The sequence below is a fragment of the Canis lupus genome, chromosome 4, assembly GCF_048164855.1.
Source record: "Canis lupus baileyi chromosome 4, mCanLup2.hap1, whole genome shotgun sequence".
NCBI lineage: Eukaryota > Metazoa > Chordata > Mammalia > Carnivora > Canidae > Canis > Canis lupus.
In genome coordinates, this window is record NC_132841.1 from 62,541,986 (window position 1) to 62,614,074 (window position 72,089).

The 72,089-nt window shown below is 40.1% G+C and overlaps 1 protein-coding gene across 3 annotated transcripts; it reads right to left on the reverse strand.

Moving 5' to 3' along the window:
- Positions 1-25,811: 25,811 nt before the first annotated feature.
- Positions 25,812-31,581, reverse strand: FST (follistatin). Of its 3 annotated transcripts, none has more exons than XM_072824636.1 (6): positions 31,124-31,581; positions 28,914-29,105; positions 28,249-28,467; positions 27,635-27,859; positions 26,739-26,969; positions 25,812-26,010 (listed from the first exon to the last, which is right to left on the reverse strand). In XM_072824636.1, exons 1-6 carry the CDS (start codon positions 31,206-31,208, stop codon positions 25,928-25,930), a joined length of 1,035 nt encoding a protein of 344 aa, XP_072680737.1. In that variant the 5' UTR covers positions 31,209-31,581; the 3' UTR covers positions 25,812-25,927. The 3 variants fall into 3 exon arrangements, with proteins under 3 accessions (XP_072680737.1, XP_072680735.1, XP_072680736.1); XM_072824634.1 differs by having other exon boundaries at positions 25,829-26,010; positions 26,739-26,966; positions 31,124-31,283; XM_072824635.1 differs by having other exon boundaries at positions 25,839-26,273; positions 31,124-31,283.
- Positions 31,582-72,089: the final 40,508 nt, after the last annotated feature.

The following is a 72,089-nucleotide window of genomic DNA, read 5'->3' on the forward strand; positions in this document are numbered from 1 at the left end:
CATATAGAGAGCCCGACTCGGGACTCGATCCAGGGTCTCCAGGATCACACCCTGGGCTGCAGGCGGCGCTAAACCGCTGTGCCACCAGGGCTGCCCTGCTTTTTCTTATTTGGCTTTTTCTATCCTCTGAATTTTTTTTTTAATTTTTTTAAATTTTTATTTATTTATGATAGTCACACACAGAGAGAGAGAGGCAGAGACACAGGCAGAGGGAGAAGCAGGCTCCATGCACCGGGAGCCCGATGTGGGATTCCATCCCGGGTCTCCAGGATCGCGCCCTGGGCCAAAGGCAGGAGCTAAACCGCTGCACCACCCAGGGATCCCTGTCCTCTGAATTTTTTTAATGAATAGGTGTGATTTTACCATATATATCTATATAGATATTGCTATGGTTATTTTTAATTTTTAAAAAAATATTTTCTTTATTTATTTGAGAGAGAGAGAGAGTGAGTGAGAGGATAAGCACCAGCAGAGGGAGTGGCAGAGAGAGAGGAAGAAGCAGACTCCTCTCTGAGCAGGGAGCCCAATTAGGGCTTGATCCTAGGATCTGGAATTATGACTTGAGTGGAAGGCAGCCACTTAACTGACCAAGCCACCCAGTTGCCCTACTATAGTTATGCTTAACATATAGTAAAGGAATGAAATAGCTTATGTGAAGACTAGAAGGAATTGTTATGTAGAGAATACAGAGGGATGCTTGGGTGGCTCAGGGATCAAGCATCTCTGCCTTTGGCTCAAGGTGTGATCCTGGGGTCCCGGAGGGCTCCCTGAGTCCCACGTTGGGCTCCCTGCGGAGAGCCTGCTTCTCCCTCTGTCTATGTCTCTGCCTCTCTGTGTCTCTCATGAATAAATAAATAAAATCTTAAAAAAAAAAAAAAGAATACAGAATTTCAGGGAAATATTGACAGTCCAGGTAAAATGGAAATCATGCATCTATGTCACCAATGTTAGTAATGATATGGTATTCTACAGTAGAGCTTAGTGTCTCTACAGTCTATCTTCTGAAAATTCTCCTTTGAGGGGTGCCTGGCTGATTCAGTCAAAAAGGCATATAATCTTGATCTTGGGGTCATGAGTTTGAGCCCCACGTTGTGTATAGAGATTACTTGAAAAAAAAAACTTAAAAAAATTCTCCTTTGAATATCAGGAACTGATCTCAGGAACTCAGATTACAGAGTTTTACTATAAAGAGTGTGGAGAACATGATGGATGGAAGTTAACCATTAGACAGGAAGAGGAAAGAAAAAGGTTTATGTGCTGGGAGAAAAGGAGACAGATTTGGAAGGAATTCAACTAGAGAGACAAGCATAATTGGATCCTTAAAGAGAGATTTGGTGAATCATTATTCTGGCCCTAAAGGAAGGTGTAGCAAGATGACAGAAACTCAGATAGCTTGAGGAAAAATCTAAGAACCTCCAGACATGTAGTCTGACTCATTGCTTTATCTGTCATAGCTTTGGAATGGTAAATCAGCAAAGTCCTGAGATATTATCCATAGCATGTGACCTTCATATGCTAATTAGCAGTAGGAGAGATGCTCAAGGATTTTAAGATTTGTACCCTCAATTCCAAAGTGGGTGTGTTGGGGGAGGCTCCCCACATCACCAAACAAGCAATTCCCAGACACAGCTGCGTGCCCTACAGTAATTCAACTCAATTCTATCTACCCAGAGATTAGTGTCGGATTCCACAGGTCAAAGGTTCAGTCCTACAAGACTGCCCTGTTCCAATTCTCTCTCTCTTACTCCCAACTTATGCCCAATTCAGATGCCAATTGAAAGTCGAAGTTGTTACCCGTGCTTCTGACCAAATGACTATGCATCAGAGATTACCATGACCCCCTCATTGGATATACTTAATTTGCTAGAGCGGTTCACAAAACTCAGAAAAACGTTTTACTTACTAGATTACCCTTGAGTTAGGTAAAGGATATAGCCCAGCCAGATAGAAGAGATGTATAGAGCAAGATATGAGGAAGGGCTCAGAGCTTTCATGCCCTCTCCAAGCATGCCACTGTCAACCTGGAAACACTTCAAATCCTGTCCCTTTGGCTTTTTATGGAGACTTCATTACATAAGCACAATTGATTAACTCATTGGTCATTGATGACTGATTCAATCTCCCACTCCTCTCACCAGAGGAGTGATGGGGGTGGATAGAAAGTTCCAATGCTCTAATCACAGGGCTGGTACTCCCAGCAATCCATCCCTATTCTTACGTGAGGTTAAGAAGTTACCTCATTAACAAACAAGAGATATCTGTATCAGCTCTCATCACAGGAAATTCCAAGGGTTTTAGAAACTTTGTGTCAGAAATTGGGACAAAGATCAAATGTAGATGTCTTTTTTTTTTTTAAAGATTTTATTTATTTATTCATGATAGACAAAGGGGGAGAAAGAGGCAGAGACACAGGCAGAGGGAGAAGCAGTCTTCTTGCAGGGAGCCTGATGTGGGACTCGATCCGGTGACTCTAGGATCATACCCTGAGCCAAAGGCAGGCGCTAAACCACTGAGCCACCCAAGCGTCCCCACACATAAATTTTTAATATTAAACACTTCAGAAACAACAGCCCTGTAATAAGTCAGTGATATTCAAAGCAGTGCTCAAGGAAATATGCTTCTAGCACTCAGGGGAGTCATTTTAGTCCTTCAGACACATTGTTAAGATAATAAAGATATCTAAATAAGGTTATAGCTTCAATTCTGATTTTGGATGACTTTACACAACCTTAAACTTATCATTTATTTTTAATCATAGCCCTTTAACATTGGTTAGGCACATGGCTTTTTCTCTTGTTCCCCTATCTTGAGAACTTTGATATTGATATACTGTCATTTAAATCATCTTTATGCTGTTAATTTTTGTGTGTGTGCTGAAAGAATAGTTCTTTGACCAGAAAATCTCCCCTCGCTGCCCCTCCCGCCTCCCAGAAAGACTTTTATACCTTTGCTGAAGAATTCAGTTTAAAGGGCATTGTACCTGGTCCAAGAATGAGATTACTTTGGTAATTATGATTCTACTTCTCAGAGGCTTCAAGAAATGACTTAAGCTCAATAATTTCTTTCTTTCTTCTTTCTTTCTTTCTTTCTTTCTTTCTTTCTTTCTTTCTTTCTTTCTTTCTTTCTTTTCTTTTAGATTCAGTTAATGTATTTATTAGAGAGAGAGAGAATGAGCATGTGAGAAGCAGAGGGAGAGGGAGAGAGAGAGGGACAAGCAGAGTCTCCACTGAGTGTGAAGCCTGACTCAGGGCTCAATCCCCTGAGATCATGACCCAAGTCAGAATCAAGAGCCTGTTGCTTGGTTGCTCAACCCACTGAGCCATGCAGACTCCCCAAGTGTGAGTAATTTCTTTATGTGGGTCCAGCTATGGGAAATGATATGGTTTAGTGGATTAGGCAGGTATATGGCAATTTTTTGGTGTGAAAAATTTTATATACAGAAATCTATGTAATGATGAATTAAGCTAAAATTACGCACAGCTACTCATTCCACAAATATTTATTGAGAGCTTACCATGTGCCAGACACTGTTTTAGGTGTTGGGTGAGCTGTGGTGAACAAGACAGACATTGTTTTTAAACTTGAAGTTTAGAATCTAATAGATACTAATATATTGAATAAAATGATTGAGATGAACTTAATCTCACTTAAGGGTGACCAGAGATTTGCTGGTGCATGCAATATTTCTTAGACTAATGGCAAGTAAAACATTTATTTAGTTTCCATTTTCATATTCCATTTGAAAGGAAATCAAATTTTGGGTTAGGTATATTACATTCCATAATGCTACATCCCATAATATTTAGCTTCATAACAAAGGAACCATAAAATCTCAAGTTCGTGGCTGGTTTGGTGTTTAAAGTACAGGCTGATGGCTTGAAGTTTTGTTTAGATTTCTTTTCAGTCTGAATAATGTTTTATTAATAGTCACTTTTTTTTTAAGCTGTCAAAATTAGTCTGGGGGAAAGTGCATACTCTCTTTTTATATCTCCTCCTTCACACATTGCTTAAAACATCAGAAAAATGTTTAAGTATTGAGAAAATACTTTTTTTGTTTTTGTTTGTTTGCTTTTAAGTCTTGATTCTTTGACTAATACCCTTGGAGAACTAAAGTTTTTTTTTGTTTTTTTTTTAAGATTTTATTTATGTATTCATGAGAGACACAAAGAGAAGCAGAGATATAGGCAGGGAGAAACAGGCTCCTTGCAGGGAACGCGATGCAGGGAGCCCGATGTGAGACTCCGTCCCAGAACTCCAGGATCACGCCCTGAGCCAAAGTCAGATGCTCAACCGCTGAGCCACCCAGGAGTCCCTGGAGAACATAAGTATTAAGACTAGGTTCAACTTTGAGATTGAGGAAAAGTGTTATGTGTATACAGCAAATAGATAACATGTATTTCATAAAACCATTGCTAGTTGTGTGATCTTTTTTTACAGTTTATAGTCCAGATAAAACTCTGTAGATATGACCTTCATTTGAATCTGAAGCATGTTGGAAATCAGCATAGAGAAGAGAAGCTCAAATAAATGTAAACATTTGTAATTTTAAAAATAAAAATTCCCCTGTTTGCAAAAAACAGCCATTGCTTTGAAGTTTTTTTTTTTAAATAGTGTTCTGTGTAGAATCAAATCATGGAAAAATGAAGAAACCAAATGGAATGAGCATTAGTAAGTGTACAGTAAAAAAATAAACATCAACTAATTGTCTTTGTGAAAGGGGATCTGAATCTAGTAAGCAATGCTCCCCAGTCATTGGAAATGACATGGTGAAAGTTACAATCAAGTTGTGGAAAGAAAACACAAATGATGATAAGGAGAATTTATTAAAAAGAGCTTACTCCCTAATATATTTACCTTGTTTCCACATTCTCTAAAGAGAACACCAGAGAAGTTCTAGAGCATGATTGGCATTGGGAAGCAGCAATCTCTGTGCAAGGAGAACACAAGAAGGATGCAATGTTTCCTCAGATAACCATAAGTATAGCCAGCAATGGTTGCACATGCATTGAAGCCAGCTCCCAGAATTTACTTCCCCTAGCCCAAGTCTAAATCACTTTCATCTTTAACTGAGATGGATCTCTAACTGTCCTCCTCCACCTACCTATTCATGTCTCTCCACTTTCTTCCTCCTCCTCCCCAATCCTACTTCCTCAATTCTGCAGACAGTAGAATTTTAAAAAAATTTAAAAAATCTGTTGATCTCTTTGCTCTGCTCAAATTCTTTAATGACTTCCAATTGCTCTTTGGATAGAAATTTAAGTCCTACAAGTTTCTGCACGATCTGGCTCTTGCTCACCTCTTCAGCTTCATTTTCTACCTGTCTTTGCCTCTCTCACTGAATTTCAAATTCAATGTCCTATTTGCTGTTTCTCAAATAAACCAAACTCTTTGATCCCTCAGAGTATTAGCACAAGCTGATTCTGTCTGTCTGGGAAAATCTTCATCACCACTCCCATCCCAACGCAGGCCATCACTGTCTGCTAGTTCCTCCTCAAGCCCCTTGTCTCAGTGTAGGTTAGGATATATGTTATTACAGTATCCTATACTTTGCCTTTATACATATTGTATAAGTAAAATTACTCAAACCAATAGTAATTTTAGTAAAAATGTGATAGATTGTTTATTGTCTCTCTCACTGGAGTTTAAGCTCTACCTTGTTTATTACTGCATACTACATGCCTGGCATTGTGCCTCATGGCTGGTGCTTGATAATTATCTCTGGAATAAATAGGTTGTAGTGTAAGACATGACAGAGCTCAGTGGAAAACCTTGTCGTTGCCTTGTCCATTTTTACCCTGAATCAAGAATCTCAGCTTTTTGTTTTATCTAAAAACACTAAATCACCAGAGAGGGCTGTCTGGCTGACTCAGTTAGAGAATGTGACTCTTGATCTTGGGGTCTTGAGTTGAAGTCCCATGCTGGGTGTAGAACTTACTTAAAAAAAAAAAAAATCACTGAAGAAAGTGAATGATACAGATTTTGCTGAATACTTTTTTAGTGCTGAAGAAGAGAAAGATCATGTACCACACAGTAATGCTTAACTGAAAAATTCCTATTAGACAATTCCATTCTTCCTCTCAAAGTTCCGTTTTAGCTTATTGGCTTACCTTTGACCTTCCAAGCAGCCTGTACAGCTTCCTGGACTCTTAGCCTCACTGCTCTGATTTTACCATGTCAATGACGATCTTTCTCTGTTTCTTTTCTAAGGTGGAATATTGTAGCTTCCATCCTTGTATTAGTTTGCTAGAACTGCCATAACGAAGTACCATGAACAGGGTGCTTTAAAGAAGAGAAATGTACTGTTTTATAGTTCTAGAGGCTAGAACTTCAAGATCAAAGTATTGGCAGGACTGGTTTCTTCTCTCTACTGTCAAAGAAAATCTGTTCCAGTCTTGTCTAACCTCTGTGGTTATGATGGCAATCTTAGGCATTCCATGGCTTGTAGAAGAATCATCCTGACCTCAACTTTCATCCTTATATGGCCTTCTCCCTATATGCATCTGCATCTAAACTTTCCTTTTTCTTTTTTTTAAGATTTTATTTATTTATTCATGAGAGACACACACAAAGAGAGGCAGAGACACAGGCAGAGTGAGAAGCAGGCTCCATACAGGGAGCCCGACGTGGGACTCGATCCTGGATCCCCAGGATCAGGCACTGGGCTGAAGGTGGCACTAAACTGCTGAGCCACCTGGGCTGCCCCAAATTTTCCTTTTTTTTTTTTAAACGAGTTTATTATTTATTTATTCATGAGAGATAGGTAGAGAGAGAGAAAGAGAGAGAGAGGGAGGCACAGACAGAGGGAGAAGCGAGCTCCATGCAGGGAGCCTGACATGGGACTCGATCCCGGGACCCCAGGATCACGCCCCAGGCCGAAGGCGGCACTAAACGACTGAGCCACCCGGGCTGCCCAAATTTTCCTTTTTATAAGGACTCCAGTAACATTGGTTAGAGTCCACCCTAAATGGCCTCATCTTAACTACTTACATTCACAATGGCCATATTTCCAAGTAAGTTCACATTCTGAGGTATTGGAAGAAGGACTTCAATGCATCAATTTTTAGAGGGCACAATTCAACCCATAACAATCCTCCTACTCCTCATCCCTTTCCATAAAGGAAAAGCTCTCAGGCTCCATCTTCCTTATTAAAAATGTTGGAGGGAATTATTGGTAAGGGAAATTGTTAGTAGCAAATACATTTTGTGTTCAAAATAATTTCCTCTTACAAGGGACTGAAAAACTAAGAAGTCAGCCAATCTTTTCTATAGATTTATCTTCCAAAAGTATAGACCATTTGACATCATTCTTTTGCTCAAAGATTGAGGGTAGGTGACATCTTGTCTCTCTTGGTAACCATTGCATCTCTAGTAACTGGCTTCCTGCCAGTCACATAGTCGGTGTTCATAGATATTTTTTAATGCAATTAAAGAACTTTTTTTTTTTAAGATTTTATTTATCCATTCATGAGAGACACACACACACACACACACAGAGAGAGAGAGAGAGAGAGAGGCAGAAACACAGGCAGAGGGAGAAGCAGGCTCCATGCAGGGAGCCTCTTGTGGAACTCGATCCCAGGATTCCAGGATCACATCCTGGGCTGAAGGCAGGGGCTAAACCGCTGAGCCACTCAGGGATCCCCCAATTAAAGAACTTTAATGACTGTTTTTCACTTTCAGAACAAAAACCAAATTCATCAGTCTAACCCACAGCAATTTGACTACAACTTATCATCGTAGCTGATCTACTACTCTACTCCTTTATTATTATTTTTTTCAACCATATACCTTTAGCTGTAAAAACCGTACTGCTATGGTTCTGAGTACACTCTCCACTTTCACTTTCACTCCATTCTTTTTTTTTTTTTTCCACCTACATCCTTTAATTCAAACTTTTCCCTTTGCCTGGAATGTGTTTCTATCTTCTAGCTAGCCAGCCTTTAAGGCCCAGGTCAGACAGTCCCACCTCTTCTGATAAATCTTTTTTCCTCTAGGCAGAATTAATCTCTTTATCAGATAGCCTCATAGCACTTTGTATACTTCTGGCAACAGATCTCATGGTAGGATTATTTAGAATTGTGTCTATCTCCCAAGTAGATTAGAATTCTTGTAGGATGAAGGACGTGTCCTATTCATGTTGTTATCTTTCACAAAGCCAGAAACACTCTTTGTACTATAGGTTTCAATCAATACGATTTTAATTAATGAGTTTTATTTTTTTAAGTAAGCCCTTTGCCCAACATGGGACTTGAGCTCATGACTCCAAGATCAAGAGTTGCAAGCTCTACTGACTAAGCCAGCCAGGAACCCCATAATTAGTGAGTTTTAAATTATTAGACTTGGGCAGCCCAGGTGGCTCAGTGGTTTAACGCCGCCTTCAGCCCAGGGCCTGATCCTGGAGTCCCAGGACGGAGTTCCACATGGGACTCTCTGCATGGAGTCTGCTTCTCCCTCTGCCTGTGTCTCTGTGTCTCTGTGTCTCGGTCTCTCTCTCTCTCTCTGTCATAAATAAATAAAATCTTAAAATAAAAAAATAAATTATTAGACTTCTTCTCATGCTAACTATTTCATTTTTTTTCCACTATAAGAACTCTTTTGGAATAATATTTTTTGGACTTCCCTGAAAAACTCTAGAATGACAAAAAAAAATTACTATAAATTCAATAATATTTTAAAATAAATTTGTGCTCTATTTATCACCAAAGCATCTACAGACATAGGAAAAAGTAAGTGTTGATATTTTAATGTTTGGTATGTATGTGGATTTGTGGAATCTTTACAAACTCAGAAGCTTACAAGTTGCAAATACTTTTCTAGGAAATAAAGGCCCACCGGAGCTTTTCGGTTGGGTAATGACAAAGTTAAACCACCCCAAAATGAGATACATGTTTTTCAAAATTATCTGTCATGCACTCATATCTTTTTTGTCATCCAATGAATATTTTCAGTATACAGGAGGTACCAGGTAGTACCACTGGAGATGAGGAGAGGTGGTTGGATTCTGGATATATTTTGAAAGTAGAAGTAGTAGAAGCAGTCCATAGGATTATGGACAGATTAGATGGAGTGTATGAAGGAAAAGAGTTGGTGATGACTCCAAGGCTTTTGACTGGAGCAGTTGGAAGAACAGAGTTGCTGTTTGCTGGAATACAGAAGACTGTTGGGGGAGAGGTTTGGGGATGGGGCTAATCAGGAATTTAGTTTTGAATATATTCATTTGAAATAAATATGAGTCAAGAGAAGATGTATGTAGGTATATGCTAATGTGGGTATCTCTTCAATGAATATAAAAAAAATTTGAAGTGTGTTAGAGCTGTCTCACACCAGCTCCTAAGAGCTGATCATTACATTTTTAGGCATTTTTGAGCCAGTTAAGAATTAATAAGCTGTTGGGGCACCTGGCTGGCACACGACTCTTGACATTGGGGCTGTAAGTTCCAGCCACACATTGGGTGTAGAGATTACTTAAAAATAAAATCTTTTAGGACACCTGGGTGGCTCAGTGGTTGAGCATCTGCCTTTGGCTCAGTTCATGAACCCAGAGTTCCGGGATCAAGTCCCACATTGGGCTTCCTGCATGGAGCTTGCTTCTCCCTCTGCCTGTGTCTCTGCCTCTCTCTCTCATGAATAAATAAATAAATAAAATCTTTAAAAAAATAACAAGCTTTTATTAAAAATTAAGCTGTATGAATGTATAAAGTGTATTAAAGAAATTATAGGGCAGCCCAGGTGGCTCAGTGGTTTAGCGCTGCCTTCAGCCCAGGGTGTGATCCTGGAGACCCAGGATCAAGTCTCACGTCCGGCTCCCTGTATGGAGCCTGCTTCTCCCTCTGCCTGTGTCTCTGCACACCACCCCCCCCTTCTCTGTGCCTCTCATGAATAAATAAATAAAATCTTTAAAAAAAAGAAATTATACTAAGACAAATATATATATATATATTCCCTTTGCCTCGAATGTGTCATACACACACACATATTTGTGTGTGTGTGTGTGTGTGTGTGTGTGTGTGTGTGTGTGTGTTATAGGCTCTGTGCTCAGTATGGAGCCCAGTATGGGGCTTGAACTCATGACCCTGAGATCAAGCCCTGAGCTGAGATCAAGAGTCAGACACTTAGCAAACTGAGCCACCTAGTCAGTCACACCAAAAGTTTTAAAACTCATCACTTCCTAATTATTTAAATGTTGTCTGTGATGATGAGGTTAAATCTTTTGTATCTATTCAGCAAGTATTATAGAATGGTGTGCATCTCTTTTCAGTTCTGGTTCAGGTGATATCACATTGGTAGCTTGAAATTAACTATGATAGGATAATTACCAAATGCCACAAACCAGGTTTTTTTTCTCTCTGGAAAGCTGATTGTTAAATCATGCTTACCAGCACAATACTGAAAAATCCTCAGTGGAAAAAAATCATATATCCTTATTACATCATCATCATCACATTCGCTTTTATTTTTCCTGCTATATACGTGAAAACAAAGCAACAAATCAGGAAGGTGGACAGAAGATAAAGAGTGGGTGAGTAGCTAGTATAGTGTATACCAAGCAAAAAGGGTCTTATAAAATAGACCAATTTTGGTACATCTATGCAGCTTACCACTTTGTCTTAAAAATAAAATAAAATAAAATAAAATAAAATAAAATAAAATGCCAGTTCCACACAGATGGGGAAAAGTCTATAAGATTTAAAAAGTAAACAAAATAAAGTACAAAATGGAATTTACAGTATGGTACTGTTTATGCAAAACAAAACGAAACAAAAAATACAGGTACATGCTTGTTTATGCAGTGAATATTTCTGAAAAATATACAGGAAAGTGATAATTTTAGCTGCATCAGAGGAGGGGAAATTGTTGACCAGGGTACAGGAGTGGGAAAGAAACATACTTTCCCTAAGTATCTTTTTGTTCCCTTTGAATTTCATAGCAGGGGTATACATTTCCTATTCAAATCAAACAAAAATACTTATAAAAAAAGTACCTAAATGGTTTTAAGAACATGATGTATAAATAACTCAACCTAAGGTGGGAAAAGGAGTAAGTTTTTCCACGTTAAATTTGTATGAATTTTGCTTTTTCAAATTCAATTATGATTCCTTAACATGATTCTGTTAATATGATATGCATCTTCTAAATGTAAATGCTAATTTTTTGGTTAACAATTTAACCTATAAACTTAAGGCTTCATTAAGCTCAAAGCATGTTTAAGTTTGCTTACTATAAGAAACTGTATGTGTTAGAATATTTGTTACATAAAATTATAGTCACTCACTTAAAGTAATAAATATATTTATCTTAGGAATTTGAATATATTTACCTTCTTTTGATAATGAACACATTGAATATGATCTTACTGGTCTTATAATTATCCTCTCCATTATATAAATAGGATACGCTCCTTTGTTAATTACAAAATGTAGCAGATTCTGAGTCTAGACTTTTCTCTCAGTTTTGCAAAGAAATAACAGTGCTTATAGCAGACTCATTATCAAAAACACAAAAGAAAAACTTGTGCTTTCAGGCAAATCAGTACTGTAGTCCTGGAGACGAGTCTGAACAGAGGGTGGTGGAATAGATTGCTTTAGCCTCAAAACTGGAGTGTGCTAATATAACACGTGAAGAGGTTGCATGAAACCTTCGTTTTGGTTATCAGTGGAAGCTGCTGGTCTTTGCTGCTTAGTTTCAATCGGAGAGCCTGGAACTGCTGTGTTCACTAAATTAAGTACAAAAAGATAAATGCGCACATTCAGGTATGTTGGGTAAGGAACCAAAGTTTAGAAGCAAGGTCAGCAAAAGCAGGTTTTTTGTTTTTTGTTTTTTTTTTTTAAACTGTGTGATATGAGGTAGATCGAACTGAGAAGCAGTTTTACCAGGCTGTGGTAGAGAAATTGTTCTTTTCTTCAATGTTTTTTCGCTCCCTTTTCTGTATGAATTAAGGATTGAACAACCAAATATCAGGTCTGAATAGGAAGTCTTAAATGGCGTCTGTGTCAGTCAGGGTTCTGACAGGAAGAGGGAATTCACCCCAGATGGTTTGTCTGAACCTACGTTCAGGGCAGGACTACTACTCACTGTGGTGTGGGGAGAAGTAAGAGAGTAAGCAAGCTCTGTGAGGCACCTGGAACAGCAACAACAGAAAGCCCTTACTTTCCCCCATAGAGGAAGGGACAGGGGAAGAAGTAGAGTTCTGGAGCTCGGAGAGAACGGGGAATGTGTACATACAGCTGCCCTGCTTCTCCTGGTTGGTCATGGAGGAAAAGTGGATACAGCCAGAGAGTGGTGCTGAAGCAGAGAAGGAGCAGGGAATAAATACCCTACATCTCTCTCCTCCCATCCTCTGCTCCCTTCTCACTGGCCTGGCTAACCTGAGAGGAAAACTAGCCCCCAAAGGGTGATTGGAAGATGCAACCCACACAGTCCAACCTTCCAGGAAACAGAGCAGGAGAGAGGAGGATGAAGAGTGGACAGGGAGTGGAAGTGCAATAGAATATAAAGTAATCTCTGTGCCCAATGTGGAGCTCAAATTCTCCACTCCAGGATCAAGGGTCATAGGCTCTACTGACTGAGCCAGCCAGGCAACTCATATGGGATCTCTATGTGAATTGAGGTAGGGTTTTGAGGAAAGATTCTCTCTGGATATCTGTTCATTATATATGCATATGCATCATTGCCATAGGATGTTGCATATCATATGTGGAGATATATAATTAATATTCTACATAATCAGCCAAGTGCTTGCATAAATTTTCAAGTTTTTTCGCCCAGAGGAATTGAATGATCAAATTAAAAGCCGGAAAAAAAAAAAAAAAAGCACATCCAACTTTAACTAAAGAATAAGAATCTAAGTAAGATTGGAGGATTTTGTGAAGAGAAAGGAGAAAAAACAGTTAACTCTTCCCTTCTTCCACATTCTGGAAGGGAAAGCTGCAATTCAAAACTGTAATTTGTGAAAAATAATTTAAATGAAGGAATATTAGCATTTGATAAGGTCTCATTTTCTATTTAGTTTCTTTTTAAAATTTTTCTACTTAGTTTCTTTGTTTTTTTTTTTAATATTTTTTTTCAATTTTTATTTATTTATGATAGTCACAGAGAGAGAGAGAGAGAGAGGCAGAGACACAGGCAGAGGGAGAAGCAGGCTCCATGCACCGGGAGCCCGACGTGGGATTCGATCCCGGGTCTCCAGGATCGCGCCCTGGGCCAAAGGCAGGCGCCAAACCGCTGCGCCACCCAGGGATCCCTCTACTTAGTTTCTAATGGAGAGTTAAAGCATATTTCTTTTGGCTGTGAAAAATTTTCTTTTTTTTTTTTTTAAAGATTTTATTTATTTATTCATGAGAGACACAGAGAGAAGCAGAGACATAGGCAGAGGGAGAAGCAGGCTCCCCAAGGGGAGCCTGATGTGGGACTCCATCCCAGGACCTCAGGATCAAGTCCTGAGCCAAAGGCAGATGCTCAACGGCTGAGCCACCCATGTGCCCCTGTGAAATATTTTCTTAAGGAATAACTTGCTCTTATCAGAAAGAATGGGTATGTATAAATACATTTGCCAAAAAAACTTGCAAACTTTTTATTTCCAAGATGGAGTATAACAAGTAAAACTAAAATATTGCAATAGATTGGGGCACCTGGGTGGCTCAGTTGGTTAAGCATCTGCTTATGGCTCAGGTCATCCCAGGGTCCTGGGATTTAGCCCTGCATCAAGCCCTGCATCAAACCCCACATTGAGCCTGCTTCTACCTCTCCCTTTGCCTGCTGCTTTCCTTGCTTGTGACCTCTCTGTCATGTAATACATAAATAAAATCTTTTTAAAAAAATTACAATTGATTAAATTGTTCAATACTAACAATTATTTTTTCCAGCATCACTTTACATCCAAAAGGGAGAAAAATTAACTTCTGTCCTGATAGAAATTGGCAGCACACCAATAAAAACATGTGATAACACAATTAATTGCTTTAAGGCTGCTGGACTGTGTTAGTAGCCAGGTGGAGCCAAAAGTATTCCGTCTTGTTAAAGTTTTTTTTTTTTTTTTCTTAAGATTTTATTTACTTGAGAAAGAGATAGATCATGAGCAGGGGGAGAGGGAGAGGCAGGCTCCTGCTGAGCAGGGAGCCCATTTGGGGGTCAATCCCAGGACTCTGGGATCATAACCTGAGCAGAAGGCAGACACTTAACCGACTAAGCCAGCCAGGTGCCCCCTTGAATAAAGTTTTAATATGAATTTGGTTGTTATTCTTTAAATTGTATGCTAAATACTTTCAGCACCAAGCAGTATGTGATAGGACTGGAATTTCTATTGTTTTCCTGGTCTGAGAATTTTCTTAGGAATGTTAAAAGAAACGTATGTTGGTAAATTAAATTGTTTTTTTTTCTTTTTTTTTCTCAGAATTCTGACTCCTTTCCCCACCTTCTCTGTGTTAATGTGGCTACTATAGTCATAAAACTGGGTATAAAAGTATGGCATGTTTTTAATCCATGAAAAGATTTAGGTTTTTTTCCTACTGAAGCTCAAAGAACTAAATTTTCTACAGCTCTAATTTTGATGCTTGGCTTATGTTTACCACCTTCAAAACTGGTATTTAAGGGTAAAGAATTGTAGAGTAAACATGGGTACACTAGAACGTGTTGAAATGTGGTGATGTCTCTTATAAACTGTTGTAAAACTGAAACACTTTTCAAGTGGGACTATGAAGTTCTACTTAAATTATCTGGGTAATCTAAAAAGTAACAGCTTTGTTATGGATAAAATTCATATACATTCAATGTATCCATTTAAAGTGTACAATTTGGGGCGCCTGGGTGGCTCAGTCAGTTAAGTGGCAGCCTTTGGCTCAGGTCAATCTCTAAATCCTGGGATTGAGCGGGGAAGTCTGCTTCTCCCTTTCCCTTTGCCCCTGCCCCCTTCCTGTGCTCTGTGGAGCTCTCTCTCTCTCTCTCTCAAATGAATAAATACAATCTTAAGAAAAATAATAAAGTGTACATGGTGTTTATATAGTCACAGAGCTTTGCAACCAGCACTACAATCAATTTTAGAACATATTCAACTTCTGAAAAAGAAATCTTATACCCCTCAGCAGTAACCCTAATCCCCCATTTTTAAAAAAGATTTTATTCATTCATGATAAACACAGAGGGGGAGAGAGAGAGAGAGAGAGGGAGAGGGAGAGGCAGGCTCCATGCAGGGAGCCCGATGTGGGACTCCATCCCAGGACTCCAGGATCATGCCCTGGGCAGAAGGCAGGTGCTGAACCACTGAGCCACCCAGGGATCCCCCCTAACCCCCCCATTTTTAACCCATTCTCTCAGTCCCTGGCAACCACTAATCTTTCTGTCTCCAGATTTATCTCTTCTGAATATCTTAGCAAAAAATTACTTTGGCAAACTTTTAAAGGTGCGTTATTTCTCTGACAAATTCTGAATTTTATATTGATTTAATATATATTTCTTATTGATTTATTATCCATTGATATACATTTGTCTATATTTTCCTCCTCATTAACTACTGAAGCTTTGTATTAATTTAATAGTCAGGTCATATATAAGATTTTTAAAAAATATTCTATTTATTTATTTGAGGGAGACAGAGAGAGAACACCAGTGGAGGAGGGGGTGCAGAGGCAGGGGCAAGGGGCAGAGGGAAAAGGAGAGGGAGAAGCAGACTCCCTACCGAGCAGGGAGCCTGATACAGGCTGATCTCCGGACCCTGAAATCATGACCTTAGCAGAAGTCAGACACCCAGCCAACTGAGCAACCCAGGCACCCCACATATAAGATTTTTGAAAAGCTTGCAATTGATCTGAAAACTGCTATCATAAAATATAAATAGATGACACTTGTGGGTTTTCGTTGAGATGCAATACTGGCCCATAAAATCTAGACCCCTTAAGGAGAATTTTAAGCAGATATATCAATAAGTCAAATAAAACAGCTTTTATAATGTTACTTTAGCCCATATTAATTTTGTCTGCTCCCACTGGAGCTATATAGGTGAAGACAAATATTTATCTTGATCTGGCCTTTTTTCTTTTGTCACCAGGATCTTTGGCCCATGTCATCAGCACTGGAGATCTCACTTTGCTAATGTCGGAGAATTCTTACATTTTCACTAGCCTTTGCTTGAGGGTGAGTTGGGAGTCCTCCGGGAGATGTTGTAAGCGCTAGCTCCTGCAGGGTTCCACCAGAGACTGAAGGTCAGGAAGCTTTCACTTGCAAAGCATTCCGCCTTTTGTTAACTATTGTTTGTTATTTGGGAAATTGCTTCTGTCTGTTTGCTTCATGTCGTCATTCTCTGCTTTATTTCTCTGCCCTTCCCACGTTCCTCTACCTTGGGCTGCCTTCCTACGGGATGGAGCATTCTACTGGTAGTAGATTGTGAATGGCTTCCTCGTTGAGTGCTTCAGAGAAAATACTCTTGAACTGATATTGTTGAATTCTGTAGTTTCCTTCTGGCTTGTAGTTCTATTTTTAACCACTTAATGCTTAGCTTTTGTTTAGATTAGCTGGTTGTATCTACCTACTGTTGTGGTTGCCAGGATCTTTGGGATACCCTCTCTACCTTATACTTCTCTATGCTGATTTCTACCTTCCCAATTTAGAACTTAACTCTAAATTTCCCATCTTTTTTTTTTTACTAGGACTTAGGGACTTAGTTTTGCCAATCAGATATACTCCCATAAGATTTTGATTTGGAATCTATCTGAGGAAAGAAGAGGGATGAAGGACTTCTCTTTGTTGGGAGCAGTAGGTTTTCTGGGTCTACTGTACTGTAGAGGTGCAATTTCCTGATCTTAGAAGAGGAAGCGTAAGCTCCACTTAATGCCAGGCTGGTCATAGAGTTCTTTTTTTTTTTTTTTTTTGGTCATAGAGTTCTGCATTCACTAGCATAGGAATTGCAGTGAAAACCACGATGATATTGAAATACTGTGGAAGGTACAGAAGACTGTGTTGCTTGAAAAGCTAGGGAGTGGAGACTGGAACTCTTGGCCCACAAAAGGCAGTCAGAGCATTTACATGTGTGAAGCATACAGATGTGTGAAGCAAGCCAGGTCAAGGGTAACAGGGAAATGGGAAGTGCAGTGAACTAGGGAAAGCATACCCTAACCAGAGGGGAGATTTGCCACCCGCTGTCTGCTCTGCTCCTGGTAATTGTACCTGTGTGGTGTCAGGCTTCCTGATTTTCCAAGAAAAAGTAGAAATCTAGATTTCTTTTTTTAAAGATTTTATTTATTTATTCATGAGAGAGAGAGAGAGAGGCAGAGACTCAGGCAGAGGGAGAAGCAGGCTCCATGCACGGAGCCCGACGCGGGACTGGATCCCGGGACCCCAGGATCACGCCCTGAGCCGAAGGCAGAAGGCAGATGTTCAAACCATGAGCCACACAGGCGTCCCAAAACCTAGATTTTTTTTTTTTTTGGTGGAATTTCCCAAGTTTTAAACATTCTCAACTAATTCAGAATAATTTTCCAGGTTTGTGTGATCCATAAAATATAAGTCAGATCTAGTCCGCAGGTTGCCAGCTTTTGATCTCTGTTCTTGGTGAGAGAGAGCACAGGCTCATAAAGAAGCCCCACAAGAATGGTGAGATAGGAAGGTGTGGAAATACAAAAGCCAGAGGAGGGGCAACTGGGTGGCTCAGTGGTTGAGGGTCTGCCTCCGGCTCAGGTTGTGATCCCGGGTCCTGGGATTGAATCCCACATGGGACTCCCTGCCTGGAGCCTGCTTCTCCCTCTGCCTGCGTCTCTGCCTCTCTCTCTCTCTGTTTCTCATGAATAAATAAATAAAATCTTAAAAAAAAAAAAAAAAAAGCCAGGAGAATTGACAAGAGTAGAGTGGTTAACAGTGTACAAATCCAAGAGAAGTCTGTTAGATAAGGATAGAATAATGTCCATTGTGTCCATTGTATTGGGAGCTTGGAAGTCATTGATAACATTTGTCAAACTCTTCAGCTGACTAACAGAAGAGACCAAATTGCAGAGGGTTGAGGAATAAGGGGGAGGTGAGGCAGTGGAGAGGCAGCGGAAACCCATCAAAGATCATTCCGTAGGTTGTTTCTAGCGGGAGACACAAGAAGGCTTTTTTTTTTGAAAGCCCAGCCAAGGCTGAAGTTTTTTTTTTACAAACGTTTTTGTGCATGTACGTGCATCTTTGAAATGAATTATATTATATTATATTATTATTATTTTATATTATTATTATTATATTATTTCAATTTTCTATCATTTTAATTAATTAATTACTTTTAAGGAAACTCTATGCCCAGTGTGGGGCTTGAATTCATAGGTATAGGTGTGGAGAAGGTAGATTTCACTGAGCCACAGTCAGGATTTTGGCCAGAGAGTGTATGTAATTGGACAGGAATTCACAGAACCACACAGTTCTGATGAGAGAATCATTGCAGTGTTTGAAGGAGGAAACACTATGAGACTTTAGAGGAGCAGAATGGCAGGATATTGAACGAGAGGCCCTTCTAGTCTTGGTTCAAGCTATGAACCTTGGGACATTGTTGCATCTGGATGCATCTCTTGGAAGATGTCACTTAAAATTGTTTCAAGCCTGTATGTCTATTACATGTGGTTGTTTGGATCTCCCTGTTTTTGGAAGAGGTGGGCCAGATGAGTAGCAGTTTTTGCCTTCTGGCACATGGATGAAACTCAACCACTATTTTAAGAAGATGATGCAGAACTCCTAGATGTTGCCCCCAGGTGCCAGGGAAGGGAAGTGGACCCAATGTCAATTTAAAGGAGGACCAAGGGACGCCTGGGTGGCTCATGGTTGAGCATCTGCCTTTGGCTCAGGGTGTGATCCGGGTCTGGGGATCGAGTCCTGCGTCGGGCTCCCTGTGAGGAGCCTGCCTGTGTCTCTGCTTCTCTCTGTCTCTCATGAATAAATAAATAAAATCTTAAAAAAAAATAAAGGAGGACCAAGTCTGGAAAGTTACTACTATTCATTCAAAATTTATTTTATTTTATTTTTTTTATAAATATATTTTTTAAGACTTTATTTATTTATTCATAGAGATGCAGAGAGAGAGAGAGAGAGAGGCAGAGACACAGGCAGACGGAGAAGCAGGCTCCATGCAGAGAGCCTGACGTGGGACTCGATCCCGGGACTCCAGGATCATGCCCTGGGCTGCAGGCGGCGCTAAACCGCTGCACCACCAGGGCTGCCCTCATTCAAAATTTAAATCTCTAGGAGCACCTGGCTGGCTCAGTTGGTAGAGCATGCAACTCTTGATCTTGAGATTGTGAGTTCAAGCCCCATTTTGGCATGGAGATTACTTAAAAAGAAAAAATTCAAGTCTCTTCTTGATAAACTTCTCAATTCATCTGGCTGAAGGGATGGTGAAGGCAAGTCCACAACTCCTAGCCAGCCCAGCTTAAGCCTCCTGGGGAAGATCTCCCTTAATATAGTGAAAGATGAGGGCAGCCCTGGTGGCTCAGTGGTTTAGCGCCGCCTTCAGCCCAGGGCCTGATCCTGGAGACCTGGGATCTAGTCCCACGTCGGGCTCCTTGCATGGAGCCTGCTTCTCCCTCTGCCTGTGTCTCTGCCTCTCTCTCTCTATGTCTCTCATGAATAAATAAATAAAATCTTAAAAAAAAAAATATATATATATATATAGTGAAAGATGAGAATATTAGGGAAAATGTGCCTTGTGCTATCTCCAGATAAGTACCTTTATCACCAGGAGGCACACTGGCAACATGAGGCCACATTATGTGTGAGAATCATGGCCAGATCAGGCTGGGGGAATAGGGCTGAACATGGCTTCCCTGGACCTCTGCCAGAGACCCATTACACATGTTTTTTTCTCTTTTTTTTTTTTTTTTTTAAGATTTTATTCATTTATTCATGAGAGACACACACAGAGAGAGAGGCAGAGACACAGGCAGAGCAAGAAGCAGGCTCCATGTAGGGAGCCCGACGTGGGACTTGATCCCGAATCTCCAGGATTAAGCCCTGGGCTAAAGGCAGTGCTAAACCGCTGAGCCACCCAGGCTGCCCTCTTCTTTCTTTCTTTTCTTTTTTTAATATTTTATTTATTTATTTGAGAGAGAGAGAGTGAGCACAGAGGGAGAGTGAGAGGGAAAAGCAGACTCCCTGCTGAACAGGGAGCCCAACAGGGGCTGGACCCCAGGCCCCTGGGATCATAACCTGAGCCTAAGGCAGATACTCAACCAACTGAGCCATCCAGGTGCTGCTGTAAATGAGTTTTCTGACTGTCTTTGGAGCATCAACTAACCAGGGCTTATTTGGAACTTGAAATAATTCGAGGGCAGTAGTTCTCAAACTTTAGCATGATTAAGAATCACCTGAAGAAGTTGTTAAAATGTAGATTCTTGGACTCTATCCTCAGTGAATTTGGTTCAGTGGTTCTGGGGTAGTGCTCTGGAACTCATATTTGTAACAAGTTCCCGAGTAATGTTGCTGCTGCTGGTCCAGGCATTACACCACTCATGTAGCACCAATTATGTTTGGGAATTTTATTGACTGGGTTTTGGTTGGTTCCACATATCCAATGACTAAATTGTCCATTTTGATGACTTCTCCTGGGTTTCTGATCCTGTAGAAGACTCTGCCTTAGGAATTCTAGGTATTGTTGGCCTTTAAAGTAATCCAAGTACCTGTTGTCATTGGGACATAAACCCATAGTAATCTCAAGAAAGTATAGAGACTGGCCTTTATGGGATGTATCGTGATCATGATATTGTCCCATCAATTTTTTTTTTTTTTTTGGTGCTGAAAAAGATAGCAATCTATCAAGATTTCTTCTTCAAACTAGAAAAAATACAAAGCATCCTCTTCCTCCCCAAGATTGTAACTTTTCTTCTAACTTTTTACTTGCCTCAAATTACTGAGAAAAGCTTATACGCACGCATTCTTTAGCCAGAGCCCTGAGTCCTTAGGAAATTAATACAAGAGACTTTAGGTGGGAGTGTTTCTGGCTTCCAACACTACCAGTTGGTTCCTGGGCCATATTCTTAAAATAGAAAAATGACCAATTACAGCTCTGCCAGGACTACATTTGGTGTAATCCAAAGAATATGTTTTTAAGTGTCTGAAGGACTCAGCCACAGGAATCTTGACGGTACCAGCCAAGATATCTGAGGTCCAGGGATGGCAAAACTCAGGGACCATTCAGTACTCATGGGGGGATTCCAGCTAAATAGAAGCTGGGATTGGGACATGTCTGGGCAGGTCTGCTGAATATGCAGGGCAGGCATGCCTGGAGTCTATTTACATGACAACTTTTGGCTGAAGAATGACTGTATGCTGATCTGAATGGAAATTGGAGTGGGAATAACAGAAATGTGTCTGTTTTAGGACCCAGGTTTTGATAAATGTTCTTAAATAAATGAGTTTATTAATGAAATAATAGGTCATCTTTTTGTTTCTTGGGATCACACAATTTATGTTAAGATTCTTGACAGTTTGAAAATAGCTTGTTACTATCTTTAGGAATCTGTAGTCCTCATGTAGGAAATCATATCAAAATGAAAGAAATTTATTTAATTTAGTTGACTACCTGGGATTATATTGGGTATGTGAGAAAAGGACAAAGGACATATTTTGTGGCTTTGGCAATATTGGTGGATTAGTGAATTTTTAAAAATTTCCATAGGAAATAATGTATTTAAATGTTATTTTGAACTGTGTACTCTTGCAACAGTACCTGGAATTTGTGAATTGTGTCAAATATTAACATGGATAAAATACTTCTAAACTACATTTACTTTCCTTTTAAAAACTGTTCACAATTGTGCTTCTAGTCTTGATTGGTGCCATTCCTCATTCATTACATTTTCAAGATAGAGTTTGGTTGATGAGCCACAATTCCACTTTTGTTTTTCTTTAATTCATAACAATTATTACTATCTTAGAGGACACTCATTTTTTATGTGCCAGGCACCCATCTAAGCTTTTACACTTCGTAACTCTTTTAAGCCCTATGGCATTAAGGGGAAACACTTTCATTATCCTGACTACATACATGGGGAAACTGAGGCACATAGAGATTAAGTTACTTGTCCAAAAAATATATAGCAAGCAGTGAAGAAAATCATGGATTTAGAGCAGTTGCAGTGTTTTAGCATAGTTACTAATCTCTCTAAATTTACTAATCTCTCTAAATTTTAAGATGATTTTAGAAAAGAAAAGGCTGTGTCTCAGTTTGGGTATGGTTTAGGTGCCATGAACTCTCTCATTGCCAATTTTGATTCTTTAAGTAGTCTTGGTAAAGTCAATGGAATTATTTTCCAGAGACTTATGGTCAAATAAATACATTTTTAAATGACTCTGATGCTTCAGTTGCTTTCCTAGAGAATGGGAAAAGCAGTCTACTGTGTACCTCTCTTTGAGAAGGACTTTTTTAGGTTTTTAAACTTTTTATTTGGATATAATTTCAAACTTCCAATTAAGTTGCAAAAATAAAGATAGCATTAGAAATACCCATATACCTTTTACTCAAATTCACTTATTGTTAACTTTTTACTCTAAATTTTTTTTATCATTTGTATGCTTCCTTGAAATACATATGGCAAAAGAACTATAAAGTTATATTTTTTCTTTCCAAATCCTTTAAGGGTAAGTTATATATGCTTTGGTCCTTCCCCATAATTCCTTAGCATATATTTCCTAAGTATAGGGGTAGTCTCTTTTGTGACCACATTACAATAATCAACTTCAGTAAATTTAACATTGATTTAATAATTTATGGACAGTATTCCAATTTGTCAATTGGCCCTCTAGTGTTATTTATAGCATTTTCCTCCTTGGGTCCAGAATGCAGTCTAAGGTCAATTACCTTTTACCATTTAGCTGTCACATTTGAGAATAATTTGTTATGCCAGATTTTATTTTTGCCATAGTCTAGAAGCCATACCCATGCACGTATATAATCTTAATTTAGGTGGGCATCTGATGAAAATTAGACATCTGATAGATTTTTTTCATTATTACTTAATATCTTACAATTCCTAATGATGATTAGGATGTAGTCGTATTAGTCAGAAACTAGTTTTAATTAGTTAACTAGTTACTAACAACTATTTCCATTATATTGTATGCCTAAGTGAATTAGACTTTTTTTTTAAAGATTTATTTATTTATTTATTCATGATAGACACAGAGAGAGAGAGAGAGAGGCAGAGACACAGGCAGAGGGAGAAGCAGGCTCCATGCAGGGAGACTGATGTGGGACTCCATCCCGGGACTCCAGGATCACGCCCTGGGCCAAAGGCAGGCTCTAAACCACTGAGCCACCTAAACTGCCCTTTTCAAAGATTTTTTGAAACATAGTTGAACTTCCAACAATAGCCTAATGATATTAATCTAATTTTAATTTTAGAAAAGACTTCAATTTTTTGGATCTAATTAATCAAGTACAGGATTACTGGAAAAGTAGGGAACTCCAAGAAGAAAACTGAGATACTGTCTAGTGTGTAAGAGAAATGATTGATGCTAACAAATATAACATAAAAATTTTAAACAAATAATCAGGATGTTGTTTAGAGGCAAGCTGCTGATTTTATCACTCCCCCTTGCTAAGACACACATTGGTCGCTGTTAAATCTGACGTTTTTACTCTGATCGTCAATGGCAGCTTTAAAATGTCTGTAGCATCCCAGGACAAAGTAACAAATCAACTCCAGGAAGGGCTGTGAAACAGTATCTGCAGGCTCTTTCCTTTCCCAAGAGCCCATCCCTAGTGGCAGGCCAGTAGCTTCTGGGCACTGGAGAAGTTATGACCCTTGTCCTCCCCAGGGTTGATGGCAGCCTGTTTGTCTTCTGCAACTCCCTTTCACCTTTCTCTGGGAAGCTGGGGGTGAAAGCTAACAAACCCTACAGGTTCCCAATCATTATTTAAACTGCCTACCCAAGAGGCCCCTCTGCCTTCACCAAATTTGGTGGCCACAGTTGGGAGCCAAGAGTCCCCTAAAATCATTTTTAATAGTTAAGAGTAAAGAGGGTTTTCAGAAAAGGGACAAAATTTTACAAAGATCTTAGGTCATGGTTTTTGAAAAAAAGATTGTATCTATTGGTTGAGCAATGTTGGCAATATTGACTGTTTTTTGCTCTTCCGTCCCACAGGCCCAGACTTCACTTCTTTGCCTCTTGCATTCCTTTGATATTTTTAATACACTTAGGCAATGAATTAGCACTCAATAAATTGAAAATTCGTATTATCTAGTTACATATTACTATGTATTACAGGGACCACCAACTGGTGTCCCCCCAATGTCAGATTTAGGCTCTAGTAGTGTGACTTGGCTGTCTTAATGTAACCTGCAAAATATTGACACACATTCTCGAGTGTCATTACATAATCCCGATAAACCGTGGAGGTGACTGTGGCAATCCACCTCTGCCCCATCCTCACCCCAAGTCCTTAGAATTCCAACCCTATAATGCCTATTTCTGTAGTTGATATTCCAATTTCTAGAATGTGCTTGTCAAGTACTAGTCTATTTTCACTTCTCCTTATGATGTGCTTTGTTTTTTAGAGATCTAAGATCCATTTTATTTAGATGAAGGAAGATAAAGGGTTCTCCTGGCTCTGGAGATGAGCTTACAAAAGGACAGCTAAGATGATGGTGTTTGTAGGTATGCAGTCGCTCCTGCAAACGGGTTGCTGGACCTTACATCCCTTTATTTTTCGGACTCCACTGAAGTGATTTGTAGTTTACTTTGCTTTCGAGTTGCTATTGTCCTGGCTCACTCTACTTTTCAGCAAATGTATCATATACACTTTAACTTGAAAGCCCAAACACCTTCTTTCACATCACCAACAATTGAGACCATTGGCTTTTTAAAATTTTTTTATTTTTTCACTCATCATTTATTTACAAATACACATTATAACTTTTATATACATTGCACATTTACATGGTAGAAAAGTACAAAACTATATATTTAAATGAATTTATATTTAACTTGCCATGTTTGAAAATATAAAATTGCATCAGAAAAAAGTATTATGAAAAGCAAGAAACTTGAACTGATAAAGCTTTGATATAACTTTTAGTGACACATTGTTTGAAAAAGAACTAATTTAAGAGGTACAGCAGACTAGCTTAAAGGAAACACCTAACAATAGGTTGAATGTATAGCATTCCCTTCCATCAGCCTCCAGATACCCACATCACTCAATTTCTTTGGATTTGTAACATCTCAAAAGTACATTATGAGAATTCTAACATTACTATCACCCTGTCTCTCACAAATCACAAGAGAACTGAACTAGGAGTTTCCTCAAAGGTGTATCCTCTGTACCTTCTATTTGAGTCAGTTATAATGCCTTTTGGTCAGTCAAGATTCCTTGTAAACAAAACCCGAGGGATCATGTATGTACAGAACAGGCAGCAGAGAATCCAATAAATAAACATGACAGAAACTGACATGCAAGTTTGTTAAAGTGGAAAAAGAGTCTAACGACGGTGAGATGGGAGGGAGACAGATGAGTGAGCAAATAGTAAGGAATGGACTTAAATGGTTTACAAGGAAAAAAAAAAGCTTTTACTTTACAAGCAAGAGACCTCACAATAAATAACAACTGCTCTTCCTTTCACGAATAAATTTCTTCAAAAACAAGGTGTACAGTCAACCAGACATTTTATGTATAAATTATAAAACATGACACAGTATAAATAAATGTCTACAAGTCTCAACTATGGGCCTCATCCAGTAGACCTCACAATGACTGCCTCTCCGTGTCCAATGAGTAACAAGGTGGCCTGGGAGAGAGCTCTAGGACAAAAGTCCTTTATGTATAGTTTCCCCCCCAAATAAATAAGCGTACACTTATTTACAAGTATGGACAATATATTTTTTTTTCTTTTTTCTTTCTTTCTTTTTCTTTTTCTTTCTTTTTTTTTTTTTTTTTTTTTTTTGACAAAGGCTATGTCAACACTGAACATTGGTGGAGGGTTTACCACTCTAGAATGGAAGATATAGGAAAGCTGTAGTCCTGGTCTTCATCTTCCTCTTCTTCCTCGGTATCTTCCGAAATGGCTAGATGGGGGAATACAGGGGAGCTGTTGTTTAAATACGGACAACAACAGCGCAGAAGCAGCTCAGTGTATGTTTTCAAAGCCCTCTGATACAGCCATATTACAGCGTTGCATTTTTATGTGACTTGCAGTGAGATGCTTTGTTTTTGGCATCTGCTGTTATGCAATAAGTTTAAAAAAATTTTTGTTTTAAACATAATCTATGAAGTCAAAAACTGCAGAAAGTTCTGAAGAATCAATGGCTCAGGTTTTACGGGCAGATTCCTGAAATTAGATAAAAAGCGCTCTTGTGTTCTAGGTATAACTGCTTTGGGTCCTTAATTCAGAGTTAGTAGAGGCAACTGCGAAAAGCAGCAGCCCATGTGTGATAATATAAAGCTGTCTTTGAAAAAGAAAAAAAAAAAAAAACTTCTGAAGCAGTTAGTTTAGATTCAAGTGTTAATAAAGCAAACGGCAAAGCACATAACTAAAGCAAAATAATTAGGGGCAAATGACTAGGAGTGGGTTTTTAGAGGCAAGCCCGTTGATGATCCTTGGACAAGTCCTAAAGTCAGGAAACATTCCAGGGAGTTTTTCTGTGGACCACTGAATTGCTGGTGAAATTTAGCAGTTACCTAATTTAAGGAGAAATGGGCTTATATTGGAAGGTTTTCGTGCTTTTCATGTCTCCATTCCCTAGGGCTTGCCTGGGAAAGCCTCAAATTGCAGCAAGGTTAAAATTGCACTTACAGTTGCAAGATCCGGAGTGCTTTACTTCCAGCAGCACACCTGAGGAGCAAGCAGCTTCCTTCATGGCACACTCGCTGGCATACGTGGCATTGTCACTGGCACAGACGGGCTCCTCAGACTTACTCTCAGGGCACAGCTCATCACAGAGGGAACACCGGCCTCTGCCAACCTTGAAATCCCACAAACACTTTTTTCCACCGGTGCACTGGATATCTTCACAGGACTTTGCTTCTAGGATATAATATGCCGGTGATAAGTAAACTGATTTCCCCTTTTCCCCATATCTCCCTTTCCTTAGTCCCATCAATAAATATAAATACACAATTTATTACTCACTAATAGGATAGTGGAGATATCATGCAAAAATGCTTGATAATAAAATCGAAACTCACACACATTTCCTGCATATCCTATTGGTACATGAAAATAGTATTTTGGGGGAACGGATTACCACAGGATCCTTGAGTTAAATATGTATTTGATTATTTCCCACAAGTGGAATCTTTTGAAAGCTAAAGCATTCCATCAGTTATTAGAAACTGGTAACAGATTTTAGGAGCTGTTAAGCAATTATTTCTTGCTTCCAGCAAGTCTAGCACCTAAAATATGTGTAAAATCGAGTGAGTTCTAAGTTTCCTAAGACAGAAAATTGTTTCCTGTTTCTTGCTGGCATTTCAACATATATACCAATGCTTCTTGAAGATAACGGTTTCCTTGAGGAATGCTGTATTTACAACAGTTTCCCCAAACTGGACAGTATGTAGGTCTCCCTTTGGGGAAAGGATGCATTAGGAGAGGCTTGGGGTTTATTTACTGATTAACTCCGCAGTTTTAACACTACACCTAGCCGTTCTGATCCTGTTTCCATTTTTCCTTCCTTAATCCAGAATACCTACTGATACACTTTCCCTCATAGGCTAATCCAATCGATCTGCCCAGTAGGCAGGTAGCCTTTCTCAGGTGACAGGCACTGGGGTAAGTCACTCCGTCATTCCCACAGAGATACTGTTCAGAGGAGGTGGGCTCTGGGCACATCCGGTTACATGTCACACAGTAGGCATTATTTGTCTGGTCCACCACACATGTGGAACTGCCTGGACAGAACACATCCCGACAGGTCTCTGAAATAAAGAGGGAAACTGTGTCAAAAACAGGCACTTCCTGGCCCTTAGGCAATGAGCATTTGGTATTGCCAAGGAAATCCGAAAAGGGAAGGACCCAGCTTTTCAAAAACCAGTTTAGGAACCTTGTGGTTTTCAAGAGAAAAATCTATGACTCTAGGTTGACCCCCTCAGTGTTCTGAAGAAGCCTTCGGGATATATATATATATATATATATATATATATATATATATACACACATATATATATATATAAAGGACTACTTTATTTTGCATCATTATCATCATAATTATTAGGCTCTTATAGTGGGGCTGTACCATCCCCCAGAGGTCTTCCAGAAGGTCCACCTCTGGCAGAAAGTGGGAGGAGGGGAGCCAGGTAGGACCTACTTTTACATTTGCCCTGGTACTGGACTTCCAGCTCCGGCTGCTCTTTACATCTGGCCTTGAGGAGTGCACATTCGTTACGGTAGGTTTTCCCGTCCAGCCCGCAGACTGGGCCCTTCCAGGTGATGTTGGAACAGTCTGGGGCACAGACACAGCGGGGTTTGTTCTTCTTGTTCATTCGGCATTTTTTCCCGGGGCCACAGTCCACGTTTTCGCAGGTCTCTACGAGGTGGAAAGGGGCATGGATCAAAACCTGGGCCAGGCAGTCTGCAGGTCAGCCAGGAGGGTGGTGGAGACCTTGTACAGTCGGGTGGCCAGGAGTTCGCACCAGAGGGGGCCGGCTCTCTCCTAGAAGTTGAGGAGGGGGTGGAGGCCGTGGTCTGCACCCTATACCCGAAATCTGCCATCGAGTGGGATTCAGCACCATACTTGGCTACTAAGTCCAGGAAACTTTGGCAACTGTGTTTAGCCGGAAGATGTGTAAACAGGTGAGATTCAACCCGAAAGGCTAACCAGGGCTGGGGGGGAGGGGGTTAGGGTGGGGGAACAAGATAGAGGGAACCCACGGACAGAGCTCGGCGGGGCCCAAACCCCAGCAGGGCAATGGGGAAGGTGAGGATAAGACGCCCTCTACTGAGGGCCTGCACACTGGGGAGGAAGAGTCCTACCTTTGCAGGGGATGCAGTTGGGGGCGCCCCCGTTGAAAATCATCCACTTGAAGAGCGTGTTGTCATTTACATCCTCCTCGGTCCACGAGGTGCTCAGGCGGCCGGTGCTGCAGCACTCTTCCTTGCTCAGTTCTGTTTTATATAGGACCTGGCAGCGGCCGTTCTTTGCTTGGCGGAGCCAGCAATTCCCAGCTGCGAGGAGACAGGGGTGGGAGGTGGGTGAGCGAGAGGCGGGGGTGGGTGGGGGGTGGGGGGGGAGTGAGAGGAGGGAGGCGGCGGGCTCGGGAGGGAAGGAGACCCAGCGGGGATGGGGAGGGAGTGACTGTGGAGGAGTAGAGAGAGACGGCAGAGAAAAGCAGAAAATAAATCGAAGGGAGTGAAGAGGTGGGGAAAGGGGGGGGGGAGGCGGCTGCAGAGGTGGGAGGTGGGTGAGGGGGAAGCGGGGCGCGAGCCAGGAGCCAGAGCGCCCCAGCCCCTATCAATGTCAGTTACCAGTGACCCAGACACAACACGTGCAGCTTGCATTGACTTTTACTAGACTGTTTACTTTTATTCGTCCCATTTCATAACCTGCAGCGACTCGAAGAGCAGATTAAAGAACCTGACAAAAACAGGATGCGACGGATGTTTTTACATGTCGGTTTCACGTAGGCGGCACGGGTATTATTTGTGACAGGGGTTAAGAAAGTAGGAGAACTTGAGAGAGAAGGAGAAAGAGCGAGGAGAGACCCACACCGACACGCACAACAGGAACACATCAAGGAAAAAGAAAAAAAAAAAAAAAAAAAGAGGCACTTGGGAAAAATGAAAGCAAAAAAAAAAAAAAAAAGAAAAAAAAAAAAGCAAAAGCCAGCGGGCCCTGCCCGGAGCTGCCCCGCGCGGCCTCGAGGCGCAGCCCGCCCGGCGGCCCGTTTTGCAATCCGCCAGACCCGGAGGACGCCCGCGGCCACCGCGAGCTTTCGAAATCTCCGAGGGCTGCTTTCGCCGGCGCCCACGTCCGCGGCACCCGGGCAGCGCCTCGCCCCGAAAGGCGGGCAACTCAGCCGCGCGGTGCCGGCGGCGAGGGGGCAGTGCCCGGGGGACAGTTTACAACACGCTCAGGACGCTACCGCCGGGGCCAGGAGGGCTCCGGGTCTGCCTCGAGAACAGTGTAGGGGGGCTGGGGGGGGGGGAGAGGCAAAGGGGGAGCTTCCTGCTCTTTCACGTTCACCTATCTCCTACCTACCGAGGAACCTTTGCAAGTTCATTTTCCCTCCTTCCTCCCCCCTTTTCACGTTCGGATTTTGGTCGGGAAGACTTCTTATGAATCATCTATACAACTTGCACGATAATTGGCCGGCAAGCTGCTATTATTATTATTACTATTGTTAATTATTATTCAAAAAAAATTGGGCCAAAAGACTAATTGGAATACATCTAATTTACAAAGAAGAGACCAAACTTTAGTCATTTGCTCTTTATGCATCTCAGAATTTAGAGAAGTTGTGAGCTCCTCGCTCTTCTACCTAAAGTTAGTCGGAGGAATGAGGCACAGGGGTAAAAAAAAAAAAATGTAAACTACTCAAAACACTCCAGGGGAGAAAAAAAATTTTTTTTTTTTTTTTTTTTTGCGGGGTTTGGAGGGGGGTGGTTGGGGGGTTGGAAGAAGCATCCACTAGGCAGAAAGCTACTCTTCCCTCTAAAATTTTCAGCATCCACATCTCCAAGTTTGGGCAAAGTTGCTGAAACCACGTCCCCCCGGCCACCAAAGACATTTCAGGATCTCCCCCCCCCCCACCCCCCCGCCGCCATCCCCCGGTCATTTCTCAAAGTATCCAAAAGATGTAGGAGGGGAAGAGGGGTAGATGGCAAATGGATCGGCTGAAACCTCCAGGCTACTGATGCTTGTCCCGTTCTCCAGAGCCAACACCGGGGAGATAACATCTCAACTCATTATGTCCAGAACTTGGAGCATCTAACCCTAACTACTGAGCGAGGCTCGGGCTCACTCCCTTTTCCTTTTAAAGGATAACCGCGCTCCAAACTCGGCTGGCGGTCCCAAAGTGTCACAGCCTTCAGTCTCCGCACTCCGCTCCATCCCGGAGTCGCTAAGTTGGTCCAACATCTCCCGAGAGCAGCGGTGCCGAGAGCAGACCCAGCGCCCCCGACAGAAAAGTACGAAGCCCCGGCCGCAGCCGAGCCTCCCCTCGCGGCGCATCCCCCTCGCTTACCCTGGGCGCTGCGGTCCTCCATGAACTGGCACAGCAGCAGCAGCAGGAGGCAGAGCCCGCCGGGCGGGTGCCGGGGACCGACCATCCTGGGGGCAGGCGCGGGGCGAGGAGCGCGGCGGCGCGGGCAGCGGGCGCGGCGGCGGGTGGCTCCGGCGAGCGGCGCGCGTCGCAGAGGCGAGCGGCGGAGGGCGCAGCGATCCCGGCGCAGCCCCGCGCTCGCCGCCGGCCGCCCGCGCGATTCAATGGACGTCAGAAGCCGGGCGCAGCCGCGCTTTAAATCTAGACGGGGGTCTCCGCGGTTTGCGGTGGGCGGTCTCCCAGTGTGTGGGGCAGCGGGAGGGCGGCCGCGAGCTGGGGTGTGCGCGGCTCCTTGGGGGTGGGGAGCTTTTAAAAGTTCAGTGTGAATCAGGTGACATTTCCCACCTTCTGGAAACCCTTCCCAATTATCTGTTGGAGGTGCCCGAAATCAAAGCGGCAGGAGGGGAATCGCCGAGTTCTTATTTGCGTAGGAGGGAGAGGGAGGGGGAAGGCGCAGGGGCGGGGGGGTGGGGGCGACGCTTCGGGGGTGGGGAGCGGGGAAGAACACCCACTTCAAGTCCTGCACGCCGCCGCTCGCAGGCAACGCCGGCGCGCCCGGGGTGGCGGTGCGTGCGTGCGTGAGTGTGAGTGTGAGTGTGAGGAGTGTGAGAGGGGGGCGCGCTGGGGGCGCTGGAGGCGGCGGGCGGCGCCGGGGGGAGCCCGGGAGTTGGTCTCCGCTCCGCCGCTCCGCCGCTCCGCCGCTCCAGGAGGACTTTGCAGACGCCCCGAGAGCCCGGGGCCGCTGGGACCGCCGCCTGCTCGCGGTCGGGGCGGAGCGCGGGGCCCCTGGCCGCCGGGGCGCAGCGGGGGCGCAGCCGGGGCGCAGCGCACGCTCTTAGGCCCCCGCGGCCCGGGCGCGCGCCCCGCGGGGTTTTGTGTCTGGGTCGGGGCTGGCCCGACTCTGCGGCCACCCCCGGCCCGCAGTTGGGGCTGCGAGCCCCGGCCCGGGCGCCTTCCACCTCGGCTGGGAGGGGCCGAGACGCGGCCCTGGGTCTCGACGAGTCCCGAGCAAAAGAAAAAAAAATGTTGAGCACCCCAGGCCCAGCCCCCCCGCCCCCGTCACAGTCTCGCCCTCTCCCTTTCTTTTCTCCCCTTTCACTTCGCGGCGTCTGGAGTCGGAGCCCCGAGCGGGGGCGCCGACGTAGGCGGTCTGCACCCCCACCCCCACCCCCACCCCACCCCCACCCCACCCCACCCCCACCCTCCCCGGCGCGGAGACTCCCCAGTTTCTGTCCTGTGTGCCTCTGTCTGTCTCTCCCAGTCTCCTTCTCGGCTCGGTCTTCTCTTTCTCCCTCTTTTCTCTCTCTTTCTCGGTTCGCGGAATAAAAAAGATTGCAACATCGATAATGAACTTCTGTAGCCTCAGTTTATTAAGCACAGTGCCTGGCATTCTTCGCTGAAAGTTGGCGGGTCTCTCATTTATAACATTTTTGGCACCGCTGAATGAAACCGAGGAGGCGATATTTCCTTTTATATAAAACGATTACTTCACGGAAAATGCTATATTGTTTATTCCAAAGCTGCCTTTTAAATTTCCATTCTTTTCGCTTCTGGAGCCCGAAGGACAACAGACAGCGAAGTATGCAGACAAAATTCTTGGACATTCGCAGGTCACTGGGATTTGTTCTACGGATTTCAAATCCGCCCCTCTTCGCCCTCCCTCAAGCCTCCCCCCCTGCCAGACCGCCACCCCCCATTCCTCCTCTCGCCCTCCCCCCCCACCTTCCCTCAGCCCCCCCCCTCCACAACTGCAAATAACTCAGTGATAACAGATTTTTTTCCACCAACTGCAGGAGATAGTGCTAATCTTTTAATAAAAGATCCCATTACAATGGGATCTGTCTGGACAGACTATAATAGATCCCGAAATACAGCCGTGCTAATATTAGAAGACAGTTGTTTGGGTGCCTCTCAGACGGGCCCAAGCCCCCCTTTGAAAGTGGGCATGAATCACAAAGCCCCGCGGCCGCCGCACCTGCACCGCGCGCATTCGGTGCAGCAGGCTGGTAAAAACGGGTGACCTCGCCGCTGCTTTTCGCTTTATAATTACCGTCCTGAGGACGGGAGAGGAGGGGTGCCGGCGGCCCGGGGGTGGAGGGCTGGCTTTTTGGTGACTTCAGACGGCTCTGGGGGCTCCACATCCTTCTTAGTTTTTTCAGATTTGTCTTCTCTCTCTCTCCTCTCTCTTCCCTCTTCTCTCTCCCTCTCGTCTGCCCACCCTTTCCCTTTTCTGTTTCCCTCCCCTACCCCGAGTCTGCTCAAACTCTCCCCGCTTCTCCCTCCCCTCTTTCTTTTCCCGTCTTCCTTTCTCTCTTCCCTCCAACGCAGCATTAATGTAGGGTTGTTTAGTGCCCTCTAATGGCAGACGACATTAACAATTAATAGCAAACTGTCCCCTTTGCAGGAGCCGCCACTCAATGGCAGAGTTCCAAAGTTGAATTTATTTCTTCTTTATTCAGGGAGGTGGAGAGAGTGCTTATATAGTAAAGTGCTGGAGGGAAAGTATGTTTTCTCCCTTTCAGGTCCTTCTTTTTCCCCCAAGGAGAACAGTCAAAAGAAAGGGGAAAGCTAACAGTTATTGTTATTTGACTTGTGTGTGTAAAAAACTTGTCTTTTAATAGCAGCAAAGAGACACAGTTTTGTTTTAGCTGGGTTTATCAAACCATGAATCTAGGACTGGAAAATAAACTAGATATTCTGAATAGATAAAACATTTTAGATGGTAGATGGCTGGATCTCATGGCAATGCTACCAAATAGCCATTAACACGTTTTAAGACCCACACATAATTCTGTGAATTTATATTTGTCCCTGTTTAAGGACACTTATTGGTCCTGAATCCACTGTAGTCCCTCAAATCTTGGAAAATGTGATTATAATTAGAGTTTTCACCCTAGGACCATACAAAACACTTAAATTTTACTCATGCTTGGTCATATATGAAGTCATCTTGCTTAGAGGAAAGTAGGGTCACGTTTTAATCCGTGGTTTATTTTCCCAGTACTTCTGGGAATATGATTCTAAAGATCATAATTTCTTCATATTTTATAACATATACCAATAAAAATAGTGACGTAACTTGCATGTATTATTAGATTTAGCTTGTTCCATTACATGTGCATATACAGTATGTTGACATAAAAAGAGCATACAGATAGATACAATGACTTTTGGGGGAGAATCTATGTGGATAAATAAAAACAATAGAGTCAGTTTTGCTGGGTTAATAAATATTCGAAATTTTTATCAAAAGTATTTGGTTTATCTGAGTAGTTAATATAGAGAGGTAACTGGTGTCATAAACACTTTCTAAATTAACTTAATCCAAGGTGTGTCTACACAATTCTGTATGGTGGGTAAAAAGTAAAAATTCTGTTTCTATTTGATTTTTTGTCTACATCATGCCAAATACTCAGACTGATCATTTGACTAAATCAACTGCATTGACTAATTGCTTTGGCATCATGTAATTGTCTAGGTTGGCCAAAGCAGACGCAGTAGCTCTCCTTGTAAAAAAAAAAAAAAAAATGCCACCTCTCATAGGAGTGCCCCAGTACCAGGGGCAGACCCATACAGGATTACTTCTCGCCCTAGAGAGGGTGGCCCTGCAGGTCAGGGTTGAGGTCACTGGCAAACACATTGTGGAAAACACAAATGCTGTGTTGCTTTTACCCTTGTGAATAAGCAGCTTGGTGTTTGTTTAATGATACAAGCTCATCCTGTTTTTCAGCTGCACCTTGGATAGTATTGATCTGTTTGGGAGAATGTCTGCTCTGAATCGGCACAGATCAGTCATTAGGACTCTTGTTGGCCTGGGTTATCTTCTGGCCAATTCAAGGAAATGAGACATAGGTCAATATTGGTTCCATATGGGCCTCCTGTGAGCATCAGCAAGAGATCCATCCGATTTCTGTGGTATGAAATGGTATCACACCTGTTCAATACCATCACAGAAAAACAGCTGCTATATATATTTTTTTACTGTTTTATCTCCTGTAAATGTTAAATATTGGGTTTGTGGATGTCTAAATGTCAAGAGGACATTTTAAAATAAAAATGCCCTCTTTCATTTTTGTTGTATGCCTCTAAGTTTGACTTCTTATTTTTTTCCTTTCTGCTCTGCCAAAAAAGTAAATGTAAATTATGAGAAACACAATAGGACCACTTTGTAACTGACTTTCTGGGCAGCACACAAAAAGACTGCTGTTCTCTGATTGTTTTTTTGTCAGCTTCAAAAGCTGTCTTCCTTCTGAAGTTTATAAATTTAAAATATTAGAGTTTAGCAAATGATTCAATCTAGCTTCCAAGATAGCTATTTGAAATCATATGAAATTGCTGTTTGAGACCAGGACGGACCTGGTTGAATTTCAGTCTCTAAAAAAAAAAAAGAGAGAATATGGAAGGGGGTGGGATAAAGTTATGCATGGAAAATTTGAAAGTCATGAACTGAGTAGCTTTTACTTTTTTGCCTGAAAATTAAGTGTTCAACTTTTTTGAAGTTAGGTGTTTTGCAAAATGGATATTAAGATTTCAAATGCAGATAAACAATCTTATAGAACTTAAGCACTTGATATAAAGGCTGAATGATTTTAAAATCAGATTTTGTTCTTCTAGGTACAAAAACAGTACTTAATGCGTCATGGTCTCTGGATTGTGCAACTTCTTAGGCTAGAATGAGGATTTGAAGTGGGGTTGGGGGGTAATAGTTCTGTATTGGCTGAACTAAAAAGTTAAGAAATGTGAGTACATAAAAGCAATGTTTATTCAAGATGATGTCCAAATCAATTAAGTTTTTAAAAAAGTCATTAGAATGTATGTTTTTTTGTATAGTAGTGAGAAAACAATTGATTACCTGGACTTTTCTCTTTTCAGTGTTGCTTTGATGTTATGTAGAGCCAGTCAATCATGGGCAGCACTTTCTTTCTGATATTACTTGTTTCCGTATAACATTTTTTAAAAAGCATTTTATTTTTTTAAAGTAATCTCTACACCCAGCATGGGGCTTGAACTCACAACCCTGAGATCAAGAGTTGCAAGCTCCACTGACTGAGCCAGCCAGGCATGGTTCTATACATTTTTATTGTCTTATTCTCCCCTCCAATTTTAGAAATACTTTGGGTTTCCAGCAGTCATCTAAGATATGTGGCACATAGTCACTTAAACTAGTTCTATCAGCATATTCGAGTTTATTGTAATTAAGTCATTAAAATGAACTTTAAAGAAAAGTAAAGATTTCAAATTGTACCTCTGGATAGGAATCAAATATTGGATTGATAGAAAATAAATAAATAGCTAACTGTATTTTAGGTTTCATTTGACAATTCCTCAAACAGTTAAAAATATACCTGCCCTACGACCCAGCAATTGCACTGTTGGGGATTTACCCCAAAGATACAAATGCAATGAAACGCCGGGACACCTGCACCCCGATGTTTCTAGCAGCAATGGCCACTATAGCCAAACTGTGGAAGGAGCCTCGGTGTCCAACGAAAGATGAATGGATAAAGAAGATGTGGTTTATGTATACAATGGAATATTACTCAGCTATTAGAAATGACAAATACCCACCATTTGCTTCAACGTGGATGGAACTGGAGGGTATTATGCTGAGTGAAGTAAGTCAGTCGGAGAAGGACAAACATTATATGTTCTCATTCATTTGGGGAATATAAATAATAGTGAAAGGGAAAATAAGGGAAGGGAGAAGAAATGTGTGGGAAATATCAGAAAGGGAGACAGAACGTAAAGACTGCTAACTCTGGGAAACGAACTAGGGGTGGTAGAAGGGGAGGAGGGCGGGGGGTGGGAGTGAATGGGTGACGGGCACTGGGTGTTATTCTGTATGTTAGTAAATTGAACACCAATAAAAAAAAAAAAGACAATACAAATGATTAATATATTTAGATGTGACTGAAAGTATCAGTGTGTGATGTTTAGCACTTTTAACCCTTATTTCATTTATACTTTCTACTGCATGGAAAGTGCAAGGTGAGCAAATTAGTATTTGCCGTTTTGTTTTCCTGCTTTGTGATTGAAACATCAAAGTCAGAGCCACTTTCCTGATTATTCAATGGCTGAAGGTGAGTTCGCATGCTGTAGTCACTTTTGTATATTTTGGTTTCTGTTACCTCATTTTAGCTTTCATAGAGTGGCAGTGGTTTGCACATTTAATAATTAGTTCTTTTCTAAGTGCTTGCCTATTCAATATTGCAGTCAGCAGTTGATGTGATCGCTATCTGATCATCCATGGTGTCATTTGTACTTATTTTTTATTTGACCTGAATCCTGTCTCATTTCTAATGTCTGATTTGCTCCAAAAGTAAAATATTATATTTATGATAGGTCCAGAGTTCATGAGGCATTATACATGACTTTAGACATCCTATTGTGTCTTTATATACATTTTTATTTGGTCATCTTTCCTCAAAGGGGAATTAATTCCAAATTCATTTTGCTTTTTGCCTTTGCACCTTTGTCAAAAAACAAACGACCCTTATATGTGGATCTATTTCTGGGTTCTTTTTTTTTTTTTTTTAAAGATTTTATTTATTTATTCACAAGAGACACGGAGAAAGGTAGAGACATAGGCAGAGGGAGGAGAAGCAGGCTCCATGCAGGAAGCCTGATGCAGGACTCGATTCCAGAACTCCAGGATCATGACCTGAGATGAAAGCAGATGCTCAACTGCTGAGCCACCTAGGCCTCCCAATTTCTGGGTTCTTCATTCTGTTCCACTGATATATTTATTGATCTTATGCCAGTATCATATTATCTGGATTACTGTGACTTTATAGTAAGTAATGAAGTCAGATGGTGTAATTCCTCCAACTTCAGTCTTTTTCAAGATTGCTTTGGATATTCTAGTTACATTTTCAAATACATTTTAGAATCTACTTGCTGAATTCTACAAAAAGAAAAAAAGGTTGATGGGATTATGGCCACGATATGTTGATTTGGGGAGAATTGAAATTTTACAATATTGAGTCTTCAAAGCCATGAATATGGTATATCTTTCCATTTACTTACGTTTTCTTTAATTTCTCTCAGCTATGATTTGTAGATCCATTTTGTATTTTGACTGTCACTGAAAAACATGCTGAAGGGTAATAAATGCAGTTTTCAACTCTTTGTCTCAAAATAACTCGATGAGTTACAAAGATTTTCTGTGCAGGCTTATGCTTGTCTTCATACTTCCTACGGTTGATTGTCTGTGGAGAGTCAAAAGACAGTATTCAGTACGCTTTCCAGGAGTGGTGTTCTTACTCATTAAAATCTGTTGCATGCGTTCTTTTGATGTTTCTCTTAGATTATAGTCAGTTCTTTAAATGAGTAATTTCTGTCATGATGAGATTTACACTCAGTGAGTGTTAAAAATGATCTTCTAATGGTGAGTATTTTGTTGAATATTATTTCATTATTTTTATGTGAATAGATTCCTTTTAAAAACTGAAAACATCATTATGCTTAAGTTTTAAGCAGTGGAAACACACAGTTCCCATTGTGTCAACATTTGGGTGGCAGTTGCTTTCTGCCTTTATTCTATATTGGAGAGTTATGGCATCTTTTCATTTGTCATTGCTCTCCCTGATTCATTCATCCTTCTCATAACGTCTCATTTTCCATTCACCAGAAGAAGTAGTAATATAACCTAAAATTGTACCTTTTGCAGCATGTATTGGCTTATTTTTTTTCATGTAAATGTTACATTCAAAAGTAAACTATACTTTGTATTGTTTATCCAACCGTACTATTAAATATTTAACAATGGGTTGAGGTCAAATGGTGATGACACAACATGTGGAAATACGGGACAGATGATGCATTAAGTGTTGAAATAAATTATTTCAACACATGGCGAGACTTGCTATTTTTTAGATTAGAATAGGAATATATATATTATGAAGATTAGTAAAGGAATGACTTAAAGACAGTCTTGGTCAAGTCTTGTGTGTTTAATCTCCCACAAATAGCCAGTCTTTAGCAACAGAAAATTGTTAGTATATAAAGGAGACTCATTTAGTTGGTTTTCCAATACATTAGATAAATGATTCTTCTGAACTGGTCTCAGTGAATTTTCCTTGCAAATAAGAATATGAGAACCATCAACAGGAACCATGTGTTAATGGCTCACGTGCTGGGCAGATGGAAATATAGTGTAGAAGAACCATTTAGTTGAGATCATTTTGACCTCAAGACTTCTAATCTTTGCTTTAGCAGAAAACATTGCTTTGGCCAGCCAGATGACACAACCATCACACTGTCAACATTTTCATTTTTGCCAGAGCACCAGATTTCCTGAAGAAATGTTTAGGCAATGATTCCTAGCTTTTCCTTTTTTTTTTTTTTTTTTTTTGGACGTCAGGCTTTTAATACCAGAAAACAAACCATAGACCAAGGGGGTGGTTCTAGTTCAGACTGATTTTTTTTTTTAAATGATTAGCATTTATTTTACTTTGAGCTGCTGAAACATTTGTTGTTTTACATTTTTGCTTCATAGAAATATCTACTATTTAGAAATTAACTATTTTATATGCTTTCTAGCTTATGTTGATTCCAACTTGAGGGGTCTTCTTGGTCAATTGGCATTGACTTTGCAGAATTTATTAATTTTCCTTAATTTTCTCTGGTCAGTGTTTCTCTAAGTTCTTCAATTTTCTTCAGTTTGTCCCTCAAGAAAGTCAGAGCATCATCACCTAATTATGTAGTATTTTGTATCTTCTCAATGGCCCAGAAATGCGTTTTCCTTTTTGTTGACTTTCAGCCCTTCTTGCATCTTCATCCTCCTTTGATTATTTACTCTCTGTCCAATGGGTGGGTTTGTAGGTCCAGGCGCCACTGGCTACAGTCTTCATGCAGGAGCCACAGTGCCAGATGTCCACTGCTTGCCTTTTCATCTTGGTTTTGCCACAGAAGGAGCAGGTATACTTGGCGTGCTGGCTAATCTCAATCTTCTTCACCATCTTCCTGAGGGAGGTCCCGTATTTACCCATGATTCCAACCTTCTTGGTGCATTTGGCCAAGTCGCTGCCAACCAGGTCTGAGCCCAGAGAGGAAGCCTAGCTTTTTCTTATTCACGGTTCCTTTAAGAAGCTATTGAAAGATATGAATAGTGTACAGCCACTCCCCAGAATAGTGTACAGACACAAACACATATATACCCACACAAAATTTTGCATCCATTTTTAAAGAGGCCATAAACATTTGAAAATCCATGCATAGATCCTCTAGGGTTCCATGAACTCTAGATCACAACCCCTGATTTTGAAAGATCCAACTGCTAGATGGGCTGATTGTTTTGCCAGTACACTGTGATCGGTCTACTTGCTTTTCAAGAACCATTCAGATCCCAGTGTGTCCTCTTTGAAATAATTCCATATAGTAGAGTGTCTTACAAAATTAACCAATGTCACCATTACAGCAACTGTCTTGAGAGAGTTCAAAGCACACATCCCCCAATATGTATCTACCTATTATTTTGTTCTTTAATAATGATGTATTGAGTATCTATCCCATGCCAGGCACATGCAATATACCATCTCAATTTTTTTTAACGATCTTTTCAGATAGATATTATTTTTTTCAACATTGTGCTATGAGATTCACTCATACTGCTGCATATCATAGTTTATACTTTTTAATTAAATGAATATATCACCATTTATTCATTGTGTTCTTGAAGTTCACTTGAGTTGATCCTGGTTTTGACTATTATGCTAATGTTGATATAAATATTCCTGTACTCTGTTTTGGTGCATATATAAACACTGAGGAATATACTGTTAGGTCTATGCCTAGGAGTGGATTGATGAGTTAGAGGTTCACCCATGTTGTTGTGGGCCAGTGGTTTATTCCCTTTTATTGCTGAATAGTATTTCATTTTTTGTGAATATATTGCAATTTTTTTATTTTTACAAATTAAAATATTTTATTTATTTAATCATGAGATACAGAGAGAGGCAGATACATAGGCAGAGGAAGAAGTAGTCTCCCTACAGGGAGCCTAATGTGGGACTGCATCCCAGGACCCCAGGACCTGAGCCAAAGGCAGACGCTTAACCACTGAACCACCCAGTCGCCCCTGCAATTTGTTTATTTGTTCAACTGCTGATGGATGTTCTAGCCATTCCCAGTTTGGGACCATTGCAAATAAAACTGTATGAATATTCATCTTTTTGTGAATATATGTTGTGAAATATTCATTTCTCTTGGGTGGCTATGGAATATCTAGGAATAGAATTGCTGGATCATACAGTAAGCATGTATTTAACTTTATAAGAAACTGTAAAATGTTTTCCAAAGTAGTTCTACCATTTTAAACTTACCAGCAAAGTAGGAAGATTTGAGTAGCTGCTCATCCTTACCAACATTTGTAGTGTCAGTTTTCCCAGTTTTAAGCACTAGAGTGAGGAAAATGATATATCATTGTGGTTTTAATTTGAATTTCCCTAAATGACTAGTTATGTCGAGTACTTTTTTATGTGTTTATCAGCTGCTTATACAGGTTCTTTTGTGAAATGTCTGCTCAAATATTTTGCCCGTATATTTTATACCAGATAGATATTATTATCACTGTTTCCTAGATCCCTCCACAAAACATAAAACAAGGCTGAGTCAGGAAAACTGTATAGCCCAGCATTTAGGAAGGGGATTTACTTTAGGATTTCCAAGGAGTAATGAGCAAAAGAAACAGCACTGTAGTTACTATTATATTCTAAACAACTTAACATGCTTTTACAGATAATTTTTTTTCTGCTTAGGTTACTCATAAAACCTGTATTTAAAGCACACAAAATATGCTAGCAAAAATGCCTATAGTCTTCCTTTTTTTTTTTTTTTTAAAAAAAAGAACTGAATGGAAATTTTATTTTTTTTAGATTTTTAAAAATTTTTTATTTATTTATGATAGTCACACACAGAGAGAGAGAGAGAGAGAGAGAGAGAGAGAGACAGAGACATAGGCAGAGGGAGAAGCAGGCTCCATGCACCGGGAGCCGACGTGGGATTCGATCCCGGGTCTCCAGGATCGCGCCCTGGGCCAAAGGCAGGTGCTAAACTGCTGTGCTACCCAGGGATCCTGCCTATAGTCTTTCTGTGGCTTAGTTTCCAATATAATTTTAACACTTATTTGTTTATTTATAAAGATTTTATTTATTTATTTGAAAGAGAGAGCAAGAAAGAGAGAGTGTGTGTGCAGGAGTGTGTGTGTGTGGGGAGGGGCAAAGGGAGATGGAGAAACAGACTCCACACTGAGCGTGGAGCCTGATGTAAGGCTTGATCCGAGGACCTGCAGATCATGACCTGAGCCAAAGGCACATGCCTAACTGACTGAACCACCCAGGTGCCCCTTAACACATATTTATTAAATATCTATTATATTCTCCAGACCCTGTGATGGGGATAGAGGAGCAAATGACAATCTAGTTGTCGTTTCCTCCGAATTTTTGAAATGACAGAGAAGCAAATTTTTTTTTATAATAAATTTATTTTTTATTGGTGTTCAATTTGCCAATATACAGAATAACACCCAGTGCTCATCCCGTCAAGTGCCCCCCTCAGTGCCCACCACCCAATCAGAGAAGCAAATATTAAATCAGTATGTACAATAAATTGTGGTGAAGATGGCCAGGGAAGGTGTCCCTGATGAAATGACATTTAGCTAAGACCCTACATTTGAGGAGGGGTTGGTCAGGAGAAGGTGCTGCTTGAGGAAGATGGTAGAATAGTGTTTGTGAAGTTCAAGAGGCAAGAGAAGAATCATTTGAGGAACCAAAAGAAGTCTGGTAATTACCAAAGCACATACTTCGAGAGGAAGAGTGGAAATTGAGAAGATGGAAGAAGTTGATGGTGCAGATTATATTAAGTTCTCATAAAAACCTTGGGTTTAAAAACAAAACAAAACAAAACCTTGGGTTTATTGGTTTTCCAAATGAAAACCATGGGAATATTTTAAGTAGGGAGTGGCATGAGGCATTTTTTTCACTTAGACATGTTCTCTCTGCCTGAGCTAGAGATAGATTTAGAAGGCAGTAACTCTGATGAAAGGCTACCTTTTGGAATACCATCCCAGTAGCTGAACTCTATCAGGGGATGAAATAAGGATGGATACATGAGATGATTAAAGGTAGAATTGATAGGTTCTTTTGATTGACTAAATGTGGGAGACAAAAGAAGGAGACAAGGATGACTCTTGGGTTTCCAGTATGAATAAATGAGTGGGTGGTGGTATCATTTCTTGAGATAGATAATAAAGGAGGAAGGGCAAGTTTCTATTTGGGACTGTGTTTAAGGAGCCTATTGGATTCAAGAAATTTTGAATGCTCTAAATTGCCAGTTTTTTAAAAAAGAGATTTTATTTATTTATTTGACAAAGACAGAGAGAGGACAAGACAAGTAGGAGGGGGTGGCAGGCAGAGGGAGGGGGAGAAGGGAGCCTGATTTGGGGCTTGATCCCACCACCCTGGGATTATGACCTGAGCGGAAGGCAGATGCTTAACTAACTGAGTCCACCCAGGCACCCACCAGCTTTATCTTTATGAATAAATCTATTATGGTTAACACAGGTTAGTTTTCCTTTTTCACCCTGGAAACAGCCAGATCTACCTAGATATGAGTAATTACAACCAAGAATACAAAGACTTTGAGACGAACAAACCAAACGAATGAGAATGGGTGGTGGTTTTATAGACCAATACCCAAGAAAATACATGTTCCTCTTTGCACTTTTTATTTATTTATTTAAAAATATTTTTAAAGATTCCTTTCTTTATTTATTCATGAGAGACACAGCGAGAGAGAGAGAGAGAAAGAGAGAGAGAGAGAGGCAGAGACACAGGCAGAGGGAGAAGCAGGCTCCATGCAGGGAGCCCAATGTGGGTGGGACTCGATCCCGGATCCCGGAATCACACCCTGAGCCAAAGGCAGATGCTTAACTGCTGAGCCACCCAGGCATCCCACTTTGCACTTTTCAAGCACTAACTTTATTATTTTTTTTTAAAGATTTACTTATGTATTCATGAGAGACACACACACACACACACACAGAGAGAGAGAGAGAGAGAGAGGCAGAGACATAGGCAGAGGGAGAAGCAGGCTCCCCACAGGGAACCCAATGTGAGACTTGGTCCTGGATCCTGGAATCACTCCCTGAGCCAAAGACAGACACTCAACTGCTGAGCCACCCAGGGGTCCCTTAAGCACTAACTTTAACGGGTAGCAGCAACTCAAGATATAAAACTTACACGAGGAGGAGAGCAATGGGGACCAAGCACTCTCTCAAGGCATACAACTGTGTGGAATCTTTGTCTTGTGTAAAGTGACCTCGGTCTATCTAGGGTTCAGGGCCTGGAGTGGAGATGGAGAGATTGGAAGATGAGAAATCTATCTCCAGCTACCCCTGACATTTATTCATACATTAAACAGTATTTGTTTTGTGTATAGAATTAATTGAATATAATTGAGTACCAATTTATAGTAAAATCATTAGATGGGTGATTGTGGGGGAATTGACATTTACATGGTGCCAAAGAAACCAGATGATTTCCTAGTTTAAGAGGGATACCACAACATAATGGAGCGATCTGACCCAAATCCACTGGTAAATTTTTGTATTGCCAAGATAGGGCAACCAGCTTTAGGTGTGTTCTGTTGTAATAGAATGCAAAGAAATAACATCACCCATGATGAACTATAGCCAAAAATGTGTAAATCGAATGTAATCAAGCTGTGGGTTCTAATTTCTCATTTCTGGGAAATTCAGGAGAGAGAGGAACTCCATCTCAGGGAAATGATCAAATTCTGAAAGTGGGTCATTCTACCAAACAACTGACCTGGTTTCATCAATGATGGAAGCCTATGGATAAATACTCCCCCTTTTTCTCCCAGATAGATAGTCTTGAGAAAAAGTTTCAGGTTATTCTGTGGGGTTTAGCAACTAGTCCCTGTAAAGGTGATAATGTGAGCTTGATAATACACACAATTTAGTGGCTTGTACTATATATATATATATATATTTTTTTTTTTTTTTTTTTATTTTATTTATTTATTTATGATAGTCACAGAGAGAGAGAGAGAGAGGCAGAGACACAGGCAGATGGAGAAGCAGGCTCCATGCACCGGGAGCCCAATGTGGGATTCGATCCCAGGTCTCCAGGATCGCGCCCTGGGCCAAAGGCCCGCGCCAAACCGCTGCGCCACCCAGGGATCCCGGCTTGTACTATATTCACAAAATTGTGCAAACATCACCATCATCTAATTCCCAAATGTTTTAATTACTCTAAAAAAAAACCCTGTATGCATTAGCAGTCACTCTTGTTCCTCTTTTCCCCTAGCCCTTGGCAACAAGGATTTTACTTACTGTCTCTATGGTTTTGCCTATTCTAGACATCTCATGTGAATGGAATCATACAATATATAGCCTCTTGTACCTGGATTCTTTTACTTAGCATAATGTTTTTAAGGTTCATCCATATTTTAGCCTGTACTACACTCCTTTTATATGGCTGAATAGTACGTCATTGTGTGGACATGCCATATTTTGCTTATCTATTCATCAGTTGATAGACATTTGGGTTGTTTCTAGTTTTTAGCTGTTATGAGTAATACTGCTATGAACACACTCATACAAGTTTTGTGTGACACATGTTTTCATTTATCTTGAATTTATATATCTTGGAGTGGAATTATCAGATCATATGATATCATTCATTATGCTTATCTTTTTGGGATACTACCAAATTGTTTTCCAAGCAGCATTTTGGAAACTGTTCATACCATTTTATCTTCCACTAGCAATGTGCGAATGTTCCTATTTCTCCTCATTCTCCCCAACACTTGTTATTAACTTTCTTTTTGATTATAGCCATCTTAATAGGTATGAAGTGATATTTAGTTTTTTTCCCCAAAATAATAAATTTTATTTGAAGCTAAAGTTATACAAAGAGACCTTAGAATGAGGAAACAGATGACAGCAACCTAATAAATTTCTGAGTAAAACAATTCAAATGCACAACAGTAAACTTTGGTACTGGTGGTTGTAGTTGAGGAAAGTAGCTTATAGAACTTGCAGCACAGCATAAACAATCCATTTCAGGAAGAAACACATTTTTCAGGTAGAGTGAAAAGCTGTGAGATTACAAATAAGCAGTCCCTATCAATACAGAAAGGTCCAAGTCTTGCAACTAAAGCACCAGGAGAGGATGAGTGGGTGGGGTGGGAGGGAGAGACTTCCCAAGCTGAAGGGCATTTAGTTTTGTGTCTAGGGCATAATTTCTTGTGCTGGAAAGCCTCTTTGTGGCTTTGATTTACATTTTCTAATTCAGTTTTTTTTAATCTTTAAAATATTTTATTTATTTATTTGAGAGAGCGAGAGAGAGCACGAGTAGGGGCAGAGGCAAAGAGAGAGCGAGAGAGAGAGAATGAGAAGCAGACTCCTCGCTGAGCAGGAGCCCCCAGGGCGCCAGATTCTGGGCTCCATCTCAGGATCCTGGATCACAACTTGAGCCCAAGGCAGCTGCTTAACCAACTGAGCCACCCAGGCACCCCTTCTAATTCAGTTTTAACATACCTTAGTTTAATTTACTGTTTTGTAATTTAGAAAACTTTATTTATTTATTTATTCATGAGAGACACAAAGAGAAAGAGAGAGAGAGAGAGAGAGAGAGAGGCAGGCAGAGGGATAAGCAGGCTCCATGCAGAGAGCCCAATGCAGGATTCGATCCTGGAATCTCAGGATCACGCCGTGAGTGGAAGGCAGGCGCTCAACCATTGGAGCCACCCAGGCGTCCCTGCTTTGTAATTTTTAACTTAAACTTTTATTTTATAATTTTCTTGGTGCCATGAAAATCTTGATTTCTTATATGATTAATAAATCATTTATTTTCCTTGTCTTATGTTTCAACATCTTACTTTTTTACGTTATAAAAGATGTTAAAACCTTTTAAAAAATGTTTTCTTTTAGGATTTGTTCTTAGATTTTGGCCTTCTTTGTGGAGAGAAAGTTCTTTTTCACCGGGCTAGATTTGGAAAAGAGAAAGGAGAATTTACTGAAGCAGAAACATAGGAGAAGGGTAATGGTATATCTTGGTGGTATTAAGGAAAACACAAAACCTTTTCTTTTTCCCTGAGTACAAAGAATTATGTTTTACTGCAGAACATGTGGAAATATAGTAAAGGGGAAAATTGAAATCATGTGTTTCCTACCACCCAGAGATAGTGATTATTAATGCTTTGGTGTATATGCATACAAAGTTTTTCCAAGTATAAAAGCAATAATTCAGAGGATCACCAATACCAGTCCAATCAGGCAGGCAGAACCTTGCCAACAAAGACCTAGGTATTCTAGAAATATTTCTAATATTTCAAGATTCTTGCTAACATGCAGGGTCTAGCTCTGGGAGGGGAGTAGGTAGGGTTCAGGGAAGGTTCTTAGCCTACAGACTGAGTTTTGAGCAGGGTTCCAGATCTATCAATGAAGCAGGAATAGAGGACAGGATGGAAGGCTCCTGAGTCCAAGGGAACTGGTTTATTGCCAAGCTCTATAAGAATAGTAGGGTTATAGCTTCTGTGGGCATCTTTTTCCTGATAAGGCTGTCTCAGGAAAGCAGATAGACTTGACCTCTATAGATGGAACTCATCAGAGGTTCCAAACTTGGGTTTGGAAGAGAAAGACAGGCAAACCAAAACAAGGACTAACATTGTGCAGGTTGAAAATGAGTCTTATTTCTAATTATATTATACATTTTCCGGAGAAAAATATTTAAAAGTATGTTTTAACATGGTGACTTTTTTTTCCATCTGAAGCTATTAGTGGGCTTAGTTGAATGTTTAAAGGAGAGTATCATAGAGATGTGCTCACAGAATATGTTAATGACTATTTTTAATGATAGAAGCAGAAAATTGCATTGTGTTATGGGAAGCAATTAGAGATATTTGAGGAATGTGTGTTCTCGTTGCCCTTACAATAGCTAAACAGCTTTTAGGTTTCAGTCAAAGTGTTCCCCGCCCCGCTCCCCCCCCCCCCCGAAAGTTCTAAGATGCAAACTATACATCAGTGGAAAGCCTGGTCCAGTCGTGGGTGTTCAATAAATATTAAACACCAACAACAATCGTTGAAGTTTCCTATGTTATGTCTGCTCCAGAAAGGATTTCTTTAGCAGAACTATGGATTAAGGATAGCCTGGGGCTGCAAGAAAGAGAGACATAGAAACTTTGCCCACAGCCCAATCCCACACACCAATGTGTCAGAACAAAAGATCAGTATATGGCAGTAACCTCTGCGGTCCTCTGGGCACACTGAGCTGCCTTTTCTTGCTATTGGCCTTTTATGAATAAGGAGTTGAATCAGCCTGTGATAAGGCAACTGAGAAGTGCTGGCATTTTGAAAGGGATAACCTGTGAATATGGTCCTGGGTTTTACTTACATATTTACATCTCCTCAGGTCTAACTGCAACTTGAGAAGAAGCTGGGAATAAGGAGATAAGTATTCTTTGGCCCAAATGAAGGGCAGAAGTCAGTCCCCCCTCTGATCTGCAGTCTGGATCTCATATCTGAGAGTTGAATCTCTATTGCATGCAGGACAAGTGCAGATTGTGCAACAGAGGGCCCCTGTGTGCATCTGACAGGAGAAGTTTGTTCCGAGTGTCATAGTGTTGCTTTCATCTTGATAGACCAGCACAGTCTGGATGAAATGGTTGGGGGAGGGTGCTGGGGAAAGGAGAAATGCTCAGGTAGCTGAACAATGAAAGCTTACATGCTACATGGCCAGAAATGAAAGGGAGCACACAGATGGCTCAGTGAAACTACTGGTTAGCTAAGGCAACTGAGAAAGCGGAGTGGGGAATTCAGAAAAAAGAACATTTGTGAAGGCTGAAAATAATCAGAGGGCTCAGAAACATGTACTGGAAAAGTGATGGGAAATACAGTTATATGTCCATTAGCCACAGCACCATCACCATCAATCATCTTTAGTCTATGATGAAAATTCAAAACTCAAGAGAGACCTGTCTTGACTTGTGTCTATACTTCACGTTGGAGTATTTATTTTTGTCCTCAGTATTAGAAGACGCTGCCGCTGATGGCATTACTATTCATGTGTGTGAATGCGGTGCAAAGCTGCTCCATTAATGACACACAGTCCCATCTTGTCTAAGTACACATGTAGACAGTCTGTCTATCAAGGTTGGTGGCTTTCCCTCTTCACCTCCAGGGCTGCATGAAATCTCCGTTAACAAAAGCTCCTCTACGTGTCAAGTATGCAGCATCATCGATCTGTTGCCTGCTATGGTTCCCAGGAGTCAGAGGATATTCTGCATCACTAACTGTTGTGCTTCTGCACATTCTTCCCGCTTCTCTTTTGTTGACCCTGCTTCTAATCAAGCTTCTTTGGCTTGTAGTGGGTGCAGCCGCTGATGTTCAGGGGCAGAGAGTCATTGAGCAACAGCTTAGAGCCTGACGGAGTCACTATATTCTGGATCGTTGTTTTTGGTACTCCTATGTTTCCACTGATGTTAATTATGGTCTGTGGGTGAGGGCTGTGGAGATTGGCGGGGGAAACAAGTGCGAGCCCAAGTTACTGTCATTCTTCCTCATTTTGAGAGATGCTTACAATGCACAGGTTTAATTTAGTTGACTGGTGCCATGCCTTGGTCTTTTTGAAGTGATGTCCACAGAAAGAAGTTTTTTTGAAGGTGACCCCCCCCCCCCCTTTTTAAGCTACCATGCATCTCTGAACAAGTTGCCTAGGAGGTGGTATTTGCATTTAGTTCTCCCGGTGGATTTCTGGAAGTTTCCTCTATGAGGATGGCAATATCACCTCAGGCTTTGGATTACATTTTTCACATTGATATGATTTTGTATCATCTAGGACAAAATTCCATGGAATTGAATGTTTTTTTCTTGCATGTTGGGTTTAGAAGTACAGCCACTGAATATATAGAAGTTCCTGAATGCACCAATGTTTTATGATACTGCCTTCTGTGCTGGCTTGATATTTAAGAGGATGCTGGGCATAGTCTGATTCTGGCTTTTAGAAGCATGGTTTTGTCTAGCACACTGCACAAATAGATGTACCCAAATTCAACTGGTGGTGGAGAGCAGATTTCATAGCTGGTGTAAAGTCTGCCACCAAATCTAACATGCTGGCTTCATTATTATTTTAGGAGTTTAGGGAAATTTTCTTGTCAAGATACCTACTTGTTAAGAATCTGGTGTAAGAATCTGAGTTAGGCTAACAAAATACATTGAACCAATAGTATCAAAGATGTGGAAGTAAAGTAGGTCAGGGTTAAGTTTAAGAATTAAAGTTCTGTGCTTTTTGATGATAATGTCTGATACCACAAAACTTGGTCCTCTTGCTGCACTGACGAAAAAAGCATGTTTCTAAAACAGGTGTGACATTTAGACACTTTTTAAAAAAAGATTTATTTATTAGAGAGAGAGAATGCGGGAAAGCGCACAGCAACGGGGAGGGCCAGAGGGAGAAGCAGACTCCCCGCTGAGCAGGGAGTCTGACATGGCACTTGATCCTGGGACTCTGAAATCATGACCTGGGCAAAGACAGAGGCTTAACCAACTGAGCCACCCAAGTGCCCCTAGATACCTGTTTTCTTTACCATTTTCCATATTCTGCTTTTATTGAAACTGTTCTTTTCCATAGAGGTTTACATGGCTTGGTCGAAATACAAATAAAAGAGATGAATAGAAATAGGAAGATTTCTATTATTTATTAAGTAGAGTGGTTTATATGATATGGGCATAAAAATTAGAAAAATATATATTGGATAAATATGAAACATTTAATATATATAAATGAGACGTATTATACATTATTACAATAATAATAAATTACAATATTAGGGGGTTAAAGAGGGATTTGCCTTTCTACTTTCAGGTATTATTTGGATTTTTGTAATCAATATGTAAATTTTATAAAGAAAAATACATATGTTTATCAATTATCTTGGGCTATCTTTGAGGAGAATCCCTAGTTCTCTATAAAGTGAAGCAACATTTTTTTATAGATGCTCAGGTGTACAAGGATAAAAGATATTTTCAGACAGACTCTTGGTCAGAAGAGAGAACCTTGAGTATTGGGGGTTTATCAATCTTGAGAGATATAATTGAAGAGAATAAACATTAAGAGTTAAAGTAATTAAATAAAAAATGAAGGTTGCCCCTGGTCATAAATATGTGACTGTACATTTTATTATATACAGCTAGTGTGACTGATGCCTTTGACCCACAAGGAGACAAAAGAAGAGATAGATGTGATCTCATCCCATAAGGATTATCTAATTAAGGCAGAGAGTACAGACCTGAACAGCAATCGACTAATCCCAAAGCAACCTAAAACCAAGTGCAGAACAATGTGGTGAGCATGCTATACATAATTTAAAAGAATTCAAGATAGGAAAACACTCAGCTTAGTTAGTCATGGCCATTATGTGTCCAAGAAAGGATCATTTGAAATCAACAAATCTAATTCAAAAAATAAATATTAGGATGAATAAGTCATACTTAGTGTTCCTCAGAAGATTATAATTTTTATAATCCTTAGAGATAAAATGCAACTGGAGGATGGAGGAATCTATAGTTAATTTTTCTGAAGACATCGAAGTGTCATAACATACGGAAAAGACCTCAAAAGATGGGAATTACTTTATTACAAGAAGCATGGCTAGATGAATATGCCAGGCGAAAGCGCAATAAGCAGCATCAATGTACGAAGGGTATAGGATTCTGGGACAGGTTGTTGACTGGAGTTTGGGAAGATTAAATGGTGCAGGTCCCAGAATAACATATTAAGACACTTAGACTCTATCCTACAGATAATATAAAGTCATTGAAGGCCATAAAATACGAGCAGGTCTGAAACAGTTACTATGAAATATATACAAAAAATTGTAATTCAGAAATTAAAACAACAGTTCTGGTCTGCACAGGCGCAGTCCTGCTTCAGGGTACAAGATGCTGAGCTTCTCCGACCGAGCAGAAGCTGCCACCGGGCTGCTGAGAACGAGGCTGCCTACCTCCTTGGTCCCGAGTTCCCAGCCCTGCAAATCTGAGGGCCTGACGGTGACCTGCTCAAGCGTGGTCACCTTCTTCTTCTTCTTTCTTCTTTCTTCTTTTTCTTCCTCTTCTTCTTCTTCTCCTTCTCCTTCTTCTTGATTTTATTTATTTATTTATTTATTTATTTATTAATTATTTATTTATTTATTTATTTATTTATTTATTTATTCATTCATGAGAGACACAGAGAGAGGCAGAGACACGGGCAGAGGGAGAAGCAGGCTCCGTGCAGGGAGCCCGATGTGGGACTCGATCCCAGGTCTCCAGGATCAGGCCCTGGGCTGAAGGCGGCGCTAAACTGCTGAGCCACCCGGTCACCTTCTATATAGACTGGCCAAAGTGTCAAAAGGGCATTCAAAGTCTGCCCCCACTCTCTTCAGAGGACCTTGAGGGATCCCAGACCTTTGTCATACCCTCTGTCATCCTTCGAGGCTCAAGGAGAGAGCTTAATGCCATTTCTGAAATCTCTTCCAAGAAAGTAAAATGAGCCAGCTCTGTCACCGCTCCTCCATCATCTCAGACAGACGTTCTGAGTCTGAAGATACCTTGAGTCCCTGTGAGACACCCACAGGGTGTCTGGGAGCAGAATCTCAACCCCCAAACAGCCGGCAGATGAGCTGTCGAAGCCCTCAGACACAGCAGAGGAGCCTGCGACCCCCGGGCTTGAGGCTCTGCCCACGGCGGTGGTGCTGATGGAGAAGCTGGGTCCCTGCAGAGACAGGTCACTAGCGCGTTGTCTATGAGGGTACACTCCGTTTACAGGCGGGCAGGTGCTTGGCCTGGGCCGACCCATCTCCGAGCCAGGGCAAGGAGAGGGGAACCCCTTTTTGAGAATGGGAGTGCAAGCCATAGCCCAGCTGCAGACCTGCCTCTGGATAGCTTTCGCTTAGACTCTGACAGCAAGTCTATCCATCTACAGGGATAATGAAGGCGCAATTTGTGTAACATAAAATGCAGTATTTTAAAGTGTACATTCAGTGGGTTTTAGTATATTCCTGATATTCTGTAACCATCACCAGTGTCTAATTCCGGAGCATTTCCATTACCCCAAAAGGAAACCCTGTACCTTTTAGCAGTCACTTCCTAGTCTTCCTTCTCTCCAGCCCCTGGCAACCACTAATCTAATTTCTGTTTCTATGGATTTGCCTATTCTGGGCATTTTATATAAATGGAATCATACAATTAAAAAAAAAAAGCAAAACAAAGCATAAAAATAGAAAAAACCCTCCACTTCAGAAAGAAAGCCTATGAAATAAGCTCATAGCTTCTCAAACAGGTGCTATTGACATTTCAGGCATGCCTATGTAACTAATCACACCACAGATGATTCTGACCAAAAGATACTACAATGTATACAGTTTTTGGCACACTAAATCCTTTCCCATATAGCACTGAAATAATGTCTGAAAAATAATAGTTTTATTTATAGTCACAGCTTTTTGCTTCATGTTGTACAAAAAAGAAAATCCCCAAAGCAATATCAAAAGGAAAACAAAAGGTTCGAGGCACAAGAAAATCACAGTTTTACTTAAAAGCTGTTCTTAGTTTCTAACTACTATTACTATTACTACTACCAATTGCTACTTACCTTTTATTGGGTTCCTGCTATGGGATATATATATATATATATATATATATATATATATATATATATACATATATATATATACATTTAAAATGTTAAAAAATATTTTATTCTAGAGAGCATACTTAACATGTTAAGATCTACCTTCTTAACAAATGTTTAAGTGCACAATATATGATAGTTGACTAAAAGTACAATGTTGTACAGCAGATCTCTACAGCTTATTTATAGTGCTTTATGAAACTTTATGGTTGTTGATTAGTAGCTCTCTATATCCTCCTCCTGCCTCCCTAATAGCTCTTGGCAAACACCCTCTGCTCTTTGATTCTATGTATTTGGCTATTTTTGATAACTTATATAAATGGATTCATGTAGTATGCATCTTTCTGTGGCTTATTATATTACACTTAGTATAATATTGTCAAAGTTCATGTTGCATATTGCAGAATTTCCTTTTTTTTAAAGGCTGAATAGTATTCCATTGTATGTATTGTATGTGTATACTATAGTTTTATACTATAGTTTCTTTATTCATTCACGTCTGATGGACAGTTAGGTTGTTTCTACATCTTGGCTATTGTGAATAGTGCTGCAAAGTACATAAGAGTGCTAGTATCTCTTTGAGATCCCGATTTCATTTTTTTTGGGATAAATACTCAGAAGTGGGATTACTGGATCATATGGTGGTTCTATTTTTAATTTGTCTTAAAGATTTTATTTATTCATGAGAAACACACACACACAGAGAGAGAGAGAGAGAGAGAGAGGCAGAGACACAGGTAGAGGGAGAAGCAGGCTCCATGCAGGGAGCCTGATGTGGGACTTGATCCTGGGTCTCCAGGATCACACCCTGGGCTGAAGGCGGCGCTAAACCACTGAGCCACCAGGCTGCCCTCTGTTTTTAATTTTTGATGAACTTCTATACTGTTTTCCATAGTGGCTGCATCATTTCTGCATTTCTACCAACAGTGTACAAGGGTTCTAATTTCTTCACATTCTGACCAATACTTGTTATCTTTTGTTTTTTGATAATAGTCAACCTGACAGGAGTGATATGACATCTCATTATGGTTTTGAATTGCATTTTCCTGATCATTAGTGACATTGAGCATTTTGTCATATACCTATTGGCTATTTGTATGTCATCTTTTTTAAAAATTTAAATTCAATTTGCCAACATTTAGTACGTTATTAGTTTCGATGTAGTTTTCAATAATTCATCAGTTGCATATAACAGCCAGTGCTCATCATATCACATGCTCTCCTTAATGCCTGTCATCCAGTTACCCCATCTCCCTACCTATCTCCCTTTAAGCAACCCTCCATTTGTTTCCCAGAGTTAAGATCTCTCATGGTTTGTCTTCCTCTCTGATTTTTTTCTATTCAGTTTCCCCTCCTTCCCTTATGGTCCCTTGCACTATTTCTTATATCCCCCATATGAGTAAAACCATATGATAATTGTCTTTCTCTGATTGACTTATTTCCCTTAGCATAATACCCTCCAGTTCCATCCACGTTGATGTAAATAGTGGGTATTCATCCTTTCTGATGGCTGGGTAATAGTCTATTATATATATCCATATCTCTATATCTATCTATCTATCTATCTATTTATCTATCTATCTATCTATCTATCATCATCATCTATCTATCATCACATCTTCTTTATCCATTTATCTGTTGACATCTTGGCTCCTTCCATAGTTTGGTCTTCTTTTTTAAAAAAGTGTTTTATTTTTAAGTAATCTCTGTACCCAGTGTGGGGCTCGAACTCACAACCCTGAGATGGGGAGTCCCATACTCCACCAACTGAGCCAACCAGGTGCCAGAAGTTGTGTCTTCTTTGGACAAATAATGATGCAAGCTCTTAGCCCATTTTTAAATTGTATTATTAGTTTTTTTAAATTATTGAGTTGTAAAAGGTCCTTATATATTTTGGATATTAACCCCCTTTCAGACAGATGGTTTGCAAACATTTTCTCCTAATTTATAGGTTGCTTTTTACTCTATTGATTGTTTCCTTTGCTGTGTAGAAGTGTTTGATATAGTCCCACATGTTTATTTATTTATTTATTTTTGTTGCCAGTGCTTTGGGTGTCAAATCATTGCCAAGATCAATGTCATAAAGCTTTTCCCTTATGCTTGTTTTCTAGGAGTTCTACAGTTTCAGGTCTTACATTTAAGTTTTTATTTTGAGTTGATTTTTGTGTATGGTATAAGACAAGGATCCAATTTCATTCTTTTGCATGTGGATATCTAGTTTTCCCAATACCATTTGTTGAAAGATTGTTCTTTCGCTATTATATATTTTTGGCACTCTTGTTGAATATCAGTTGACAGTATATGCATGGATTTACTTCTGGGTTCTCTTTTCTATTATATTGGTCTATATGTCTGTCTTTATGACATTACCATTGCTATACTTTATGTTTTGAAATCAGGAAGTGTGATACCTCCACCTTTGTTGTTTTTTCTCAGGATGGATTTGGCTATTTGTGGTCTTTTGTGGTTCCATATGAGTTGTAGAATTGTTTTTCCTATTTCTGTAAAAACTGACTTTGGGATTTTGATAGGAATTGCATGGATCACTTTGGATAGTTTGGACATTTTAACAATATTAAGGTAAGTAAAGTAAGCCCATATATTATTCTAAATGCATTACCTATAAGAATATTAAAAAAAATTTCTAATTCTAAGTTTTGCTTTTTTTTTTAAGTAGACTTTTTTTTTTTTCTTTTCTAAAGTGGAGTCCAACATGGGGCTGAACTCACACCCTGAGATCAAGACCTGAGCTGAGATCAAAAGTTGGAACTTAACCAACTGAGCCATTCAGGTGTCACACTAACTTTTGTTTTTTAAATGAACTGTTTATTTTAGAATAGTTAAGATTTACAGAAAAGCCTTGAAGATAGTACAGAATGTTCCATATACCTGACACTTAATTTCCCCTATTATTCACATTTTACATTATTAAGGTACATTTGTCACAATTAATCAATATTTGTACATTATTATTATTTTTAAAATTTTTATTTATTTATGATAGTCACACATTGAGAGAGAGAGAGAGAGAGAGAGAGAGAGGCAGAGACACAGGCAGAGGGAGAAGCAGGCTCCATGCACCGGGAGCCCGACGTGGGATTCGATCCCGGGTCTCCAGGATCGCGCCCTGGGCCAAAGGCAGGCGCGAAACCACTGCGCCACCCAGGGATCCCCTGGTACATTATTATTAACAGAAGTCCATACTTTTTTTTTCACATTTCCTTAGTTTTTCATCTAATTTCTTTTTTCTTTTCTAGGACCCATCCAGGATACCACATTTCCTTTAGTCATCATATTTCCTTAGGCTACTCTTGCTGTGATGGCTTATGATAGTGTTCTTAATTATCACAATAATTCCATGTGGTAAGACTATAGGTTGCTTATTTTTTTACAGGTGAGAAAACTGAGGCTAGGGTCACATGGAAAAGGAAGTCAACCCTGGAAATCTGGGCCAGAGCCCCCACTCTCAACCAGCGTACTGCTCTGCTTCTAATATTGGCTATTGGATACAAGGTAAATCAATGTACTACAACACACCTGAACCATGATATAAGGAAACATGTGATAAATGCTTTAGAACCTCCAAAGGTAAAGGTTACTTCTGGTTTGTAGGAGCTTAGTGAAATTTGAGAAAGATTTTATTATTATTTTTTCATTTTTATTTATTTATTTTTAATAAGTTTATTTTTTATTGGTGTTCAATTTTCCCAACATACAGAATAACACCCAGTGCTCATCCCATCACGTGCCCCCCTCAGTGCCCGCCACCCAGTCACCCCCACCCCCGGCCCTCCTCCCCTTCCACCTCCCCTAGTTCGTTTCCCAGAGTTAGGAGTCTACCATGTTCTGTCTCCCTTTCTGATATTTCCTACCCATTTCTTCTCTCTTCCCTTCTATTCCCTTTGACTATTATTTATATTCCCCAAATGAATGAGACCGTATAATATTTGTCCTTCTCCGATTGACTTACTTCACTCAGCATAATACCCTCCAGTTCCATCCACGTCGAAGCAAATGGTGGGTATTTGTCGTTTCTAATGGCTGAGTAATATTCCATTGTATACATAGACCACATCTTCTTTATCCATTCATCTTTCGATGGACGCCGAGGCTCCTTCCACAGTTTGGCTATTGTGGACATTGCTGCTATAAACATCTGGGTGCAGGTGTCCTGGCGTTTCATTGCATCTGTATCTTTGGGGTAAATCCCCAGCAGTGCAATTGCTGGGTCGTAGGGCAGGTCTATTTTTAACTCTTTGAGGAACCTCTACACAGTTTTCCAGAGTGGCTGCACCATTTCACATTCCCACCAACAGTGTAAGAGGGTTCCCTTTTTTGAGAAAGATTTTAACAATGAGATGAAGTTTGAGCTGGGCCCTAAAGATTGGGAGGAATAATTGTATAATACTTTATAGTTCTTTTTAAATATGTTAGAATACCTGTCCCAATTCATTTTTATAACATCTTCAAGGATAAATGATTGGTTTTGTCCTGGAGTGAATGGCTTGAAGACAAAAAGTTTTAGGTCTTGGTTTGGTAAACTTTCAATATCTAAACAAAGTCATAGAATTTTATTTTACTTGCAAAAGGACAGAACATTTTAAAAATAGGTTTTTTAACCTATGAACATTTAGTCTTAGAATTAGTTTGATCACATTCCCCAAATCTCAACCAATTAAAGATGATGATGAGGTCAATTTTGTTTGATTAATTCATTGTTGATTCTTTTACACCATTCTGGCACCTAGAAAGTATTGAATAAATATTTGTTGAATGAGTGAATGAACCCTGATTCAATTCAGAGAGATGTTAAAGATTTCTTGATAATAGACTTAGCAGATGGAGGCTAGTTAGGGTTTCTCTTCTCAGATAAAAACACTGTTAGAGAATTCTCAGCATCTTTTAGGACTTGTACATGTTCAGACTCTTTGGAATCTCTATAAAAGAGAAACAGAGAAGTTCTAGAGAGTGCCCTTTTGCTCTTCCCACCAACTTTTCCATCACCCCAAACCCTAACCCTCTGAATTTGTAAAAATTCATTCTCGGAATGTTCTAGGAATATGTTCTATTAATGTTTATAACTCTTCTAGAAGGTAAGAGGTAAGTCTTAGTATATGAAGTTTATGTATTTGAAATGAACTCTAGTCAGCAATTATTTTTAAATGACAATTAGTAGCTTTTGTATTAATAAACTATTTTCACCTGGGGCAACAATTAGGTGATTCATAATTGGTTTTATAAAGTAAACTTTTTAAAATGGTCCATTTTGGTTCAGAGGAGAACGTGATATATTTGTCATATATTTGATCTTTAGAGTTTGGAGAAAATTACTAAAATTTTCAAATTTGATATCAATGACAGGTAGGATTGAAAATATGTCCTTTGGAATTATGACCTTTTCCCCTTTGCCATCTTCCCCCAACTAAGAGGATATGTTTTAAAAAAGAAAAACTAGCCAGTTGGACGTAGTCCTGGCAGATTGAATCTAACCTTGCATGAATCTGGAAAACTGCCCTCTAGTGGGACTTATTGAAATTTAGGCCTAGAGGGTTCCAATAGAGTTTTGTCTTGGGGTCAAGGGTTGGATAAAGTTCTCTCTCTTTTTTTAAAAAAATATATTTTATTTATTTATTCATGAGAGAGAGAGAGAGAGAGGTAGAGACACAGGCCGAAGGAGAAGCATGCTCCATGCAGGGAGCCGGACACGGGACTTGATCCTGAGGCCCCAGGACCACAGCCCAGGGAAAAGGCGGTGCTAAACTGCTGAGCCACCTGAGCTGCCCATGGGTAAAGTTCTCTATCTTTTCTCAGATCTAAAGCAGTGATAGAAATGGCAGCTTAAGGTAGAAAGAGTAAAGATCAAATATGATCCATAGAATATGCATTTAAACATTTTATTATTCTTTTTGTTTATCAGCTCATGTTTTAGTAAGACCTGTATTTTCCAAGTGGTTATAAATATGTAAAAAAGATACTATAACTCAAAATAAAATTAATACAATTGAAAAAGGTGTAGGTAGACTAATTTTATGAAGAATAAAGGCATGGTCATTTACTACGTGGTAACTGGTTTTGATGTTTGATTTTGACTGTGACTTTGAGAAAAATGGTAACACCTTTATTTTATTTTAAAATTTTATTTATTTATTCATGAGACACACACACACACACACACAGAGACAGAGACAGAGAGAGAGGCAGAGACACAGGCAGAGGGAGAAGCAGGCTCCATGCAGGGAGCCTGACGTGGGACTCCATTCCGGGACTCCAGGATTATCCCTGAGCTGAAGGCGGCACTAAATTGCTGAGCCAACCGGGCTGCCCAACACCTCTAAATTTAAACTTAAATTCTGTTTTTTGTACAATTATGTTCCTATGTGGATACCTTGGAAATATTCAGGCAATTCAATGGATCTGTCCTGACAATCAAGGCATAAATATGTATTAGCACCATAAGAGAGAAACTCTGAGGGTCATCCTAATGGGCAGGGAGTAGTTGTCTCTTACAGGGTTTGATTTGACCCCTATTTGTTTATAAGATAAAGGATGTTGAATGGGAGAGCACTGAATATCTTTCAAATATTCATTCTCTAGCCAGCAATTAGAGATGCATAACTTCAGTTCTACATACCTCCAGTCAAGAATTCTTTGTCAACCTACCTCTGGGAAACAAACAAGGGGTGGTGGAAAGGGAGGTGGGTGGGTAGGAGGGTTGGGGTGACTGGGTGATGGGCACTGAGGGGGGCACTTGAAAGGGTGAGCACTGGGTGTTATGCTATATGTTGGCAAATTGAACTCCAATAAAAAAAAAAAACCAAAAAAAAAAAAAGAAAAATAATATTGTTAAATAATTTCACTGGAAAAAAAAAAGAATTCTTTGTCAAAACCTAGGCCATTATCAATGAATACTTTAATTCCCAACAAACACCCAAGTACAGTGATCAGCATCAGAATTACCTGGAAGGTCTGTTAAAAACAGTTACTTAGGGGCCTGGCCCTAGACTAGTTTGGGCAGAATCTCAGGGTGGAGAGATGAATGAGCCATAGCGATTCTTATATCCACTGAAGTTCTGGAATCCCTGAAGTGATATATTGAGAGCCCCTTGAGAGCAAAGTTCATTAGAATACAGGATAGGTACCTGAGAAGGAGGAAAGACTCTGCCAAGATGAAGGGAAGAGGAGAGATGGGGTAAATGGGAGATAGCAAAGGTGAACTTCAGCCTTTTCATGATTCTGTTCAGGATCCGTCCCCAGAAGAGTTAGTGTTATTCTGGTTAATGATTCTATGACTAATTTCCCTCATCAAGAAAACGAGAGACATGAAAAACTTTTGGAAATGGCAGTGGTAGCCCATTAGAATGCATTGAAAAACAAAGAATTCTCAGAGATAAACTTAACTGAGCCCCAAGGGGTAGAGGCTTTTCATTTGTGCTAGCTCCAGTGACATGTGGTGTAGATCCAGATATGTCCTGTGTCTTGTGATTACAGTCTTTCTTTTGAAAACAGTTGCTGACAATCTGTCAATCCTTTGTTAAAGCTCAGCCCGTTTGAAAATGCGGGGTATCAGCTGCTGTTGCTGTAGGTCCATTTCTGTTTTCCAGCAGGTGGGTGTGTCTGTTTCTTTCCTTTCATCTCCATCCAGGCTTTCTTCTTTCAGGCACTTTCCGGTTTGTCAAGCCAAGTATGCCTGTCATGTTGGAACCCAGCCCTGGGACACTCACCAACTTCTCTTTGTGTTAGTATCTCCCTTGACTATGTTTCCACTCTTCCTTATCTTCCTAAAGCCTACCAATCCATTTGTATGGTCACCTACATGTCCTATTCTCCTTATTGTGGGTGCTCAAAAACCACCAGTTTCCCTGCTGACCTCACCTCTGTGTTTTCACTTCTTTTAGACTACGCCAAGCACAGGCCCCATAACCAAGATGTTCAATACACAGCAGCTATTATTATTCATATTATTTTTGTATGAAAATGTTCCATGTTACTATTGCTCATAATGCTTTTCTTTCTTTGTACTTGTGTGGATTTTCTTGGATTTGGGCTTCCAAGAGAGATGGGAGACTAGGAAATACAGCTCTTACTCATGCGACCCAAGAATAAGGGGACTGTGAGCAGGAAGGAGAGCTGTGATCTATAAACATGCTATTCACTGCCTACTCAGAAAGGGGTTTCTCTCAGGATCAGGCCCTTGGTGACTTTTACCTGAGTGTTGAAGTGGTTTCCTCTTTAAGCACAAGCCATCCCCAGAGGAATTTGCTTGCTGGAAGACACATGGTTCCTTCAGTTACACTTTGTTGAGTGAAAGCTTTGAAGTCCTATTTGGACCAGCTCAGAATGTCCTAGGTGAGTCCTACCTGGTGGGGTAATGGAGCCTCTACCATATTATGGGTTTTTGCTATGTCCTGGCTCTGATGGTAACATAATTCTCCGGCTTCCTGATATGCTATTCCATTGCTGCTGATTTCTGCTATTCTGCACAAGAATTCTCTAGATTGAGGAGCCTATATATAATGATGTCCCTGGCTTATTAATTTGAGATCCCCAGGAATGAGCTTCCGGTACAATCTATTCTTTCTTTCCTTTTCAACTTCCAAACTACAACATGAAAAACATAAATACTTATACCTAGGATTCTTTGATTGGTGTCTCCCTATAAGTCACAGGTTCTCACACATTTTCTACTCCAGGGGTTCTCAAAGTGTTACCACGCAGGGGAGCTTTTTCCATGGAATTCTGCTATGTCTTACTCTTTCACACTCTCTCTATTAAAGGTTACTAATTCCCATTAGTAATAGCCTTTAAGAATGTTGGGAAGGAGCACAGACTGATTAGGACTCTGATAGAGTGAGAAAAATATTTCTTATTTTTCTAGTTTTATTGGTATAATTGACATATAACATTGTATAAGCTTAAGGTATACAGCATGATAAAAAAGGTATACAGCATGGGCAGCCCCAGTGGTGCAGCGGTTTAGTGCCGCCTGCAGCCCCGGGTGTGATCCTGGAGACCCGGGATCGAGTCCCATGTCGGGCTCCCTGTATGGAGCCTGCTTCTCCCTCTGCCTGTGTCTCTGTCTCTCTCTCTGTCTGAATTAAAAAAAAAAAAAAGGTATACAGCATGATGATTTGATGCTTGTATATATTGTGAAATGATTGTCAGAGGAAGGTTAGTTAACACCTCCATTACCTCACATAATTACTTTTGTGTGTGTGTATAGTAATAACATTTAAAATTTAGTCTCTTAGCAACTTTTAGGTATATAATACAGTATTTTTAACTATAGTCATCATGCTGTACATTAAATCCCCAGAACTTATTCATTTTATAACTGGGAGTTTGTACCCTTTGATGAACATCTCACTATTTCCCTACCCCCATCTCCTGATAACCACCAGTAGAAACTCTCTGTTTGATGACTTTGGCTTTTTAAAAATGCCATATATAGGTGATATATAGTATTTTTCTTTCTCTGTCTGACTTATTTCTCTTAGCATAATGCCCTCAAGGTTTATCCATGTTGTTGCAAGTGGCAAAATATCCTTTTTTCCTTGTGGCAAAATAATATTCTATTGCATGTATATATACCACATTGTCTATATCTATTAATCTGTAGACACTTAGGTTGTTTCCAGGTCTTGGCTATTGTAAGTAATGCTGCAGTAAACATGGGAGTGCAGCTATCTCTTCAAGATCTTGATTTCGGGATGCCTGAGTGGCTCAGTGGTTGACCGTCTGCCTTTGGCCCAGGGCGTGATCCTGGAGTCCCGGGATCGAGTCCCACATCAGGGCTCCCTGCATGGAGACTGCCTCTCTCTCTGCCTGTGTCTCTGCCTCTCTCTTTGTGTCTCTCATGAACAAATTAATAAAATCTTAAAAAAAATCCTGATTTCGTTTCCTTTGGATATATAGTCAGATATGTTATTGCAGAATCATATGATAGTTCTGTTTTTAATTTTTTGAGGAACCTTCATACTGTTTTCTGTAGTGGCTACACCAATTTATGTTTCCACCAACAGTGCGCAGGATGCCTTTTCCTTCACATCTTTTAAGTATTGTTACCTATGTTTTTAGTGTTAGCTGTACTAGCAGGTACGAAGTGACATCTCCTTATGGTTTTGATTTGCATTTCCCTTCTGATTAATGATGTTGAGCATCTTTTCATGTATTTTTTGGCCATTTGTATGTGTTCATTGGAAAAATACCTATTCAGGTTCCCTGCCTGATTTTAAATTGGACTGTTTGTTTTTTTTTTTGCTGAAGAGTTGTATGAGTTCCTTATATATTTTGGATATTAAGGCCTTATCAAATAAATGGTTTGCAAATATTTTCTCCCATTTCATAGGCTATCTTTTCACTTTGTTGATTGTTTCTTTTTCTGTGTAGAAGGTTTTCAGTTTGATGTAGTCCCACTTGTTGAAATAAACCCATGCATACCTTGGAGATATTGCAGGTTTGGCTCCAGACCACTCCCAATAAAGTGAATTCTGCAGTAAAGTGAGTCAACTGAATTTTTTGGTTTCCCAGTGCATATAAAAGTTATGTTTACGTATACTATAGTCTACTAAGTGTGTTATAGCATTACATCTAAAAATGTATATACCTTAATGAAAAAATACTTTATTGCTAAAGAATGCTAACCATCATCTGAACTTTCAGGGAGTCTTAATTTTATTGTTGATTAGAAGGTGTTGCCACAATATGGATGGCTGCTGACTGATCATGGTGGTGGTTGCTGAAGGTTGGGGTGGCCATGGCAATTACTTAAAATAAGAAGTTTAACTCATTGACTGACTCTCTCTTTTATGAATTAATTCTCTGTAGCATGTGATGCTGTTTGATAACATTTCATCTACAGTAGAACTTTCAAAATTGAGGTCAATCCTCAAATCCCGTCACTGATTTATCAACTAAGTTTATGCTCTGAATCCTTTGTTGTAATTTGAACAGTCTTAACCAGGAGTAGATTCCATCTGAAGAAACCACTTTTGGGGCATCTGGGTGGCTCAATTGGTGAAGCATCTTCAGCTCACATCATGATTTCAGGGTCATGGGATTGAGCTTCATATCAGGCTCCATGCTCAGGGGGTAGTCTGCTTGTCCCTCTCTCCCTCTCCCCACTCATGTTCTCTCTCTCTCTCAAGTAAATAAATAAAATCTTAAAAAAAAAAAGAAACCACTTTCTTTGCTTATTCATGAGAATAAACTTCTCATCTCTGAAAATTTTATCATGAGGCTGGGAAAACTGCAGAAGAATGAAATTGGATCTCTATCTTACACAACTCACAACAATTAACTTGAAATGGATTAAAGACTTAAAGCATAAGATCGGAAACCACTAAAACTTCTAGAAAAAATACAGGAAAAAGCTCCTTGATATTGGTCTTGGTGGTGATATTTTGGATGTAATATCAAAAGCACAGGCGAAAAAGAGTGAAAATAAGTAAGAAAAATACTTCTTGAGCTTTAAGTTATCTGTCAGAGTAGACGATATAGGCCTTTTCTTTCTATTCTAATTCCTCCTCAACCATTACAGTTAAGCAGATAAAAATATATCTGAAAGCCCATCAACCAACCTACAAACAAACAAATCCAACTTCTCTCCCAAATCTCTGAAATTGTCCCAAAGTCAATCTTTCCCCCACCCCTTTCCTGATCTTCCAGATTCGATTCACCCATTTTGGACTATGTTTCTTTTGAACTTGCTTTTTACATCACCTTACCCATCACTGGCAGCTCTGCCCTTGTTTTTGGCCACCCCCCAAACATCACTCTCCCGAGAACCCTCAAACAATTATTGTTTGTGCTTCATTTGATGCTATTGCTTAGATGTGTGTGTGTGTGTGTGTTTAATTAGTAAGACTGTTTACTTTTTTTTAAAGATTTTATTTATTAATTCATGAAAGACACAGAGAGAAAAAGAGAGGCAGAGACATAGGCAGAGGCAGAAACAGGTTCCATGCAGGAAGCCCAATGTGGGACTGATCCCAGGACTCCAGGATCAAGCTCTGAGCCAAAGGCAGATGCTCAACTGCTGAGCCACCCAGGCATCCTAGGATTGTTTGCTTCTTGAAGGTACTGTAGTTTATACCCCCTAGAGAAGCTAGGATACTGACTTTCAAAAAAGCAGCAGCTCAATAAAAGTGTATTGATTGGTAACTGATTTTTTGCCTTAGTTAATACTTTATAATTTTCCTGCTTGCCCAGTCCTGCTTCTAGCCAACATGGGATTATGTATGGCACCTGGAGACAAAAATGACTTGGAGAACTGAAACCTAGGGATAATCCTATAAGCTCATTTAGAACAAAGGTTTAATTATCCCCCTATCAACTGAGCCTTTTATCTGAGCTGAGTTGCAATAAGGAACAAATTGGTGAGTTCCATTTGCTCTGCTTTCTTTGGCTGCTGTGAATAGCATAAGGAACACAAGTCAGAGTGAAGAAGCAAAGAATCTATACAAGACAGGTAGGTTTTATTAGTCATGTTGGCCAAAGAGCAACACATGTTAAGTGTATTATTGAAAACATGCTTGACCTTTCTGTGTGGAAAAACAAGCATTGGACAATTTGTTTCATGATAGACTAAGAGTAGTCTGGGATTGTTACTTTCTAGTCCCTAATTTTCCTCATTTATAAAACCAAAGGCTAAGTGGTACTGTCCCTGGAAATGGAGGTGGCCAAGTGCCAACACGGGGAATAGAAATAAGAAAGGGGATGTGCCTTTTCACTGCTGCCAAATGGGCGGGCTTTCTCCTTCCTCCTGTGTCCTCACTACCTTCTACCTTCTCAGGGTCAATAGCCAGAGGAAGCTTGTGACCGGTGGAAAGCCTATTGCATGCTAAAGGGATATTAATTCTACCTCCTAGAAACCTCTTCAGTCCATCTACCTCTTTCTTCCTCCACCATGACCTCCCTAGCAGTGGATTTATATTCAAAATATTTAATAGCTAGTGCAGTACAAGATTCTGACCTTTCATAATGGAAGTTGGTTATAAACCACCAAAATAATCATACTGGTCAGTTCTTTTATTTGGAATCTAAGGTCCATTTGCCTCTGGCCTCGACCTGTAAGGGCCTCCTAAAAGAACACTACAATGCACCACAATCCACTGCAAAATAACCAGAGTGATCCTGTTCAAGTGAAAATCTTATTTAGTGATCTCCTTACTCTTACTTCCTAAAACCCTTCCATGGCTGTCCAAAGCTCTTAAGATAATGGCAACCTCCTTAACATGGTCTTTAAAGCCTCACATAATTTGTCACCTGTCTGCCTGTAATATAATTGATAGCCTGTTTTCCACACAAAGCTGTAAGCTCCATGAGAGTAGGGACCATATTTGTTTTTTTCCCACAAGTGGTTCCCTAGTGACTACTTAGTATAGTGCCTGACACAAAGTAGGAGCTCATTAAATATTCTTTGAATGAATAAATAAATCATGAAATAGTCCAACTTTTCCAACATGTATTTTCATATCTAGTCCAGGATTCTTATTGTATATACATGTGAATGTTTTTAATAAATAGTTTTACAGAGGATACTTACTCATATTTCTTATATTGTTGAACTACAACAGTATTTTCCTAGTGGCAGATGTCAGACACCTGGGTGCTATTCTAGGCTTCCTCTTCTGCCCTACCCCCAACTAAATTGTCCTGTGGCACTATAGTTCTTATTTCTGAAAGATTCTCCCAATTTTCCCCTTCTCTTCAGCCCTTGGCTTTGCTCTGGTTCAGGTCTCATCATTTCTTGCAGTTACTTCCAACCTGATCTACCTACTTTTTTTTTTTTTTTTTTTATTCCTCTTTAGTCTGTCTTCTGAAAACCTGCCAGGGTAATTTTCTAAAACTGATTTAGTCATGTCATTCTCTGGCCTTAAATTCTTCGAGGTACCTATCCTATAAAGGATCAAGTTATAGCACAACACATAAAAATTTTCATAATTTGGGACTCCTCTACTATGGTTTGAGATCTTATTCATTTAATAGTTATTGAACACTTACTATGCACCAGGGGATCTCTTGGAAATATGGTGAATAAGATTGTACTTTCTTTGCCCTTATTGATAACACTGTCTAATGGTAGGTTCACTCCTTAGAACAACCATACAGAGCTAATATTTGTGGTTCCCCAAACCTACCACATTCTCATATTTCTTTGTTGTGACTAGAATGCCCCTTCTGTTCCTCACTTCTACTCACATCTATCTGACAAACTCCTATATATTTTTCAGGGCTTAATTTAGGAACCATTTTCTTGGGACACTTTGTCTGATCTCCTCTTGTCCCCCAGGGAGGATTTACTGTTCTTTAATTGTCCATCCTCTATCAGAGTACTGGTTACACTGTTTGTGTTTCTTTATTTTTCTGCACACTAATCTATAAATGCCATATCTCATGATATTTTATCTTAGTCATCATCATCTTTCCAGAGAATAGAAGAGTATCTTAAGTGGTAAGCAGGTATCCAATAGTTTTTTTTTTTTTTAATTTTATTTACTCATGAGAGACACAGAAAGAGAGAGGCAGAGACATAAGCAGAGACAAGCAGGCTCTATGCAGGGAGCCCGATGCAGGACTCAATCCTGGGACTCTAGGCTCTGGCCCTGAGCCGAAGGCAGATGTGTTTAACTGCTGAGCCATTCAGGCATCCCTTAATAGTTTGTTGACTGAGAAAATGTTTCCTTGGAATGTGGGACCCAAGAAGATATGGTTTATATTATGGGTCCTGTACCAAACAGTTTCAAGATACTAAGAAATAATAATTTATTGATATATTTTATTTATTTATTTAAAGATTCTATTCATTTATTTGAGAGAGAGAATACAAGCAGGGGGAGTGGAAGGGGGAGAGGGAGAAGCAGGCTCCCCACCAATCAGGAAGCTTGATGCAAGGCTTGATCCTGGACCCTAGGATCATGATCCAAGCTTAAGGCAGATGCTTACCCAACTGAGCCACTCAGGTGTCCCTATTGATATATTTTAAAGTTCAGTATATTTTAAAGTGTAGGGATCCATTTTATTCAATATTCTTTGTTTCTTTAAAAAATATTTATTTATTTATTTATTTGAGAGAGAGAGAGAGAGAGAGGAAAGGGGCAAGGGGCAGAGGGAAGCAGACTCCCCTGATTCAGCAGGGAGCCTGATTCGAGACTTGATTCCAGGACCCCAGGATCACATCCTGAGCTAAAGCCAGACACTTCACCAACTGAGCCACCCAGGTGCTCCCAATATTCTTTGTTTAAATGGAATCCAATTGTAAACTGACCTTTTATAATGCTTATTGTAAGCTATGATAATTAGCTTGTATAACTTGAATGATACACATAAAACTGTAACAACAGATCTCATTAGTAAAAATTTTTGTTTGACTCTTTCCCACTTTGATTTATGATGGACTTTGGCATGGTCTGGTAAGGTAAATGTTGATATTATCCCTCTTGGAATTTGCCAGATTTTATTCCTACTGATGGAGATAGACATTTTAGCAATTCATTTTCAAGCTGGGTCTGTCAGCCATCTCTTTCTCCTCAGGACACCTATTTTATTCCATTTTTTGGTTATCTTTAAGCATAAAGTCAACATTAACTACCTTATGTGATAGCAGAACCAGGTTAGAGCTCTCCAGGGTATGAGGATTCCAGTGGAGTACTAGGGATTAATCTTGTCAGTACACAAGTATTTATTAAGCATGTGGTCTGTGCCTATCTCTTAGTAAGGTACAATCAATTATTTCTGTTCTATTCTCCACTGTATTTCCAATGTCTAGTAAATGCTTAATGAATATTTTTTTTAATGAATAAAATTTTGGAAAATATGGATTCTATTTACGGAGGGGTTGGGAAGAAGAGTAGGGAGAGAACTATTCAGTACATTCCTGCTATGTGCCAGGCTCTATGTTCACACTTGCCACACATTGTAAGTTTTACAAGAGCCCTTTGAGGTGGATGTGCTTATTATTTTTTTTTTTTTACATTTGTCCCTTGTTTTCCCTGTTGCAGAGCTAAGGAGTAAAATATGAATCATAGAAACAGTATTGTATTCTTAGTTCTGTACATAAACTGCCTCTATTGACAGACTTTAGCTCTTCCAAAGTCCCCCATCACCAGTTATTATGGAAAATGAGGGCATCCCCTATGTAATTATGAAAATTGTCTTGTATTTGCCACTACCCTTCCTTTTGCCACATTGTGTCTATCATTTTCTTTTCCTCCCCAATCTGCTGTGGATATTTCTACCTGCAGATGTTTCCTGGGGTTGGGCTGTGCAATATTCTATGGCCTTGAGGCTGTTCCATTGTCACATAATGATCTGTTTTGTCTGCAGATGCCAACAGTGTCATCTTGGAGAAAAACAACTAAGTGTCCAGATTATCTCTCTCCAGCAGAGGAGAAAACATCTGGAGGAAAGAGCTGTTGTGGAACAAGACACTCATCTGATGTGCTCTTACATCAGATGAGTGTCTTGTGTATGTGTGGAAATCAGGGGCATGGAAATTGCTGCTATGCTACTGGAGGAGGGAGTGTAGCTGGAGCTTCAGGATAGAGTCCACGTCTGACTCAGTCGACCTGAAAATAAAGTTTATTGTTAAAATAAGCCTTTCAGCCCCTTGGGAGTAGAAGAGAGGTTAGAGATATTTGAAAACTGATAGAAAATGTCCTTGGGGGAGCAAGTAGTATATCCTTATTTGTAGATAACCACCAAGGTCTAATTAGGTGAAAGATATGATAAGAATAAAAAAATTAGCCTGGCAGATACTGTTAACCTTTTCCTCTTTCTCTATCTATGAAGGAAGAGGAGGTTTCTGTTTTTGTTTTTGCTTCAACAGTCCCAGGAACTGGGGTTTGTTCTGATCAATGTCTGGGGTATGCTATTTAAAGGAGCTCCCAAAGTCTAAATTTATATCCAGGACACAGGGCAGAGAACTATTCAGGAAGAAAAATAGATTGAAATGTAAGGGATGCTGAGAGAAATAAAGCAGTAGTATGGACTAGAGTTTTAAGGGTAGAGAAGATAAGTGTGTGTGTGAGAGAGAGAGAGAGAGAGAGAGAATGATTACTGAGCAGCTGTTATGAAGACTTAAGAGATAACAATGAAAAAGAGGATCTTGAGGGGATATGCTTTCTCTTTGAAAAATCTTAGTAAAAATTTAAGGTGTTTCTAAGTGTATCTTTGAGTTTTGAGTTGGACTTCTGTTTCTGTTAGATACAGCACTGGTCTAAGACTGGCCATGAGAATGGTTCAACTTTGTTTCACCATCTAATGGGGAGCCGTTATGAAGCCATGAAACCATTGGCAAACAGTGATGGAATGTGAGGTGCAGACAGCGTTTCCAGAGACCAGACAAAGCAGGAATTAATTTGCACTGTGGTTGTTGGTGAAGGTTTCAAAGAGTTTAATGGAATGTAGCTGGAGTCAGATCTCAAAAATACATAGGATTTGCATAAATGGGGAGAAAAAAGATTTTGGCGGGTGGAAATTTGCCTACATAAAGGCATGAAGTATGAATGAACATTGTATCTAAGAGGGGCTAGTCACAAGTTTAGCCTAAGAGGAAGAGAAGCAAGAGTGATGAGTAGTAACTGGGAATTAGAATGTATCAGTAAAGTGGGGTCAGGTTATAGAGGGGTTTAGAGACTGCACCAAGGAGGCTATGAAATTTACAAAGAATAGAGTGTATTCTGTAGAGTGATGAAAACTAGAGTTTAAAAAAGAGTCATCTGGAGGAAGTGATTGAAATGGAAGGAGCCTGGAGACTTTTTGTTTTAAATCCGTATGTGTGAGGCATTTAGGGTTTGGATTTGGTGGAGAGGAAACGTTGAAAGGACAAATCATAGGACGGCAACTAATTAGATATTCAGGACAGATGTGAGATCAGATTTAAATATTCTAATTTTTCTGGTCTAGAGGTTTTGGATAATTATGGCTTCATTCTTTCACATATCAACTTATTTTTCACTCATTCATTGAGTATATATTGATATGTAATATATTTTTCATACTGGAATACAGTGAAAAAAACACTGAAAAGACATTGAAAACTTCCTGATTTTTTGGAGCTAACATTCAAGAGAGGGAGACACAGAGAATAAAAATGTAAAAAGTAAAATATATAGCATATGAGCTGATGGTAAGTTCTTTAAAGAAAAAAATGAAGCAGGGAGGGGGAATGAGTTGTGGATAGGTAAAAAAGTTTACAG

Bases quoted from the DNA above. Each gene is read 5' to 3' on its own strand.
- FST (XM_072824636.1), bottom strand. From the start codon at position 31,208: ATGGTCGGTCCCCGGCACCCGCCCGGCGGGCTCTGCCTCCTGCTGCTG. The intron at 29,106-31,123 runs GTAAGCGAGGGG...GTCTCCTCGCAG, and splicing joins GGAGGACCGCAGCGCCCAGG to CTGGGAATTGCTGGCTCCGC. The intron at 28,468-28,913 runs GTAGGACTCTTC...TCCACCTCGTAG, and splicing joins CAACTGCATCCCCTGCAAAG to AGACCTGCGAAAACGTGGAC.